This window comes from Embiotoca jacksoni, unplaced genomic scaffold (assembly GCF_022577435.1).
Source record: "Embiotoca jacksoni isolate LCO1_2020_lvr unplaced genomic scaffold, fEmbJac1.0.p SCAF_7, whole genome shotgun sequence".
Classification (NCBI taxonomy): Eukaryota; Metazoa; Chordata; class Actinopteri; family Embiotocidae; genus Embiotoca; species Embiotoca jacksoni.
This window is the reverse complement of record NW_027185425.1, coordinates 20,480,888-20,541,835: the sequence shown is the minus strand read 5'-3', so window position 1 is coordinate 20,541,835 and position 60,948 is coordinate 20,480,888. Positions and strand designations below refer to the sequence as shown.

At 43.8% G+C, this 60,948-nt stretch overlaps 2 protein-coding genes across 5 annotated transcripts; one reads left to right on the top strand and one right to left on the bottom strand.

The window, feature by feature from the left end:
* Positions 1 to 1,387: 1,387 nt before the first annotated feature.
* LOC138214688 (tRNA selenocysteine 1-associated protein 1-like) lies at positions 1,388 to 13,026 on the bottom strand. Of its 2 annotated transcripts, none has more exons than XM_069176461.1 (9): positions 12,906 to 13,026; positions 4,694 to 4,791; positions 4,517 to 4,631; positions 4,380 to 4,429; positions 4,140 to 4,271; positions 3,345 to 3,461; positions 3,035 to 3,242; positions 2,918 to 2,954; positions 1,388 to 2,762 (listed from the first exon to the last, which is right to left on the bottom strand). In XM_069176461.1, exons 1-9 carry the CDS (start codon positions 12,927 to 12,929, stop codon positions 2,602 to 2,604), a joined length of 942 nt encoding a protein of 313 aa, XP_069032562.1. In that variant the 5' UTR covers positions 12,930 to 13,026; the 3' UTR covers positions 1,388 to 2,601. The 2 variants fall into 2 exon arrangements, with proteins under 2 accessions (XP_069032562.1, XP_069032563.1); XM_069176462.1 differs by having other exon boundaries at positions 4,517 to 4,616.
* A 3,137-nt stretch (positions 13,027 to 16,163) lies between these two features.
* Positions 16,164 to 30,408, top strand: tmem200b (transmembrane protein 200B). 3 transcript variants are annotated; one of them, XM_069176299.1, is made up of 3 exons: positions 16,164 to 16,522; positions 16,738 to 16,828; positions 21,526 to 30,408. In XM_069176299.1, the coding sequence occupies exon 3, from the start codon at positions 21,576 to 21,578 to the stop codon at positions 22,812 to 22,814; it is 1,239 nt and encodes a 412-aa protein (XP_069032400.1). In that variant the 5' UTR covers positions 16,164 to 16,522; positions 16,738 to 16,828; positions 21,526 to 21,575; the 3' UTR covers positions 22,815 to 30,408. The 3 variants fall into 3 exon arrangements, with proteins under 3 accessions (XP_069032400.1, XP_069032398.1, XP_069032399.1); XM_069176297.1 differs by having other exon boundaries at positions 16,735 to 16,828; XM_069176298.1 differs by having other exon boundaries at positions 16,682 to 16,828.
* Positions 30,409 to 60,948: the final 30,540 nt, after the last annotated feature.

Here is a 60,948-nt window from a genome sequence, read left to right as displayed (position 1 = left end):
CCAGAGACTCTGAACTGTCTGTAGGTGTGAATGTGAACATGAAGGGTTGTTTGTCTCCACCTGTCTCCATGGTTACCACAGTGTAAACACATAATAATCCACAGTGAAGTGAACAAACTGTCTCCATGGTTACCATAATGTAAACACATTATAATCCACAGTGAAGTGAACACAATCAGTTCTTATTGAAGTATTAAAGAAACTCTGGAACTGTAAAGAGCTGCTCTGAAGCATTCTGTAGTAGAATGTTGATCTGAGATTAAAGGAAGAGAACCTGATGATGTCACAGAGGAGAATCTGATGATGTCATAGAGGAGAATCTGATGTCACAGAAGAGAATCTGATGATGTCACAGAGGAGAATCCAATGATGTCACAGAGGAGAACCTGATGATGCCACAGCAGAACAGTAGAAGTTGGCCTTCAGAAGTGTCAGGAAACATTTCCATGAATGAAATACTTTTATTTTAATTTTTAAATTAGCTGATAATGTACAATCTGAAATAGAAAATAAAAGTTGAACCAGGCTCCTTTTACATTTGAACTGGATGCATGTCTTCAGTTAAACTGATTCCTAACGGTGTCCTACTGAATGTAGACCTACTAAGCACATTTTGTTCCTGAAAGCAATCTGAGTCTTTTGTTTGTGACGTGCCAGCAGTGTGCATCGCTGTATTCACACCCTGCTGTTTGTTTTAAAGGGACCTAAAGTGCATCAAGAAAATATTCCCTCCTCCATTATGTCGCCAGCAGCCTCCATCTGCAGCCCTCCACCAACGATATGAAGAGCCCCGCCTCCATCTGCAGCCCTCCACCAACGATATGAAGAGCCCCGCCTCCATCTGCAGCCCTCCACCAACGATATGAAGAGCCCCGCCTCCATCTGCAGCCCTCCACCAACGATATGAAGAGCCCCGCCTCCATCTGCAGCCCTCCACCAACGATATGAAGAGCCCCGCCTCCATCTGCAGCCCTCCACCAACGATATGAAGAGCCCCGCCTCCATCTGCAGCCCTCCACCAACGATATGAAGAGCCCCGCCTCCATCTGCAGCCCTCCACCAACGATATGAAGAGCCCCGCCTCCATCTGCAGCCCTCCACCAACGATATGAAGAGCCCCGCCTCCATCTGCAGCCCTCCACCAACGATATGAAGAGCCCCGCCTCCATCTGCAGCCCTCCACCAACGATATGAAGAGCCCCGCCTCCATCTGCAGCCCTCCACCAACGATATGAAGAGCCCCGCCTCCATCTGCAGCCCTCCACCAACGATATGAAGAGCCCTGCTTCCAGGTTGAGGGGATTGGTTCCTCAAGTCTGTGATGTAGGAAACCCTGACTGTGTGAATCTGTGTTTCTGAGACAGACACTGCAGGTCACCAACAGATCCTCAGTTACCACGGCAACTATTTATTTCACTCATGATGTCAAATCTCAGCATGATCAAACATTTCTTTCCCTGAAAGACGTTAGACTCAAACCGTTTCAGCGCAGTGGAGATTTAAAGGCAGGAAATGATATCAAATGTTTATTGTACAGAAATCATAAACCGTTCGTAGCAGGAAGAAGTGTAGTTTTAATGGCAACCAACATGACAAAAAAACATTGGCTTCTGTTTTTATGAACAATTATTCTATAATTTATTAGTAGCCGATACAAGTTTCAAATGGTGTTTTAATTGCTCTCGACTGTAGCCCCATGTTCACAGCCTGAGTGGGAAATATCAAGAAATGTATTTACATCGCACCTCCAAAAAACACATTTACAGAAACCCAAAGACCCAAAAACCCATCAGCTGCTCATTTATTCTAAAGGTCCCATGTTGTATAAATTCAAATATGTTTCTATTTTGGTTATACACTCAAAACACTCAGTCTGTGGACAAATGCACACGGGACCAATTTACCACTGACATTTGTGAGGTCACAGCCTCACTGTGATGTCATGTATCGTACTGTCCCAACTTTCATATGGAATAGAAATATATATAGAAGAAAATATTTTAACAAATGAGGCCTAGATATTGTACTTGGTTATTTAAAGAGAAAAACAATCAATATGACATCATCACATCTGTGAGCAGTAAAAGTCGGTGAACCTCCGGGATTATTAGCTCATTTCAAGGCTTCTGGTACTTTCATGAATCTGGTTTTACACTGCAGTGTCGCCTCAATGTGGCTTCGTTCATACGGTGACCATGCATGACGCTGCAGTGATGTCACCCTCAACGCAACACGACACACACTCACTGGACCCTTCAGTACTACCGTGCTTTTCTAAAGACATGAAGTGAGGAATACCACACTGTGTACCTGTAGTCATGGAGACAGAGTAAATGTCAGATGGATTTGGATGCTTCTGAAAGAAAAGCCAGAAGTTCCAGTTTCACTTCAGCTCTCAGTATCAAGGGTCAGTTATGGATTTTGTGGTGGTTTCAAAGTCATGTCAATGTCTGAGATGATGTAATTGTTATTTTCAACAAGTTTATACACATAAATAAAACCCATTAACTTCAACTATTCCTATTCTGTTCTTAAAAAAATGTCTGCAAAAAACAAAACAAAGGCATCCCTTGGGTCTGAGTCCACAGAAGAAGCAGTGTTTCAGCAGTAAATGGGTTCTGGGAGGCTCGACGTCAGACTGTCCTGCTCTGCGTAGAACTCGGCAGGCTGCCAGTGACACTCGATCAGAGCGTCGTACAGCTCCTCACTGAGCTCCATGAACTTCCTGTTGGCCTCCACCACATCCAGCTCCAGGCTGGGATCTACAACAGGGACGGACAGAGTCAGACACCGGACCCCTCTCCGGCAGCGGATTCCCACTCTTTATTTTCTTCTCTCAACTTTGTGACATGTTTTTATGGGCACATTACAACTGTAAATTAATAATGAAAATAACGAGCAGCCCTTCAATACTCACCTTCAAGCCCTTCGTCCTCCTGAACAGCTTCACTCTCCTACATACACAAATTTAAAGATGTCAGCAGGATTCATGTGTGCGGGTGGTAACACTGGCTGTGTCTCAGAGGCAGCCTACCTGTGGGGGGGGATACTGTGTGTAGTCATACTGCTGATAGTTGTAGCCATACACTCCTCCGGTCTGGTCGTAGCCCCAGCCGGGGTAGTAGCCCCCCGGGTAGCCCTGCTGCTGGTACTGGTTGTACTGGTCGTAGCTGTTTCTGTAGCCGGAGCTCGACTGCCACGATCTCTGCTCAGACTGCTGCTGCTGCTGCTTGTTCCTCAGACTGAGAGAGGACGAGGAAACACGCTGCTGAAACCACCAACGTCCACAGATACAGACACAGACACGGGTACAGACAGATTCAGCAGCAGGAGCAGCAACTCACTTGTTAGCAGCCAGACTCAGTCTCAGAGGTTTACCGCCCAGACCCACAGCGCCCTGACACTCGTCCAACGCCCGCTTCTGCAGACGCTCGTCTGGGAACTGGACGAAGCCGCAGCCCCTGCAGGCACACACGCACACACACACACACACACACACACACACACACACACACACACGCACACGCGCACACGCACACGCACACGCACACACGCAGATAACTGGCTATGGCATTTTATTCAACTCTACACTAGTATAATATAAGTGTTTAATCTACAATGCTATTTTTTATAATTCATAATTTTAATAATTATTTTCGTTACTTTATACAGTATTCTGGTGTTAAATAAACACTACACTAATACTGCTGAACACGTTTGAATTAATTAATACTTTTACAGTGTGATTCTTTATATATTACAATTAATCTCAAGAAGGAAACACATCAATAACAAAAAGACATTTCAGTGTATTTTCATTTCTTTACAATTTGTATAAATTTCTTGAAGTGTTTCTGGGATTGTAACAGTGTTGAGGCTGTCTGTGAGTTTTTGGGCTCCTGGATGTCCGGGACCGTCTAAGACCTGCTGCGGGGCAGGTGAACCGGACCTGGTCTGGACCGAGAGCTGCTGCTTATTTTTACAAAGTCTATCTGGTTTTGCGCCGTTCTCCGGATACAACGATGCATCCAATCACATCCAGTACTTACGCTACACGAATAAATATGAGCGTGGAGTTCATCAGTATAAGAAGTACTGATACTGTGTTCCATATTGTGCAGTGATGTGTTGGTACTTACTTGGAGTTGCCCATGCTGTCCAGCACCACCTTCCCCCCCCGACAGGAGGGGTAGCGGTTGTAAAAGAACTCGTAGAGCATCCCGTCATCCACCTCTGGAGTCAGATCTCCCACAAACAGAGAATACATCTGACTACGACGAGAGGAAGCACACAGGTTAACCTCTCTGCTTTCATGAGTACATCACGTCTTACTGTGAGCAGAGTCCTCTCTGATAATCTGCTTCTCACTCTGGACTCACCCGCCTTCCTGTTTCCCAAAGGTGGCTCGGTTCAACTTGAATCTGGTGGGCTGTGAAGAAGAGACGTTAAAATCCATCAGATGGGATCAGACGAGAGAAGCCCCTGCTGGGTAACAGGTGTGATGTGCGTTGCGTACCGGGTTGGCTCCTGGTAAGGACTTCCCATTGATTTTGCGGAGACACCTCTCAGCTGTGGCCTCGTCGGTCATCTCCACGAAACAGTAGCCCAGAGCACCCCTGGGTGACGACGCACTGATTAACGCCACAATAGAACAGCTGCAAACAGGACAAGTGTGTGTGGATGCAGCGCTCACCCGGTCATCTTGTTACGGATGATGCGCACATTCACCGCCTGCTCCCCCATCGTGGAGAACGCTCGGGTGATGAACTTGTCATCCATGTAGGCCTCCAGCTGCAGAGAACAGGAGGAGTCAGTGAGGAGGTGAACACGAGGAAGAGGAGTCAGTGAGGAGGTGAACACAAGGAAGGGGAGGAGTCAGTGAGGAGGTGAACACGAGGAAGGGGAGGAGTCAGTGAGGAGGTGAACACGAGGAAGAGGAGGAGTCAGTGAGGAGGTGAACACGAGGAAGGGGAGGAGTCAGTGAGGAGGTGAACACGAGGAAGGGGAGGAGTCAGTGAGGAGGTAAATACGAGGAAGAGGAGGAGTCAGTGAGGAGGTGAACACGAGGAAGAGGAGGAGTCAGTGAGGAGGTGAACATGATGAAGAGGAAGAGCTGAACATGATGAAGAGGAGGACCTCGTGTCTCCAGTATGAGTCTGATGAAGAATCTGCTTGGCTGATGTTGAAACTCAGCTTTTATCAACCTCCATCTCGTGTCTTTAAAAAGAGGTACAATCATAAACTACAACCTCATTTTAATCAAAATAAAGAGATAATACAAGTCTGTCTCTGAGAGATTAAAGAGATACTCCACAAATATTTAATAACTTCAGCCTTATTCAGCAGTTACCAAAACCATGTCACACATTGATGCTCTGCTGTTGGTCATAAATAAAAGACTTGTATGTACTTGGTTTTGGATCATTTGAAGAATTTTGTATTTGGAAAAATGTTCAATAACTTTCTTTCTCAGTGTGCTTTCACTAAAATCATTTCATGCATCAATGATCTCATGTTGTTGTTTTTCCAACAAAAAATTCCATAAATTTATGCAACAGCAGATTGTATTGAGTTGTATTAAAACCAGCAGGAGTTCACTGATGTGTGAAAGTTCATTCTGAAAAAAAGGACAGTTAAGAATGATTGACAGCTGATGGAGGTTAACAGTCACTCGGTGGGTGATTTGGGTGAGACAGAAAACTTATAGCTCATTAGTCAAATCATGTTTGAGTCCTCAGAGTTTACCATACACGGGTGCTTGTTGATATTTAGGTTTTGTTTAATAAGTGTCAACAGTTTGAGTGTGGAGGAAACACTGCAGACACTCGGTCCGTCTCCTCTCCCAGCAATGATACTGATAATCTTCCATCTTGTCTCGGTTCTGTTGGGTTCTGCTGTAGAACCCGTCTGATATGTTTTACTCTCTTAATTCCAGCTGCAGATTAAACATGTTGTTAAAGCGTCTTTCAGTTCTGGTCCGGCGCTCCCTCCTGCTTCTGTCACTCTGAGTGTGTTGGACCGGGTCAGACAGCAGGTGGGGCAGAACGCTGCAGCGAGGCTCCTGATTGGTTCATGTAATCTCCCTCCATCCTTCTATTGGCTGCCTGTTGTTTAGTTTGTGGACAAGATCTTAAATCTGTCAAACCCGTTAAACCCTAAAACCTTTGTCACCTGCTCAGGTCATTGGACCAGGATTCTTAATTCAAAACATATTTGTTCTCACTCAGGTCCAACTGAATTTTTTTGTATTATCATCATTTACTGTCAATTCTCATGTGTTGTTTTGATTTAACATTGTTTTTATTTTCTCTGATTTTTAAAAAAATATTATCTTGTTTTCATCAGCTTCTGTGTTTCAGGTCTATGTGATAGTTTCAAACACTGTTTGAACACTTGCTGCAGACCTGAGTGGTCTCCGTCGTCATGGAAACATCCTGTGGAGCCACAGCCGTGTCTGACAGCACTTTAACACAAACTATCTAAAACCTCCAGCTGGGAAACATCTGCACAGGATTATAAGAAGTTGTTAAAAACTATCGACTCTGTTTGAGATTAAATGCTTCCACAGATTTAAGTCCTACAACCTGTCCAGTTCACCACCTCACTGTCTGTCCAGTTCACCGTCTGTCCGGTTCATCACTTCACCGTCTGTCCAGTTCATCACTTCACTGTCTGTCCGGTTCATCACCTCACCGTCTGTCCGGTTCATCACCTCACCGTCTGTCCGGTTCATCACTTCACCGTCTGTCCGGTTCACCGTCTGTCCGGTTCACCACCTCACTGTCTGTCCGGTTCATCACTTCACCGTCTGTCCGGTTCACCGTCTGTCCGGTTCACCACCTCACTGTCTGTCCGGTTCACCACCTCACTGTCTGTCCGGTTCATCACTTCACCATCTGTCCAGTTCATCACTTCACTGTCTGTCCAGTTCACCACCTCACTGTCTGTCCAGTTCACCGTCTGTCCGGTTCATCACTTCACCGTCTGTCCAGTTCATCACTTCACTGTCTGTCCGGTTCATCACCTCACCGTCTGTCCGGTTCATCACCTCACCGTCTGTCCGGTTCATCACTTCACCGTCTGTCCGGTTCACCGTCTGTCCGGTTCACCACCTCACTGTCTGTCCGGTTCATCACTTCACCGTCTGTCCGGTTCACCGTCTGTCCGGTTCACCACCTCACTGTCTGTCCGGTTCATCACTTCACCATCTGTCCAGTTCATCACTTCACTGTCTGTCCAGTTCACCACCTCACTGTCTGTCCAGTTCACCGTCTGTCCGGTTCATCACTTCACCGTCTGTCCAGTTCATCACTTCACTGTCTGTCCAGTTCATCACTTCACTGTCTGTCCGGTTCATCACCTCACCGTCTGTCCGGTTCATCACCTCACCGTCTGTCCGGTTCATCACTTCACCGTCTGTCCGGTTCACCGTCTGTCCGGTTCACCACCTCACTGTCTGTCCGGTTCATCACTTCACCGTCTGTCCGGTTCACCGTCTGTCCGGTTCACCACCTCACTGTCTGTCCGGTTCACCACCTCACTGTCTGTCCGGTTCATCACTTCACCATCTGTCCAGTTCATCACTTCACTGTCTGTCCGGTTCACCGTCTGTCCGGTTCATCACTTCACCGTCTGTCCAGTTCATCACTTCACCGTCTGTCCGGTTCACCGTCTGTCCGGTTCACCACCTCACTGTCTGTCCGGTTCACCACTTCACTGTCTGTCCGGTTCACCACCTCACTGTCTGTCCGGTTCATCACTTCACCGTCTGTCCAGTTCATCACTTCACTGTCTGTCCAGTTCATCACTTCACTGTCTGTCCAGTTCATCACTTCACCGTCTGTCCGGTTCACCACCTCACTGTCTGTCCGGTTCACCGTCTGTCCGGTTCATCACTTCACCGTCTGTCCAGTTCATCACTTCACCGTCTGTCCGGTTCACCGTCTGTCCGGTTCACCACCTCACTGTCTGTCCGGTTCATCACTTCACCGTCTGTCCGGTTCACCGTCTGTCCGGTTCACCACCTCACTGTCTGTCCGGTTCACCACTTCACTGTCTGTCCGGTTCACCACCTCACTGTCTGTCCGGTTCATCACTTCACCGTCTGTCCAGTTCATCACTTCACTGTCTGTCCAGTTCATCACTTCACTGTCTGTCCAGTTCATCACTTCACCGTCTGTCCGGTTCACCACCTCACTGTCTGTCCGGTTCACCGTCTGTCCGGTTCATCACTTCACCGTCTGTCCAGTTCATCACTTCACCGTCTGTCCGGTTCACCGTCTGTCCGGTTCACCACCTCACCGTCTGTCCGGTTCACCATCTGTCCGGTTCACCGTCTGTCCGGTTCACCACCTCACTGTCTGTCCGGTTCACCACCTCACTGTCTGTCCGGTTCACCACTTCACCGTCTGTCCGGTTCATCACTTCACCGTCTGTCCGGTTCACCGTCTGTCCGGTTCACCACCTCACTGTCTGTCCGGTTCACCACCTCACTGTCTGTCCGGTTCATCACTTCACCGTCTGTCCGGTTCATCACTTCACCGTCTGTCCGGTTCACCACCTCACCGTCTGTCCGGTTCATCACTTCACCGTCTGTCCGGTTCACCACCTCACCGTCTGTCCGGTTCACCACTTCACCGTCTGTCCGGTTCACCACCTCACTATCTGTCCGGTTCACCGTCTGTCCGGTTCACCACTTCACCGTCTGTCCGGTTCATCACTTCACCGTCTGTCCGGTTCACCGTCTGTCCGGTTCACCACCTCACCGTCTGTCCGGTTCATCACTTCACTGTCTGTCCAGTTCACCGTCTGTCCGGTTCATCACTTCACCGTCTGTCCAGTTCATCACTTCACCGTCTGTCCGGTTCACCACCTCACCGTCTGTCCGGTTCACCATCTGTCCGGTTCACCGTCTGTCCGGTTCACCACCTCACCGTCTGTCCGGTTCACCGTCTGTCCGGTTCACCATCTGTCCGGTTCACCGTCTGTCCGGTTCACCACCTCACCGTCTGTCCGGTTCACCACCTCACTGTCTGTCCGGTTCATCACTTCACCGTCTGTCCGGTTCATCACTTCACCGTCTGTCCGGTTCACCGTCTGTCCGGTTCACCACCTCACCGTCTGTCCGGTTCACCGTCTGTCCGGTTCACCACCTCACTGTCTGTCCGGTTCACCACTTCACCGTCTGTCCGGTTCACCGTCTGTCCGGTTCACCACCTCACTATCTGTCCGGTTCACCGTCTGTCCGGTTCACCACTTCACCGTCTGTCCGGTTCACCACTTCACCGTCTGTCCGGTTCATCACTTCACCGTCTGTCCGGTTCACCGTCTGTCCGGTTCACCACCTCACCGTCTGTCCGGTTCATCACTTCACCGTCTGTCCAGTTCATCACTTCACTGTCTGTCCGGTTCATCACCTCACTGTCTGTCCGGTTCACCGTCTGTCCGGTTCATCACTTCACCGTCTGTCCAGTTCATCACTTCACCGTCTGTCCGGTTCACCGTCTGTCCGGTTCACCACCTCACCGTCTGTCCGGTTCACCGTCTGTCCGGTTCACCATCTGTCCGGTTCACCGTCTGTCCGGTTCACCACCTCACTGTCTGTCCGGTTCACCACTTCACCGTCTGTCCGGTTCACCGTCTGTCCGGTTCACCATCTGTCCGGTTCACCGTCTGTCCGGTTCACCACCTCACTGTCTGTCCGGTTCACCACTTCACCGTCTGTCCGGTTCACCATCTGTCCGGTTCACCACCTCACCGTCTGTCCGGTTCATCACTTCACCGTCTGTCCAGTTCATCACTTCACCGTCTGTCCGGTTCACCACCTCACCGTCTGTCCGGTTCACCGTCTGTCCGGTTCACCACCTCACTGTCTGTCCGGTTCACCGTCTGTCCGGTTCATCACTTCACCGTCTGTCCAGTTCATCACTTCACCGTCTGTCCAGTTCATCACTTCACCGTCTGTCCGGTTCACCGTCTGTCCGGTTCACCACCTCACCGTCTGTCCGGTTCACCGTCTGTCCGGTTCACCACCTCACTGTCTGTCCGGTTCACCGTCTGTCCGGTTCACCACCTCACTGTCTGTCCAGTTCATCACTTCACTGTCTGTCCAGTTCATCACTTCACCGTCTGTCCGGTTCACCACCTCATTGTCTGTCCGGTTCACCGTCTGTCCGGTTCATCACTTCACCGTCTGTCCAGTTCATCACTTCACCGTCTGTCCGGTTCACCACCTCACCGTCTGTCCGGTTCACCGTCTGTCCGGTTCACCGTCTGTCCGGTTCACCACCTCACTGTCTGTCCGGTTCACCGTCTGTCCGGTTCACCATCTGTCCGGTTCACCGTCTGTCCGGTTCACCACCTCACTGTCTGTCCGGTTCACCACTTCACCGTCTGTCCGGTTCACCACCTCACTATCTGTCCGGTTCACCATCTGTCCGGTTCACCACTTCACCGTCTGTCCGGTTCATCACTTCACCGTCTGTCCGGTTCACCGTCTGTCCGGTTCATCACTTCACCGTCTGTCCGGTTCACCGTCTGTCCGGTTCATCACTTCACTGTCTGTCCAGTTCATCACTTCACTGTCTGTCCAGTTCATCACTTCACCGTCTGTCCGGTTCACCACCTCACTGTCTGTCCGGTTCACCGTCTGTCCGGTTCATCACTTCACCGTCTGTCCAGTTCATCACTTCACCGTCTGTCCGGTTCACCGTCTGTCCGGTTCACCACCTCACCGTCTGTCCGGTTCACCACCTCACTATCTGTCCGGTTCACCACTTCACCGTCTGTCCGGTTCACCGTCTGTCCGGTTCATCACTTCACCGTCTGTCCGGTTCACCGTCTGTCCGGTTCACCACCTCACTGTCTGTCCGGTTCACTGTCTGTCCGGTTCACCACTTCACCGTCTGTCCGGTTCATCACTTCACCGTCTGTCCGGTTCACCACCTCACTGTCTGTCCGGTTCACCGTCTGTCCGGTTCACCACCTCGGTGTCTGTCTGGTTCACCACTTCACCGTCTGTCCGGTTCACCACTTCACTGTCTGTCCGGTTCACCGTCTGTCCGGTTCACCACTTCACCGTCTGTCCGGTTCACCGTCTGTCCGGTTCACCACCTCGGTGTCTGTCCGGTTCACCACCTCACTGTCTGTCCAGTTCATCACTTCACTGTCTGTCCAGTTCATCACTTCACCGTCTGTCCGGTTCACCACCTCATTGTCTGTCCGGTTCACCGTCTGTCCGGTTCATCACTTCACCGTCTGTCCAGTTCATCACTTCACCGTCTGTCCGGTTCACCACCTCACCGTCTGTCCGGTTCACCGTCTGTCCGGTTCACCGTCTGTCCGGTTCACCACCTCACTGTCTGTCCGGTTCACCGTCTGTCCGGTTCACCATCTGTCCGGTTCACCGTCTGTCCGGTTCACCACCTCACTGTCTGTCCGGTTCACCACTTCACCGTCTGTCCGGTTCACCACCTCACTATCTGTCCGGTTCACCATCTGTCCGGTTCACCACTTCACCGTCTGTCCGGTTCATCACTTCACCGTCTGTCCGGTTCACCGTCTGTCCGGTTCATCACTTCACCGTCTGTCCGGTTCACCGTCTGTCCGGTTCATCACTTCACTGTCTGTCCAGTTCATCACTTCACTGTCTGTCCAGTTCATCACTTCACCGTCTGTCCGGTTCACCACCTCACTGTCTGTCCGGTTCACCGTCTGTCCGGTTCATCACTTCACCGTCTGTCCAGTTCATCACTTCACCGTCTGTCCGGTTCACCGTCTGTCCGGTTCACCACCTCACCGTCTGTCCGGTTCACCACCTCACTATCTGTCCGGTTCACCACTTCACCGTCTGTCCGGTTCACCGTCTGTCCGGTTCATCACTTCACCGTCTGTCCGGTTCACCGTCTGTCCGGTTCACCACCTCACTGTCTGTCCGGTTCACTGTCTGTCCGGTTCACCACTTCACCGTCTGTCCGGTTCATCACTTCACCGTCTGTCCGGTTCACCACCTCACTGTCTGTCCGGTTCACCGTCTGTCCGGTTCACCACCTCGGTGTCTGTCTGGTTCACCACTTCACCGTCTGTCCGGTTCACCGTCTGTCCGGTTCACCACCTCACCGTCTGTCCGGTTCACCACCTCACTGTCTGTCCGGTTCACCACTTCACCGTCTGTCCGGTTCACCGTCTGTCCGGTTCACCACTTCACCGTCTGTCCGGTTCACCGTCTGTCCGGTTCACCACCTCGGTGTCTGTCTGGTTCACCACTTCACCGTCTGTCCGGTTCACCGTCTGTCCGGTTCACCACCTCACCGTCTGTCCGGTTCACCACCTCGGTGTCTGTCTGGTTCACCACTTCACCGTCTGTCCGGTTCACCACTTCACCGTCTGTCCGGTTCACCGTCTGTCCGGTTCACCACCTCACTGTCTGTCTGGTTCACCACCTCACTGTCTGTCCGGTTCACCACTTCACTGTCTGTCCGGTTCACCGTCTGTCCGGTTCACCACTTCACCGTCTGTCCGGTTCACCGTCTGTCCGGTTCACCACCTCGGTGTCTGTCTGGTTCACCACTTCACTGTCTGTCCGGTTCACCACTTCACTGTCTGTCCGGTTCACCGTCTGTCCGGTTCACCATGTTTTACTGAAGCCGACGGTTTCCTCTGAGCCAGCTGAAAGCTCTCCAAGAGTTGGAGCTGCTCTGTTCAACCTTCAGCCGACAGACAGGAACAAGTGTGTGATGGACCGACATCACGTGTTCTTCAACAGGACCCTTAAAACGCAGCTTTTCTCAAAGGACCTCTGAACTGGACTGAACAGGCTGCATGTTGAGCTAGCGCCCCACACTGTAAATGTTCACGTGCTGGTCCCTCTACGGAGCTATCGAGGTGAAAACTAGAAAACTACTCACGTTTCCCATCCATAACGTGCTCATCGCGCCGAAGTGAAAGTTCACTGAAGATTAAAGCTGTAAACTAAACCGAAGAACCACGAAGAACCACGAAGAACCCGCCAACAGCAACAGGAGTTACGGAAGAAGGAACACTAACATTACGTCCTTACGTCACTCAACAACGTATGCTACGTCCTTCTTCTTTTGATTTTATTGGTGGATGGTGCATTACCGCCACCTACTGATTCGGAGGGTAAACTACAGAGCCACACTGTCTCTATTACAAATCAAATCAAATCAAATGAAACGAAATGAAATGTATCCGAACAATGACCACAATAGACATAATTGAATAAATAAAAAGAAAACCAAACAAACATGAAACAACAGTAATATGACCTACTCAAATTCTATTCATTATTCTTGTTGATACTGAATAGCTACATTAGGGGTCTCCAACCTTTTTTCCTGAGAGCTACTTTGACAAAATGAAAGTGTCCCGGAGATACTTGTGTTCAGAAACATTTATTCACATAGCTGAGCTCCACCCAAACCAGCAGAATCAACTTCGTTTATGTGAACAATAACAAACTGACACTCAACACACAGTTTGTATCACAACTGCTTAAATTTGACTGCACGTACTACCTGACAGGACGGGGAACCGTGTCTCTTGGACATATTAGTAAGCAGCACTGTTGCTCTTCAGAGAACTGTTCTAGCACCGTTCCTAGGTAGGTAGGTAGATAATTAATCCCTCAAAAGGAAAGCAAAAACAATTATGAAAAGATATTTCTACTGCCAGCGTTGTATGGTGAGATACATGTAAAAACATCACAATTTCACAGGACATTTGTATCCCTTCATATAAAAACGAATCTAAAAAAAGATTACATTTTTCTTTCTGAACTTGCAACTTTTTCAAATTTCCGCAATTTTATGCAAAAAACGCACTTAAAACTCCCCCGCAAAATCAAACACTTTTGATCACAACAATCACAAAAAAACGTGGCAAAATCCTGGAGGTACTGACTTCCCTCTGTCATGTTATAATAAAAACATCTTGATGACTTCTTTCCTGCAGCATTAATGAACGTGTGCTCCAATCTCCTCCCTCTAACAACACCCAGATACAGCTACACCCACAACTTGAGTCACTGCTGAACCTGTGAAGATCCTCCTTCACCCAGTCATGGTCAGTCTGCATGTAATGAACTTCATGTTCATATAACTGGTTGACTTTGGAGGACTTGTTTTGTACAGTGTGACATCACCTGTCACCCACTAGGTGGTGATAAACAGCCGCGTCTGATTCCTCCAATTCTTTGTTATCAGTTGCATTCATGGATCAATGGATATCTCACCTTAGACATGACACACATATCAATCAGTATGGATGTTAAGAGCTTCATATTCTGGTTGAAATTCATCACATAAGAATTACATTATTTATGTCCTTTTACTGTAACAAAATGACACAAACAGCCCACATCAACAGATGTCTTTTATTATGCAGGAAGGGAGACTGAAGGACTGACAAATGACAAAAATCACAGAAACTGAGAGAACTGATGTAGATTCTTGATTTTGAGTCAAAAGGACGTTTGACTTTCTCACTACAGAGTTTTCACCTGTTGTCAGCGGTGGTTTACTAACTGAAGAGGACATGAAAAGTAGAGGAAAAAAGTGATGCGTAAATAATCCTGTATTCAACTGAATGAGCGAAATCCAGCTCGCTGTCCTCAGAGAGTGGAAAACATTTGCAGTCTGAAACAGCCAACAATTTCAACACTGAGTATATCTCAGGATAACTTTATTTCTTTTCATTTTGTTTTTTTGCTCTTTTGTAAGGTTTTAGCAGCCTGGGAAGACTTAAGCTCAAACATGTAGATTGTTGTGAGCTGACTGCAGGGGAATGTGTGTAATATAGATAACCATATGAGTGCAATGCATGGACCCTGGCTGCATGTAACTGCCCTCCTCTCTCTGCCCAGGTTTCCTGTCAACACTGGACCGTCTGAATAAAGACAAAAAAAAAGACCCACAAAAAATGTTTAATCAACACATAGCTTTTCAAGGAGTCACTTTAAAGGATCTTTTTTTTACTTATACTGAAAATATGACCTTATTTATTATAGAAAAGGAGAACTGTTGACCACCAACAGTGATTACTTGTGAATAGAGGAATGTTGAAACAAGAAGACATGAAATCTTGAACAGCAGAAGAATTCCAGTTCAAGTTAGTAAAAAGCACAAAACATCCATATAAATACTGAGAAAAACTCCGGCATTTGTTTTTTTTCAGCAAAATATACAGAAAGTATGGAAAGCAGAAGTGATAAATATGGAGAAGATAAAATGTGAGCTGAAGAGCAGAAAACTGATTTTTGTTTCTCTCAGTTATAGACATTAATATCTGATCAGACGTTGTGATCGGTTCTGTTTTTTCTTTGGGTGTCCACCTGTGGCTGGACTGTGCATGAAACGCTGAAGGGCTTTTAATTTGAAACAAGGACTTTTAATTTGAAACATACATGACATCAAAGCACTTGGCCGACCAACGGTGGAACTTTTAAACTCGGTCTCAGTCAGTAATTGACTGGAGCTGTATGGAAACAGGCAGCGCAACACGAGGACCTGATGTCGCCGTGAAAACGGAAACCTTGGACACTGCACCCTCAACGATCCCCATGGCGACGCAGTGAAAACAAAGGGACCAACAAACTTTTTTTTTAAACTGCAGCAGCTGAAGAAGCCACATATGTTGCAGAACGCTGACTTTCTGCAGGCTGCACACGTCCACAGAAAAGTATTTATTTATTACTGCAGACTGCTGCTGGACCGAAGATTTACAGTTTAATGTGTGCGTGAAACAGAAAGCACGAAAAAAACAGTTTATTTTTTAGGTAAAACAACCAAATAGCCTAAATTGGCAGGTGATGCATTCAAGTGTTACGGTTCTTTCCCGTCAGTGCAGTTCTGTCTGTGCAGTACTGCTCATACATGTGGTACACGTGCGCAGTGTGACTGTGTGGACGCATACTTACACTCAGGACAATGAGTGTAAACACAAGTGTGCGGTTTGAGACATGTTTACCCGCCAAAATCCCATTAGGACCTTTCTGTTTCCGGTCAGTTCCACTTTCATTGATTGACTGTATATTAAAGACTCAGACCCGCTGTGGTACAGGAACGCTGGCTGTGGTTGACAGTGTGTTTGCAGTTAGTTACTCCTCCATGATGGATATATTTCAGACTTCAGAAACACCGTTAGTGTCACGGTGCTGGTTTGTGGCCCCGTGGATACTTTTATTTTGAAAGGCAGCGCGTGCCGTGAGGCGGGTGGTTAGTGCTCACTTGACGGTGCGGGTCTCCGGCAGCGGCCGCAGGCAGAGCGCAGAGCGGCGGGATGGGCTCTGCTGGCTCCGACAGTCTGCTGAGGAGATGAGCTCTCTGTCCCGGGGAGTCGGCGGCTCCGATCCTCCGTCCTGCTTCATCCCGGTGCTCCGGTGGATCTGCTGGGAGAAGGTCAACAGTTGGGCGGAGTGCAGCCCGGAGACTGTTCATCCCAAATAATCTGGATGTTCTCTGTCCTCAAACTATGAACCAACTGCAACAGGATCTGATAAATACAGGCAAGTTCAGAGAAGTGTTGGGCTGCGAACGTGACTCCGGGACCGGACTCCCGGTGGTCCGGTGGTCCGTCGGTGCTGCAGAGCCGCAGGCTCACATCAACCCGGCTGTTAGAGTAAATTCAGTGTGTGTGTGTGTGTGTCTGCCGTGTGTTGTCGTAGAGGAATGCAGCAGCTCGGTCAGGCTGACACATTCCTGTCTGTAACCTCCACAGCAGACTCAGGATCAGGGGAGATAGTCCGGCACGGCTCGGCTCGGCTCGGCACGGCACGGCACGGCTCGGCGGTCCATGGCTGCCCATTGTTAAGGTAAATATTAAAGGTTTTCTTCCCGGTGATTTGTGAAGCTGCATACTGTTTTCTCCGTGCTGGATTCATTTTCTCCCGTTTGTCTGGGTTTCATAATCTTGTGGGGCTTTTGCATCACAGAAATTAGACATTATTTTTACAGACATGTTTTTCTCCCTCCACACCCTGCGCGGTTATCACTGTCTCCAAATGATCCGCTCCTCACTTGTGGCTTCCCTCCAGACCTGCTTCCTCTGCTGCTGCTGAGCAGGTCTGGGTCTCTACTGCACACCGATGCAGGAGAAAGGAGATAAAAGTGTCTGAGCTCCCTCTGTGCTGTCAGGGATCCGGTGGGTCCGGTGTAACTGTGACATATAACAACCTGGAGTCCTGAGCATCTCTGGATGAGACGTGCTCTCAGTGCAGCGTAGAAACATCACACACTCACCAACACCAACTTGTGTCTGGTGAACACTGAATCAGCTGCTCTCATCACTTCTGCAGTGGACATGTTTGTGTTGCTGCAGTCATAATCCATAAAGGCATACTGTTCGAAGAATGATGCAGTGTTTTTGCACAACTGTTGATCAAGGTGATGTAAACTTCAGCTCAGTTTGTCATTTAAAAAAAAAAACAACGAGAAAATTCTCCACAGTCAAAAAGACCGGTCTGTAAAATATCACATCATTTTAAAAATCTACAGAAGCTTTCCAAAACCAAAGCTGACAAAGGTGGCAGTTCATTAATAATTATTGAAATAATGTTAAAGTTTTTTTCAGTAGTTTTTTTCAGGATTTTAAAAGATCACGAGGAGGATCTCAAATCTAGATTATTCTGTCAAAGTTTTACATCTATTTTTAGACCAGAAAGATATATATAATACAGTTGTGTAAGAAAATAATATTACTTGGAAGTTCATCTGCATATTTGATCTCTTTGTATGCTGCCGGTATTCAAAACCTCACTCTCCTTTTATATCAGATTTGGTCTCCACCAGCTCCTGACAAAACAGTCTTCTGCTCAGGTGACCGTGTTCACCTGTCTGTGATGGTCCAGGTTTCGTACACTCAGTTTATCAGAACGTTTCCACAGAATCTTCATAATAAAACTGGTGGCTGTAAAACTAAAACAACAAGCTAAAAGAGGCTTAAAAGCTCCAGAGGGCACAAGAGCTGCACTATTAGTGTTAATTCTGTGTCACTATGAGCGATTGCTTTCACATATAAGAAAATATATAAATATGTAATAAATAATGATTATCGGCAGCATTAAGATGAAATATTTTTATTATAAAACGTTATTTAACACCGATGCATTAGACTGTTTATTTGGCAGCAGGTAAACGTTAAATCACAGTAATACTTCCCAAACTAAAAGAGGCGGTCTGGTACCAAAGTGTTGGATTGTAAATAGCACTGTGTCAGTTTGGTTTCATCTCAGACTTTAAGAGCTCCACAGTACACCGAGTAGTCAGTGCACGTTTTAGAAGTAAAAAAAAATAATTATTTAGTTGATGACACGTTAACAATAAAGAAAAAACAATAGTTCTTTGTGAAAGCTGGAGAGACGTTCTTCATCTGTCCCAAAGGACCCGAACCAGATCTGAGGAGTCCCTGAGAACCAAATCTGAAGATTCCCTGAGAACCAGATCTAAAAGTCCCAGAGAACCAGATCTAAGAGTACCTGAGAACCAGATCTAAAGGTCCCTGAGAACCAGATCTGAGGAGTCCCTGAGAACCAGATCAGAGGAGTCCCTGAGAACCAGATCGGAGGAGTCCCTGAGAACCAGATCTGAAGAGTCCCTTTAGACTGGGGACTCTGGTCCCTGAGAACCAGATCTGAGGAGTCCCTGAGAACCAGATCTGAAGAGTCACTGAGAACCAGATCTAACAGTCCCTGAGAACCACATCTAAGAGTCCCTGAGAACCAGATCTGAGAAGTCCCTGAGAACCAGATCTGAAGAGTCCTTTCAGACTGGAGACTCTGGTCCCTGAATACCAGATCTGAGGAGTCCCTGAGAACCAGATCTGAAGAGTCCGTTCAGACTGTGGATTCTGGTCTCTGAGAACCAGATCTGTGGGGTCCCTTAGAACCAGATCTAAGGGTCCCTGAAAACCAGATCTAAGTGTCCCTGAGAACCAAATCTGAAGAGTCCCTGAGGACCTAAATCTGAAGAGCCCTTTCAGACTGGGGACTCTGGTCCCTGATAACCAGATTTGAGGAGTCCCTGAGAACCAGATCTAAGAGTCCCTAACAACCAGATCTAACAGTACCTGAGAACCAGATCGAACAGTCCCTGACAACCAGATCTGAAGAATCACTGAGAACCAGATCTGAGAAGTCCCTGACAACCAGATCTGAAGAATCACTGAAAACCAGATCTGAGAAGTCCCTGAGAGCCAGATTTAAGAGTCCCTGAGAACCAGATCTAAAAGTCCTTGGAAGCCACAATTAAGAGTTCCTGAGAACCAAATCTGAAGAGTCCCTGAGAACCAGATCTGAAGAGTCCCTGAGAACCAGATCTGAGAAGTCCCTGAGAGCCAGATCTAAGAGTCCCTGGAAGCCACAATTAAGAGTTCCTGAGAACCAAATCTGAAGAGTACCTGAGAACCAGATCTAAAAGTCCCAGAGAACCTGATCTAAGAGTATCTCAAAACCAGATCTAAGAGTAACTGAAAACCAGATCTGAGAGTCCCTGAGAACCAGATCTAAGAGTCTCTTAGAACCAGATCTGAAGAGTCACTGAGAACCTGATCTGAAGAGTAGAGAACATTCAACACCGTGGACCGTACTGTAGTCAGAGTAGAGAACATTTAACACCGTGGACCGTACTGTAGTCAGAGTAGAGAACATTCAACACCGTGGGCCGTACTGTAGTCAGAGTGTCCAATCTGTTTTTTCCATCTCAGCCCTCCGTGTTTACGACCATGTGGGAACTCAGGAAGAACAGCACATGTGTTGAGTGTTTCTCCACTGTTGTTTGTACCTTGTTGGGTTTACGAGCTCCCCACAGATGGGGATGGGAGGAGCTTGTCTCTAATTATTTTCAGCAGTGATTAACAATGAGAGAGAACAGTGTGTGGTTAAAAACTCTGACTAATGGCGACCTCAGTGAGTAAAAGCAGAGCTGAATGTTTGTGGTGTGTACTGAGGACAGATGAAACACAGCTCAGAGGAAGGGTTCGGTCGTATCTCCTGCAGACTGCTGCTCTGGAGCAGATGTCTGTCTGTTGCAGAGGTTTCAGCCCTGCAGTTATACATGCCTCCTTCAGACTTCAGCTGCACGTTGGTGCTGCTGAGGTACAACATGCAGATGAGGAGCGCTGCGATGTGGTGCAGAGTGGACAACATCCAGTCATCTGCTTCCTCTTAGTGACGCTGGACACTTTTATATTGTGTGATGAAGCAGTGAAAGCCCCTGCCCTCCATCACGTCTCTCTCCGTCTTCACCATGACTACTGCAGGTATCTCATGCTGGATGAAGCTGTCGTGATGTTCAGCTCATGTTCAATCAGTGGATTCACTTCTGTCAGCTGGACTGTAAACACCCTCACTGGAAACTTTGACCTTGAACAGGATGATGCTTATGGTGTCATGATGTCGGAAACACTGATGTTGTTCCTTGTTACAGAAATAATAAATGACATGTTACTTTTACTCATGAAAAAATAATCCCATTTCTTAACTAATTGCTCCACAGCTGAGGGTTCTTTTTTCTTTATTCCTCCAGAAACTAGTGCTGCAGACCTCACATGTAGACAGTGAGGCTGCTGCTGTGGAACGCTTCATGGTCTACATTATTCTGGGCTTCAGTTTTAGTGCTGCAGTCTGTGTACAGGGAGGTGAGGAAGGTGGTGTGTATCGCTGTCTGCCTCAGTCTGATGTTTCCGCTAACGGGACCTGGTCAGAAAGTCTTATTAAGTCTTATTAAACGTGTTCATCGCCAACTTACTGATGAAATTTAAATAGAAATAGCCTGCCATGATGAGAATAAAATCACTCAGGAGATGAATCAGGCACATCACTTTGTTCGCATTTTTTCAGGTTAGAAGTTGAAAAAGAGTAAGTAGGTAAAGTTTATTTGTATAACACTTTTCACAGATACAAAGTCACGAAGTGAATAAGAACAAAAACGGCCGCATGTTTTTGAACAGTTAAAATCACAATTAAAATCACAACGACAGTAAAAATCACAAAACAACAAACACTGGCAGACACTAGTGGAGATAATCCAGTAAAATGACAAGAAGAATCTCTATAGACAGGCTAACCAAAAGCATGTCTGAATAAAAAGGTTTTTAACAGTGTTTTAAAAATATGTCAGGAGTCGACAGAGAAGCTGACTGATGTGTTGTGACCCAGTAGATACAGACTCACAGAGTGCCCTCCCAATTCATAGACTGAAATTTGAATTACCAGTCATACAGATATAATATATATATATATATATATATATATATATATACAGTATATTTTAGGGCTCAATACCTCAGTTTTATTACTGTGACAACACTGTTTATATCATAATAATAATTAAATATCTCCCATCCTCATATTTATGCTCTTTGCAGTGAAAGCTTTGGTTCTGCCTCGTTGTGTTTTGATGCCTACAGGAGCATAAACATCAGTAAACATGTGCACTATGTGTTAGTATGAATGGATGAAACACACAGAGACTGTCAGCTCCATTAACCTTTGACCTCTCCTCCCTCCCTCAGTCCTCTGATCGGGTGTGACCAGGAGCCAACGCTCTGGACCGAACTGTGCAATGAAGACCCAGAAGTCCAAAGAAGTTACATCAACGTCACCCTCCAGCCGACGCAAGTCTCGTTTCACCTTGAGAGGCAGGAAAAAGAAGGACGGGGTGATCCAAGGCAAGCTCCGCATCCGCTCCATGCCGGGAGCCTTCCTGGTGCTGGGAGTGGTGGTGGTGGTCGTTGGCACCGCTCTGGCGGTGGCGGGTTATTGGCCCTACCGCTTATCAAGATCCTCCCTCCTGGGAGCTGCAGAGGGGGAGAACATCTCTGAGTCGCAGCCCTCCGGCTGGAGTCTGGGCACCAAGGGCCTCCTGTCCACCGCCAGCCTCATCCACAGCGAGAGGATGAAGCTGCTGGGGCCTGTCATCATGGGGGTGGGACTCTTCATCCTCATATGTGCCAACACCGTCTTGTATGAGAACAGGGACAGAGAGACTCAGATGCTGCTGGCTCAGATGCGCAGCGTGATCTGCTCTGTGTCTGCGGCCGTGCCCTCCGCCGACCTGAAAGAAATAGCAGCAACCAACTCGATGGCCAAACACTACCAGTGGGTGAGCAGTCTGCCGGCCGCCCACCTCAACATCCTCTGTCTGCAGCCGCTGGCCAGCTCCGAGCCGCTGCTGCAGACCAGACCCGCCGTGCAGCAGGAGGACGGCGTGGAGGGGATCTACCAGCAGGCTGTTCTCCACCACCAGGAGACCGAGCCTCCACCCTCCCTCCACTCCTCCCAATCCAACTCATGTAACTCCAGTCAGACGGACATTAACACACAGGCGGGAGCTGAACAGGAGGACAGAACCTGCTTCAGTCCGCGGGCCGCTCCGCTCGTCAAGCTCAACGTCTGCCTGATGTCTGCCAGCTCCATGTCCACCCTGGGGGGGGAGGAGGTGGATGTCCCAGCTGCCCAGCCGCGGCGCTGCCAGAGTATGAGCCACAGGACTAACCCTTACACGGCCCGACCCGGTGGGCATCTGGAGGAACGCCTCACATCCACAGAGGAGGGTCCGATTCATCAGCTGCTGTGCACGAGGAGAGAAGTCGCTTCCCAGGTGTGTGTGAACATCCCCGGGCAGGTGGCTGACGGTGTGGAAGAGCCGACTCACTGCAGCTGGCCCCGGCTGGACCTGAGCGGCGGGAGACGGTACCTGAAACTGGAGAACAAAGAGGACTCCGTGGACAAACTGCTGGAGCAGCTGGAGCAGCAGTGTTCTCACTGGGATCAGAGCTTTGGCTCCGGACCGTTCCAGTGACGGCTGCTCGGGTTTCACGGTAAACGGGATACAAACACCCTCATGACCCAGGAGTGAGATTTCCCTGGATCCTAAAACAGCACTTTGTTTTCGGTTTTACGTTCCATGTGGGCCAAAGAGAAACCGAGCCCAGGACCATTTGGAGTACAGTACTACTCAAACAGATCTTCCAAAACTCCCTCAGCCTCCACAGGAACACTGAGGTCTGTTTATAGAATTTAAGAAGAACAATATCCATCCTTTACACTGTCACTGCTGAGCAGAGCGCATTGACAGCCTGTTTACTTCTGCATTTTGGGTTGGCAGCAGTGCGAGAAATCAACTTGTATCTTTGGCAAAATGAGGCTGCTTGTATCCAGGACATGCATCCGTGCACAGTCCAGTGGAGGAGAGGCAGACGGCTGCAGGAGGAAGAGATGAGTTTCACTGTGCAATCAATTCTGAACCAAACTACCTGGACTCCTGAGCCCGTAAAGTGCTGACAGCTCCTGACAAATGCAACGAGTATATAAACCCGGGACGTGTTCCTGAGCTGAGGTCCCACACTCCAAATGCAATGCATGGCAGTAATGTACAGTATGTTGCATCTTCACACCGGGGCAGAGTGATGTCATTGTTGGCTTTATACGTGCGTGAAGTCGTGATAGTTCGTGGGTCATTCTGGTTTACAACGTGGATCTTATTTTCTTAAATATGGCCACTATTTTTACATAATCAGTTCCATACACATTGTACCTGTCTGTCTGTCTGTCTATCTGCACCCCCAGCACACAGGATGCACAACAACACATGGCCAATAAAGCTTCCCTCCATGTGTTAGCCTGTGTTCCAGCTGTTCATTACTTTAGTATATGACAGTAACCACATCTTAGTTTTGTTTTGCTGTAAGGACACCATCGTACTTTATGTCCACCCCCGTTTCCAAAAAAGTTGGGATGCTGTGTAAAATATAAATAAAAAGAGAATGCAATGATTTGCAAATCACATAAACCCATATTTAAATGCAAATAGACAAAAGACAACATATAAAATGTTGAAATTGAGAACTATATATATTTAAAAATACATGTTTATTTTCAATTTGATGGCAGCAACACGTCTTCAAAAAGTTGGTCTGGAAAAGTCGTGTAAAGATTTAAAAAAAAAAACAAGTCATTGAAGATGGACTGAGGTGAAGTGGAAAACTGTCCTGTGATCTGATGAATCAAAATTTGAGATTCTTTTTGGAAATCATGGACGCTGTATCCTCCACGTTAAAGAGGAGAGGGACCATCCAGCTTGTTATCAGCGCTCAGTTCAAAAGCCAGCATCTGTGATGGTACAGGGATCCATTAGTGCACATGGCATGGGTAGCTTGAACATCTGGAAGGAACCATTAATGCTGAATGAGATATTCAGGTTTTGGAGCAACATATGCTGCCATCCAGACAACGTCTCTTTCAGGGAAGGTCTTGTTTATTTCAGCAGAACGACGTCCAACCACATTCTGCACGTATTCCAACAGCATGTCTCCGTAGTAGTAGAGTCCGCTGATAAACTGGCCTCCTGCAGTCCAGACCTGTCAATCATTGAAAACATCTGGAGCATCAGGACATGAAAAATACAATGAAGGAGAACCTGAACTGTTGAGCAGCTGAAATCCTATGTCAGGCAAGAATGGGACCACATTTCACTTTCAAAACTCCAGAAACTGGTCTCCTCAGTTCCCAAATGTTTACAGTGTTGTAAAAAAAAGAAGTGATGCAACACAGTGGCTAACATGATCCTGTCACAACTTTGTAGAGATGTGTTGCTGCCATCAAATTCCAAATTTCTTAGTTTCAACATTTGATATGTTGTCTTTGGTCTATTTGCAATAAAATAAGGATTTATGGGATTTGCAAGTCATTGTATTCCTATTTTATTTACATTTTACACAGCATTCCAACTTTTTGGGAAACAGGGTTGTACCTTTGAGGATAAAAACAAAAACATCTGATGTGAATCATGAGTGAGTGAATAAAACGTCACCTGGATCCGTCCTGGATGAGCTTCAGTCTGTCGTCACGGTGACAGCAGTTTCAGCTCTTTGGTAATTTCTGTTTTTTTATGGTGGTGTTAATCTTTGACATTTTGTGAAAAATAATTTCCTGCCTTACAGTTGCATAAAAGAGAAGATAGTGAAGAAAATCTGACACTTGAAGAGGACAAATTATGCTTTTCCATATTTTCTGTCATACAGTATATTTATAATCTCACAGTGTTGAATATTTATATTAAATGTGGCCAAAGTCTCAAACAGCGAGGTAGATGTATGTAAATTTAATTTGTTTTGGAGAAGATGTGAGGTTTCAGACGGCTCTGAACACTTGGTTCAGATTGGTTGTGTGGTCATCTGCTCCGGGCCCAGCGGGCTCCAGGACAGGGACCCGCCCATCCACCTGCTCACGCTGCCTCTGAAGTTGTTGGATCAGGACTCACATCCCTGCTGCCCCTCGCAGGCTTCTGGAAGTCAGCCAATCAGAAGAAAGTGGGCTTTCAGGGAGGGGGCTTAAAGAGACAGGAGCGAAATCAGTTGGTTTCAGAGGATCAGCTGAGGAGCTGCATGAAGGGCCAGAATAAGATCAACAAAGAGGGTTTTAACTGAGAATTTAAAGACACTTCGTTAAAGCAGAGTCCCAGAAAATAAATGGAAATGAGCATAAAAGGTCCTCTTTAAGGAAATGACACATGATGTGTTGACTGAAATCTACTATCACACCTGGGTGTTGGTGGCTCTGATGAAGCAGTTCATCTCTACATCAGAGTGTGTTCAGCTTCTTTCTGTCTGTCCAGCCTGCATTTCCTCTGAAGTTCATGGAAAGCTCATGAAAAAGGAGTTTTACTATGTTAAATATGCACTTAACATCATTGTTCATCATTTCATTCAGCCGGGCTGCTTTTTGTTCTCTGTCAGTGCTTCCAAACAAGTTTGATTGAAGTCTTCCTATTTAATAAGCAGCACATTAGTTTTAAATAAATGCTTTATGACACACTGAAATGTAGGTGCAGCAGATGTATGTTTATTGACACATGTAAACAGGCTTCTGTATACACCACTTTAATCATTTATAATATACTGATATCTGCTTACAGCTGGATTATAGTGTGTTATAAAGGATTAATTAAATGATTGTATCAGTCTCATAAGTTATTGCTACCAGTTAGTTCATAGTGAACCTGTCTGATGTTCTTGTGATTAGTTTGAAGTTGATAAAGAGGTCCTGATAGGGAAGGAGAGTTTGTGTGATCACCCTGTAATGAATGCAGGACTGCCTCCTCCGGCTGGTCTCCTGTTGACTGTCTCCTCTCAGTATGCACCCAGAATTTATGAGGAGGGTCACCCCCCCCCCCCCACCCTCCCTTAATCAATATAGAAAATGGATTGTGCAAACGAGGCGACCCTGCAGCTCCACAAAGATTTAGTGAGCTGATCTGCAGTTCTGCGTACAGCTGGGTGTGTGTCAGAGAGGAAGAAAAACATGAATCACAGTCATGTGCAGATGTGCAGAGGGCGACCGCTCCTCGCTCCGTGTTTGAATCCCCTCTCCGGTTTCCTTTCTGTGTGTGCTGCCTGTTCTGTATGCCATGTGTGACTCTTTGTGTTTAAATGTATACCAAGCAATATGAACCGGCTGACAGAACAATCACTGGCTGTGTCTTGCCGAACAAATTAAACTACATTGCCCTGCCTGTGTTGCAAATGTAAGGCAAAGCAAAAGCCACTCTGTGTGCCGTCGTCTCATTTATTGAAGCCGCCAAGGTAACGGTTCCTGGTCGTGTATGTATGCAGCGTATAATCATCTCTGCACTGACAACCCCATCCCTCACCCCCAAGGAGACTCTGCATTTCACCCAGCCTGAACCCATGCAGCAGGACCTGGACCTGAGAGGCCCACATTTACTTCACCTCCTGATGAATGGAAATGTGACACAGGGAATGTTTTCCTCTGCGGCCCCTCAGGACCGGCTGGATGTTTTGGATCCCGAGTGGGATCAGGGTAGAGCAGCGGGGGGAATTCCCTGGTTACAATTATCCTCAGCAGAGTGCCTGCACACCCTCCGTTTTTCACTGCTTATGAGATTTTATGGTTCCTTCAGAGGAGGTATGTAGTCTCCCATAATCTTTTCTCATTTAATTGGTCGTTTACAAGATAGCTTCTGGGTTTGTAACAGCTCATAAAGCTGACGGGCCGGACCTCCTGTCCTCTGCGACGGAGCAGGAAGGCAGAGGACCACGTCACTGTTGGAGGGCACCGAGATGCAGACGTGACAAATCAGGGATGATCATTTTCAGCCTCATCGGCTGCTGTTCCCGTCTGCTCAGCTGCTGTCAGATTTTGACCACACTGCCAACCAAAACAGCAAAATCAGGGGAGACAGGTTTCGGTTGATTCAACAGTCCAGTCAGAATCATTAGTGCTTAACTGTAGCTGTACATTAGCTAATGAACATCAGTATCTGGCAAACACTGATTAGTGCAACAGAAGCATCTGCACAGTAGGTAAGAGCAGGATGATTATTACCTCTGTTTTTACAAAAGTACCTGTAAATCACATGCTGACACATTACTAAAGCACACCTATGTGTTTCACAGTGTGTGTTTGACTGTGTTTTTCTCATCGTCTTCGGTGACCCATTTAAATCCTCATTGTGTGCCAATATTGGAGTTTCAAACTATTCACCACCGTGAGAACAGCTGCACCTCCTCCTGCAGTGAAAGCCATTGCTGCATGGTGAATCATCAGGACTGATCTGGTGATGCTTCATGAGCTAACTTTGGTTGTTTGAGTGCAGTCAGAGGATTTCTTTGCTCATTCAGGATGTTGGAAGTTATCATGAATAACAAGGCAGTGAGCAGAGTATCCATTAACAATACACTGAACTTATAATTCGCTCTCATGTGATCTGAGCTCTTTCACTCTATGCATTTATATGCCACCATTGAATCTCATTATCTTTAAGCCTTCTTTCTCCTGAAGGTTGTCTACTGTTTGTTGCCTCTCTGTTCTGTGGTCTGTGATCATACTGTTTACTGTGTTGAATCTCTTTGCTGTTCTCTTCCTCCTCCCCCATTGACAACATTCCCTCCATGATGTTTTACAATGGATGCAAGGACATACAGAACTGTCGACTAGTATCAGTTTTAAAAGTGGGTTTGTTGAACATATAGAAGTCATTAACTTCTAATTTTTAATTAGAAATAGATACAAAGAAATGACCTCAATTTTTTTTTAAGTTGAACAAATGCACAACAATTCTTCAGTCTGGCAGTTCTGCCATGAAGAACTGAATGTAGCCCTCATTACAACAGCAACATGGGAGGTTAAATTAAACTTGCATTAAAGTTGATATTAACCTCTATCAGGTTTGCATTATTATGAAAAGGAAGAACCATGACTTCACTTGTTAAAGACGTGCTAAAGCTTCCTTGTACAGTCAAACACCATCAACACAGTCATTCAAATCTTCCTCCCCATCTTGCTACTTTGTGAGCACAATAAAATGAGTCAGCTGTGGATCGACATGAATAGATTCTGGAGGATAAAAAGCTCGTCTGTCTGTAGTCTTCAATGCTTCTCTGCTCTGTAACATGCATTATGATAGATTCATTAAGTGAGCTCCAAGGGACATCAAATGCATTGCTGGAGGGTGAAGGGATGAGACATCATGCAAATGAATACAGTGTAATTAATGTATGAGAGGGATGAATGTGGCTTCAAGCTGGTTTCACTCCCTCAGGCCTGAATGAGGGCAAAGAGATTATAGAGGACTCTGACTCCTCACATCTTTACTTACTGTAGATATAATCATACATGATGTTCAAAGGACTCAAAGTCAAAGGACTTATTGTTAAAATGTTATATTTTATCTCATATTTATACGTCTACAGAAAGTATAGTGATCCCACAATTTAAACCTCTCAATTAAATATACATCACAAAACCAGCAATTGCAGTAATCTTTATGTTGCACTGCAAAATTGTCAAATGTTTTCCATGAATAGTTGTTGTTTAAAGAGGGATATTGAAGAAAAATTAGCTGAGGGGTCCAAACATCTTAAATGAGACTGTAAGCCACCAGCAGAGGGAGCTGTGATAGAGAACGTCATGGCAACCAATGTCTGCGTTGTCAAATCCACTTTTCACGGATTTAGGGAGGCCAAGAAGCTAATGGGTGCAAACGAGCAGCCTGAAGGACATATTTACATCGAAAAATGAAAATGCCCGAACTAAGAAATACCTCATGCTTGTCATTGATGGAGATAGATTGATACACTTGACAGAAGATAAATTGGTCGGACAGATAACTTATCTCAATGCTGCATTGAATGGAGACTCCTCTCGTTGTCCTTTTTCTTAAAAATCTCTTTGAGTGCATTAATACTGACAGCTGGATGAAAACTTGGGAAATATATAACTGAAAAGCCATCTTATAAATGTAAAGAATTGGCAGTTTGCAAGGATTTTCAGCTTCAGCAACACCCAGTTTTCCTGTCCACTGACCTCTGAAGAGAAACCGCTGAGAAAGGCGTCACTTCAAAGCACTGATAAAGTCTGTTTTTCGGAACCAAGCACGATTACCCGCTATTTAAATTGAGCCATGTTTGCGAGCTAGTTCAGGCAGTCAACTCGAGCTGCTCTGCTGTGCATCATGTGACGTGCCTCATCCTCCATAATCATCCGTCACACAACCTCCCAGTTTGGCAGTCTATTGAAGCTGGTAAGATTTCTGCCCAGCGTCAGTGCTGCTGCACGTACGTTCAGCGCGTCAGCCATCATTGCTCGTGCGACTATCATCTCGCCGGCAGCCTCTGTTGGCCACTTTGTTTATTGACGTCTCCAGGAGCCCGTTTCTTCTCCGAAATCCAAGTCCAGTCCACCGATGTACGCTATGAAAAATCCACCCTGCAGCCGGCGGGCCGCAGAACCGCATCCTGGAAGAGGTCTGCGTCTGCAGCAAACCCGTTCCATCAGGTCTGAACCACAAGGAGCTCTTTGATTGCCTCCTGTCCAACCAAAACACAGATGCCCAATGGCTAAATCCCAGCACCAGCAATTTAAACAGCACTGCAGTCAAAGCTAAAGGCAAAGCTGCGGCCAAGGATCGAACCGCTTCTCCAACAACTCCTCCGAGGCCTGAGTAGAACATTTCCTCAAAAAGACCAAGGAAACCAGATGTCTGCTCTCTGCTCAAGCATCCATCCCATCCTCACTCCAACTTCTTCCTCAGCAACCTTCGAGCCGGTTCATGCTGCGCCGCTTCCTACTGCCATCACACCCCACAGGACTCTGGGAAATGCAGTTCCAGCTGCTGCCATTTCTGATTCTTTCAGGAAACACATTTCGGCAGGTATTTTGTTGCTTAGCTGGTCATCCGACGCCATGTCCAGCGTTGCAAAAAGGAAATCCTGAGCGTCCAAAAGCTCATCGGCTCCTGCAACTCTAAATGTGCAAATAAATCGTATTATCTGCTTTTCGGCCTAATTTCTGTTGTGTGAGATGAGCGTGGTCGAGGAACACCCCACATCATACTTTGTACCTGTACCTGTAATGTACCTATAATGCTGCTGTAGCGAAAGCATTTCCCCTTGTGGGATTAATAAAGTAACTATCTATCTATCTATCTATCTTAACGTACCCGCCCTGTTGAACTGTGCAAAATGTCTTATTTAAACTTTATTATCACAAACAAATTTAAACAGGGAATATACAAAGATAAACAATGAAGGAGAGGCTATGGCTCAATCTAAAACAGTATTGTGAAGTGAGGAATTATTGGTAAATAAACCTTAAATTTCAGTTTAACATTTAAAGTTGAGGAGTTAATTTTCAAATGAAACTATATATTTTGTGGGTGTTTTTAAAGATGTAGATCTCCTGTGGGAAGCAGACAGAGTAGAGAAGTCACAAAGTGCCGGTACTTAATCGTGGATACTGAGGCAGTGATTACAACATTGTTTGAAAATGAAGATGAAAACAAAGCTTTTTTTCTCCACTGATGGCTGTAAAAAGCTCTTTCATTGTCAGTGAACACAAGAGAGTCAGGCTTCATCCTGTGAAGCCCGAGGGTCAGAACATCTGAGATCCGTATCCTTTAACCGATTCTTCCACCACACCACAGCTGTAACACAGCTACGTTGTTCCATCCAACCAGCACAGTGCTCGGCTGTGTTCATCTCAAATTACTGAGGGTTTGATATTAGCGGGGATTTTTGAGGTTTCCAAAACTGGCTCCACATGTATTTGAAGCGTTTGTTGCAGTAACAGTCCTTCAGATCAAACCTGCATTTGAGTTTCAATGCTTCAACATGTTGGACTGTGTTTTCTTTGCACAGAGAATTGATACAAATATCAGCAACATCTCCAGGTAAAAAAACCCAAATGATTACACAACAGTCCAAGAAGTGTTCATCACCTGGTGCGTCAGCGTCGCCGGGTGTAATATGAAGGTAGTTTTGTGTCTGTGCAAGCATGACAGATAGTACTGAGAGTAAAGTTCTCAAAACCAAATCAAAAATTGAATTTGGTGGTAAAAAATATATGAATTTAGAAAATGATTTGGATTGCAAATAAAACATTTTTTAACAGTTTTGCCGCATTTAGTCAGAGACTGAAGACTTTTGTTTACGACAGCAGCTCTTCTGTTGATGGTGTTTGTTGAACATCATTAAACACCATTAAAACTTCTAAAACCCTCGACTTCATCAGTCTTTAGCCTTCATCTGTTTGCTCCGCACGTCAACATCAAACTTTCTTTGTCTGATGACAGAGCTGGCCGGTGATTGTTGGTCTGTGAACAGACTGTGTGCTCTGCTCAGCACTCAGATGACTTTGCATTGCTGTGGTAGACTCATGACATGCCAGCTCTACCAGGCACATACTGCATCTCTCTCTCCTGTTCGTACCGTAGCACCTGATCTCACAGCGCCACACTGGTACTTGCTAGTATTGTTGTTGGTGTTGTCTTCTTCTTCTTCTTCTGTGGTTCATTAACACCACATTCTAGCAGTGTTAATGAACTACTACCAGGCACCAGAACAAATTCAGGAAAATGAGGGAGAAAGAGAAGACAAAAGCAGCATTAACGACTCGACAATTTACAATTACATTTTACAATTTCAATGTTAAAAAATGGTGGCACAGTGGTGCAGTGATTAGCTTTGTTGCCTCACAGTAAAAAGGTTCCAGGTTCAAATCCAGTCCTGGGCCTTTCTGTGCAGAATTTGCATGTTCTCCCTGTACCTGCGTGGGTTCTCTCCGGGTACTCCAGCTTCCTCCCACCATCCAAAGACATGCGTCTCAGGTTAATTGGTGGTTCTACAAATTGCCCTTAGGTGTGAATGAGAGCATGAATGGTCTTTGTTTCCATCTGTCTCTATGTGTTGGCCCTGTAATAGACTGGCAACCTGTCCAGGGTGAACCCTGCCTTCGCCCAAAGTGAGCTGTGATAGGCTCCAGCCTGTGAGCATGTTCAGGATAAAGCGGGTATAGATAATGGATGTTGAAAAATATTGACCCATCCCAGAGTGGGTTTCACTGAGTGGGGAAAACAGATTTGAAATGACAATGACAATGACAACCACTGGCTTCTGTTTGGAGCCATGCTTCCTTCAGACTGTCAACTGTGATCTGCTACCTGGGATCTGCCCACACCGATGACTGAGGCCCGATTAGCTACTGAGGCTAATGGCTTGTTTTGCATTTTGCGGAGCTGTGATTCTGCAGCACAGTGGTCCAGTGGTTAGTACCGTCACCTCACAGCGAGAAGGTTCTGGGTTCGAACCATTGCCGGAGCCTTGTGAAAAGACTAGGATTATTACATATACCATGGTGAAGAAACTGAGGCAGAAGAGAGCAGAAACTATAAACTTCTAGCAGGCTTCTAACTGCTGAGCAAATGGACCTGAAACAGCTTGTTAGGTTCAAAGTCAGCAAGAAATTTTGCAACACAAGTGCCTCAGTAGAGCAACTGTTCAAAATTTGTCATTGTGCAGAGAGATTTGGTGTTGGTGAGTTAAGAAATAAAAGCTAAGATAACCAAGAGACGTGTGAGTAGCACTAAATCACCAGATGTTAGGAATACTGGCGGCTACACACATTCAGCCAATAACACAATGCACATAAACACACCTGCAAAATAACATCTTCTTAATCTGAAGTCATCCAACGAGGGAAAATAACAGTCTAACATCTGGAGATGTTATTACCCAAGAAAATTAAGAAGGTTGGTTATCATTAGATTGTGGCAGGTTTAGATAATTAATGAAGGTTTCCACACGGTGCCAGCTGTGTGTAACGTGCTGGACTTTGAAGAGGTTTAAGTTGTATCCTCTATTCCATCCAGCAGAAGGAAACACAAATAACCCACCGAAATAAAAGGCTGCTTCTGCCTTCCTTTTTATTTATGTTCAACAATTATTTAATAATTCCCACCATTGTGCTCACTAACCTTACATTGCACCTGAGCTTTTGTCTTCATACATTTAATCTGAGTCAGCGTTTATCGTAAGAATCTTGGAAACAAAAAATCTTTGAAAGCAAAAGTTAATTTTTCACTTGGAGACAATTTGATCAGGATTCCTCTTCATGGCTCGTTCATCTTCCCCTCCCATCTCTTTACCTCAGCAGATTGTCTCCACACAGTCCAGGAAACCCACAAACTCCCCTTTCATTGAGGACCATGTACATGAGATGTAGCATCCTACATCTCAGACTGCAATCTCTTACCCAGGTCCATCACCTCTTACACAAATATAATTAGTTAACACTGTTAACACTTCATTGAGGTGGTAGTCCTTGCTCATGAAATAAAAAAACAACAACTGACAGCCATGAGGAGGTGCACAGAGTTTGGGTTTATGCTAATGCTGTTGGAGGTCGTGTACAGAGCTGTAGAGTCTGAGGAATTATCACTGGGAAACGAAGAATGAATCCCTGTCATCTTCCTCACAGTCGGAGCATTTGCACAGCTTGGATCAGCATAAAAGTCTCTTTATTGTTATTATTAAGATTAACAGCTGTGTAAAAATACCTGATTCAAAAGGACAAGTTTGTGTAGAAATACGACACGCTGTGTCAAGGTCTGTGGTGAGAGTGGACCCAAATGCAGCACAGACAACAGTTGGATTCTCGGTAAGAAGGTTTATTTCCAAACAACAGGTCATTCGGTAGGTTGACTGTATGGTTCCCTTGGAATAATACAGCCCGTCAGGGAAGGTCGACTGTGTGGTACCCGTGGTCTGACAAAGGATAGCAGGCAGGATCGCAGGATCGCAGGATCACACACAAGCAGACATGCTGGTAGGAACTGCAGCAGCCAGAGGACAGACAGGAGAGTCAGAACCTGAATTGCAAACTCTGCAAACTTGACTTATGGAACCGCAGCATAGTACCAGGCGAGGTTATAGTACGGATTGACGCAGGTGGAGTGCAGGACCAGGGTTCATATACTGGTAATAAACTGGATTGTCCGCAGCTGTGCACCAATCAGGGGCCTGGCCTGGCCATGGGAGGTGTCTGGAGGCAGGCAGAGGAAAAACACAGAGCACATGGCATACAATAAGAAACAGGGGAATGACAGCACACATGAGGAGAGGAGATCAGGGGAAACAGAGGTTAACACACAACGGGTCAGACAAGGAGCCTGACGGCTTAGATAAATCTGCAGTATTTATATACACCAGCTTGGACCACAAATAGATTCCAATTATTAAACTGAGAGGAGTCTGATTTTAAGTTGAATTTAAATAATTAGGAATTATAGTCATAATGTAAAACTGTAAAATGGTTACAATATCGGTGATAGTCTCATGAGAGCTTCATCATTAATTCATTGAAATTTTGCTTATTAGTATTTAACACCAACTTCCTGGGTTCTTCTGAGCAGCAGATATCTGCAGCTGATAAGTTGTACATAAACAGTGAGAAGAGCAGCCAGCAGATAACGGAGCTGCGACTGAGTGACGGAGATTAGAGCGTAAACATCGCCCTTGTTTCTCCCTCGTCTGGAACCACATGCTCTCTGCTGTGAAGTTTTTAATCTGCCAGATCAGTAAAATGGAAAGCTCTCCGAGGAGCAGTTTGTTCCGCTCAATCAGATGACACTGTGCTGTGTTTGAATAATCTCTCTCAGAGGAATGTGTCTGGCAGACATCTTGAAGATTATCTGGGTAAAAGTTTCTTTTGCATGATTGTGAGTGAGCTGTTGGAGTGAGGAGTCAGCTATTCTTTCACTCAATGCAACACAAGCAACCAGGAGACAACTGAGAAGTGTTTTAAGGAGGTCCTGAAGGTCTAAACTTAGGATAGGAAGTGGAGACACCTGTAGTCAGACTGAGGTGTGTTGGAAATGTTCACTCGTTCTCTTTATAGTCCACCACACAAGGTGTAGTGTTGTTCCAAATCTCAACTGTAAATTTCAGGGCATTTAAAGTATCCCACAATGCATCATGAAAAGTAGTGTCACTCACCTGAGCCCTGTATCCCATCATGCACTGCGATGAAGGAAACACTCGGAGAAAGAAGTTTCTCTGGGAGGTGACATGTCTCTGCAGCTGAATGGAAGTTTATGATCCTTTTATTTTGATGTTTACTACTTACAGAAGTTAAATTACATGTAGTCTCTTGAGTAAACTGCTGTGTGTCAACATTACTAATAATCCTGGCAGCCTGGTTGGTTGTTTTTCAGTCTCCCTGTTGCTTGTTAAAACATGATGTAGAGCTGAAAGAGACAGAGCTCACAGGAATGGTAAGTCCTGTCAGAGCAGCCGAGGAGACAACTAATAAAATACCTTCTGAATGGTTGTTCATACTGTAAATAAAGTTATTAAAACAGAAACCGTGGTGTCATGTAATCAGTAGGTGAATGTAATGTTGTCAATCTGCCGTATGTATATTGATAACTCACATGGTATTGATTGGAACATTTCCCCTGTTTAAATCTCCTACTGGTTGGAATAGTTTGTTGTATATGATGTGAAAACTGAACTCTTGCCTTGTTTCAGGAGGAGGTGTTGTCTGTTCATTGTTCACCTGATAAATTAGAAAGGAGGTATGTATGTATGTATGTATGTATGTTGAATATAGATGTAAAAGCCTGGCATTATCTATCTTTTCATTTGACGACGTCCTGCTGGTATAACACGAGTAACACGTCTGTGTTTTTTCTGTTTTCAGATTCTGCTCCTCCTGATCACAAGTATTTGAATGATTGTGAGATCAAAGATTGATATTGGCTGGTGTTTCCACCGAGCTTTTTTTTTTTTTACATAACTATTAAAACGTGGATATTTCGGATGGAGTAGAGTATACTTATGATAATAATTTTTATAATCTAAAATCTACAATTTGTAGTGCAAAAATTGTGTTTCACTGAAGCAGAACAGCGCATCACAACACAGCACACAGTACTTTGTATTAATTAATCTGGGGAACTATGCTCATTATAATATGTATTTATCACATGAATGAATGCTGTTATTGATTTATTGTGTTGAGCTGCAGGTCTGAACTTTAAGGCGTCCAGGTCGGCATATCAGGTGCTGCATTGGAAATGTGGATCATTTAACTCATAACTTTATTTGCTATTTCAAGAACAATTAAAATTCCAATTGAACAAGGTCCACTCATCCAATGTACTGATATCAGGAGCTGGAACCATGTTGAGGAGTGAGCAGGAGTGAATTATTCACACTTAAAGCTCCCGATGTGATTCAGTTATTAACAACACTGATGGGGACCAGTGTGTTCCACGTCACTGCTGTTGTGGTGTTAATAAATGATTTGCATCGGGAGCGTTGAGTGTGAACATTTACTTGTAATCATTAGCTAAAAGAAAGCTTGATAAGAGCTACAATCTCTGAAATGTCTTCCTTTGTTTCTGTTGATTTTAAGGAGAAACAGGAACGGATTTTTCGTATTTTATTTTAAAGCTACAAACACAATCACAGCACAGACCGTTCATGTTCGCTGCACTAGATTGGAGGCAGAAGTCAATAAAAACACAACCATCCTCATGTGTTTGTGCTGCTTTCCTGTAAGTGTGTGATGTAAACAAAGACTCCGCTGAGTGTGTCCTTCATTCATACACTATGTTCATACGACACCTTCTGAATGTTGCCTCCACTGGGACATCGCTGCTCTCTGACTTCTACTGATGGGAATATTGTGTGCTGATCTTTGTTTATGTTTTTATTTATACCGAGCTGGAGTTGATGTTTACAGCTAAGCAGATTTGTCCATTTACAGGTTTTGGTTTGAGAAATGAGGAGCTCCCCGTCCTCCCTGACCTGTTTGCCAGTCGTCTCAGGGTTGCTGCCAAAGGAGGAGGAAGAGGAGAAAGGGGGGAGGGGGGTGTCCTTCTGCTGTTCAAACAGAATAATCAAGCTGCATCTCTCCAGCTTGCCCTCGGAGCCACATTTTATTTCTGCGCCATGCAGCCTCTCCCTCAGCCACCTTATGTAAGGGCATCAATTCTGCATGGATAACGTAAAGCTGGCACCGTGTCTCAGAGGCCGAATGAAGTTCTTAATGGAGCTTTGACACAAACCGTTTTACGCTCTCTGAAGTGTGGAAACTAAAGTCCACTTTTGACATGTGCCAGTACTATATGTTTAGGTAAATAGTAAAACCATATTAAGGTTAAATATTTAAAAATGTGATGTCAAAGTAGAAGACAAGATGACATTAAAACATAAATATTAAGTACATTTTAAATGGTTGCTAATGTGACTCATCTGTGTGAAATCAGCTCCGTCCAACCATGTCCTTCATCACAGGTGCATTCTGCACACGTGTGTTGAGAAGGATCGACGTCCTGTGGTCACACAGACATGGTGTCTTCTGTCTTCACTGGTCAGCTGCACTGTTGGGTTCTGTTTCTGTGGAACATGGAAGAGGTTGGGTTCTGTTTCTATGGAACATGGAGGAGGTTGGGTTCTGTTTCTGTTGAACATGGAGGAGGTTGGGTTCTGTTTCTATGGAACATGGAGGAGGTTGGGTTCTGTTTCTGTTGAACATGGAGGAGGTTGGGTTCTGTTTCTGTTGAACATGGAAGAGGTTGGGTTTTGTTTCTATGGAACATGGAGGAGGTTGCGTTCTGTTTCTATGGAACATGGAGGAGGTTGGGTTCTGTAGAACATGGAGGCGGTTGGGTTCTGGTTCTGTGGAACAAGCAACAAGAAGCAACCTGAGAGTTTGTGAATTGTTAGTCGATCAACAAATAAAAAAATTAAAAAAAAGAAAACTCCATCTTTGTATTTGTGTTTGACATATAAAATATGAAACTCATGTTTTTGTTCCTGACTGATTCAGGCTCAAACATCATTGTCTGTCTGACAGGATCAGGATTTCATGAGGAGCAGTCCAACCTTACATGTGCTGTATTATACAACATAATTAACATTTATTTATTGTAATGCAACAATCAATAACTCTAATGAAGTTGTCCACTGTGATCACATGAACGATGAACTCTAATGGACACTGTGCACCTCCAGCTGGATCTGGACTGTTGCTCTGCTCCCTCTCTTGTGGCTGCTGCTGCTGTTCTGCTGTCTGCTCATTGTTTAAAAGAGGAGTTGACATGGACCTCTTTTCCTCGCAGAGCCGGTTCTGCTCTGTTGATTTTTGAGAACAGACTCGTATTCTGCTCTCCGTCCTCCCGCAGCCACTGACGTCACTGGTTCCAACTTTAGGACCAGCAGTTTCATGGAGGTGTGCAGGTACCAGCTAAACACGTGGCAGCTGCAGTCACAAACCAACTGAAAGGGACTCAAAAGGACTGATCAGAGCTACCGTCCTGGTAAATATAGTCAGGTGCTACCAATTCACACTCCACCAACATGTGATGTGGCCAGTCAAGATGTGTGACATAACGCAAAACTGAATGCCTTCAGGAAATGATTTGGAATTCCAAGGTGTCTCTCTGATGCTGCTCTGTTCAGAAGGAAAGCACTGCAGCGACCACTGAAGAACATCTCACTTGGGTACCGGCTGGAGAAGACCAGGCTGGTGCTGGAGCTCAGACAGTCAAGGGACCAACTGGAGCACTGGTACCAAGATCCCAACTGGTACAGCATGGAAGGCAGAGGATTGTGAGGACAATGGAAGGAAGACAGGGGCTGGACTTGGGAGAGCCACAGAAGCTGTAGTCAACATCATCCGCCAAAGAACAAAAGGCATTGGCGGTCACAGAAGTGACAAGAATGGAGGAGGACAAATTTTTAATCAAATCAATCAGCCAGTGTCAACAAGGCCAGAATCAATGGGATGGACCAACCTGTGGAGGATCACAGACAACCCCAGCCAATCTGGCAAAATGGTTTGGTTCTGAAGAAAACTGTGTCTTGTGTGGAACAGCTCAGGCAAATCTGCAGGGAGCGGTAAGGAGACATCCCTGACCGCTGTCCCACCACCAGATGTTCTGGCACTAAAAGGGGCGAAACATCAGTGAAGGATGGCTCCCAACTGAAGACCCTGCAGCTGGTACCGAGGCACCGGCAGAGGTCAACCTGTCACACAATAAGGACTAAAACAACAAGGTTAACAAAAACATGTTGTTCTTTAGTTAGTTGATTTAACTCACTAACAGCACGACAAAGGTCCTGAAGACTGCTTCAATAAATCGGTTGTTAGCACACTTTGCAGCATCAGTCCACAAAAACATTTCTTTTTCTTTTTTTTTCTTTCTGATGGCCAGTCCATGCCTGCAGGACAGAATATGTTTTCCTTTGCATCCTGCATACAGTCAGCCTCAGAGATTATTCAGTCAAAATGATCTTATTGTCACCAAATGTTCCATAAGTGGGCTCCTCTTACTCTGACTGAAGTTTAGTATAAACACAAACCCACCAGTTGCTCACTGAAACAGTTCATTTTGTATGTCTTTTTCTAATTATTACATTTGGGTGAACATGTGGTGATAAGAATCCACTCACCAGTTAGATGCACAGAAATAAATCCGATGGCTGTACTACTGTATGGCATTGAAAAAATACAAATTACATTCAGAGTTTGTAGTGTTGCTCTCCTTAGTACCATTCTGTTGGCTGATACCACCTGCAGTCTGTTCCTCATGTTGCTGTCAGGTCATCTGTTTGTGCACATCCATGATGAGACGGGACGAACTGATCTGAGGAATGACGACGTCTGCTTTTGTGTCAGAATACAAATACAGCTACTCCTGATTAGTAAATGCAAAATAATCCATCCTTGAAAACAGACAGAATAATAAAAACAATAAAGTAAACGTGAAAATGTAGAAGTTCAGTCTTGATTGGCAGGTCACTAGGTCATTGAAACGTGGTGACCATGAACATCCACAGTAAACGTGGCTCTCGTTGGGAAGCTGCTGTGTCTTAAATTTGCTGCACTGTTCAGTTTAGTTTTTTTTCTGTCTTTTTTGTTGACTCTGACTGTAATTCTGATCCTTGGCTCATTTAATGTTCATAGACCATATTTCCTAATTGAAGGTGCCATTACACATTAACCCTCCTTCAGGCAAAGATGCCCCTGCAGCCCCAAGATGATATTGTCAGTAATTTCTGCATGCTGTTTCCTCATCATTTCCTCATTACATAATTGTCAACTTGCTACAAGATAATTATCTTGTGTTAACTGCCTTTTGCCCTTGTTTCTGCATTTTGATTTGATTGGCTCGTCAGCACAAAGAAATTCAATGTTAAGACTATAACTTTTGTTTGGAGAGAACCGAGGTACAACACATAATACAGGATATCACGCTGCTGCGTGACCTGACTGAAGAAACCTCTATTAACATCTTTATGGCAGATAACGTGTGGTGACGTATGTGAGGCCCTGCCTCCACACGGATACCACTGTTACTGTGCTTCACCGAACCCAGCTATGTAGCAGGGCAACCGGGTGTTGTACCTCCTTCCTCTCCTCATGGAACAAGAGTTATAGTCATAACATTTCGTTCCCTTTCAGTCAATTCACACGGTACAACACATATTGTTTGGGACATATAATCACCCCCCCGAACCGGAGTCAGAGCATCCAGTACACTCGTGCCCCACTGACCCAACAGAACAGAACAGAATGAGGCACCGAAGGACCGTCACAGCCAAACGGTACAACCCAACAAAAGTGCCCGGTGATGACCAACACAGAAAACACACTGCTCCTCAGACTCAAACGGAGGAGAGGAAAAGCAGAGATGCTCAAAAGCCATCGCCATACGATGCAAGGATATATCCCTTGAGCAAACATGCTGCGTTTGGGAGTAGCAAAGCTTTGGAGCCATCCTAAGTGAACTGGGTGCATGAGGGATGCACAGGTAAAGTGTGAAAGTCGCCCACCTGTTTTTTGGAGGCCAAAGTGAAAAAACGAGTGCATAAGAAAGGAATTTCATATCTGCAGACTCAATAGGCTCACGTGGAAGAGCACTGAGGTCCTCCAGCACCAAAGATAAACCCCATGAGGGGATGCTGGATTTCACCACAGGCCTCAGCTGGCGGACTCCTTTTAAGAAAGGCATGGCGAGAGGGTGGCGCCCGGATCACTCCATCAAAGCCACTGTGACAAGCAGATATAGCTGCTAAGTAAACTTTCATCATGTAAAATGAAAGCACTGAAGAAATGTCTAAACATCCACAACAGAGCGCTGGAATGGGAGAACATTTGGTCCTGACACCTCTGCTCGAACACCCAACATTAGTTGGCACACAGACTCCGAGTGGATGATGCCCTTCCACTTCGGATCGTAGCCATCAAGCTGAGGAGCAGACCTGAGCTATTAAATTGGACCTCTCATCATGTAGGCATGCAGCCACCATAACAGATGAAAAATGTTGAAATGCAAACTGTGGTCACTTGAGAAACATTTGGTGCACCCGAACTGGGGGGAAGAACTTGTGACAACACAGTTACATTTGTGTGCATGAGGGATATATATATATATTATTGGCACTTTCTAAAAGGATCAAACTGGAGCTTTTCCAAATATGTCTAAAAAGCTAGCGATTAGATGTACACAAGTTTAAATTCTTCTTTGTAGAAAGTTTGGAAAGTCTAAAGGCTAATTTATTCCACTCTTCCTGTCCAGTCTTCTCAAGCTCTGTCATATTGGACAGGAAGTGTCTCTGAGCTGTCATCCTCAGGTTGCTCCACAGATGTTCTGTAGAGCAGGAGTTCGAGCTCTGACTGGCTTCAGCTGAAAGAACTGTACCTCTTTGTATTTGGTTGCATTCATCCTTTCTTCAGTGCTGACTGGTCTCGCTGACCCTGCCACTGAGAAGCACAAGCATAGCATGATGCTGCCACCTCCATGCTTTACTACAGGTGGGGTTGCTGAGCAACCGTCGCCTGTTGTTCAAAAGACAGCGTGGCTTCCATCTCAGCTCTGACATAAAGGCCTGACTGGTAGAGGTGAGTGTTCATCTCCCACCTCTGATCCGGACTTCTGAAGACCTGCTAGAGTGGCGGCTGTGTTCTATTTGGACTGCCGGACCACGGCCTGACCTGTCTTGCTGGGTTACTAAGTTTGACTGGACAGGTTGTTAAAAATTTTCCAAGCTCCATTTCATTATATGAAATTGTTGAGCCCTGTGCTTCTCGGACCATTCAAAGTTGTTGTAATAATTTCCGCCCATGCCCTAATCAGTGTCTTCCCTCAATTCTATTGTGAAGTTCACAAAGAGGTTCTTGGACTTCATTGGTTGGTTGGATTTTATGTGTATATATTTCTATTTATGTCTTATATTTCTGTTTATGCCTTTTTCTGTCTATTGAGAGGGAGTCAAACTGCTTTTATGTGTAAACATACGTGAACAATAAAGCCAATTCAGATTCTATTGATCTGTCTCTATTCTGAGTAAGTACATGTATCCGGTATTGCTATTACAAACACAAAGTAAATACTGAAGAAACAACTTGAGTATCCACTAAAGAAAACATACTGTCATACTATTGTCTGTCCGCCACTTCTATTATGGGATGGTGATATGACTCATATCATCTTAACCAGAGGTGTAGAGCTACTGGAGCACACCGGAACGAGTGAGGAAATAAAATGTCCAGTTTTCTTGATCTGAATTGAAATTCATTGACATGTTTTGAGTGTTTGAAGATCTAAAGCGGATCATTCAGTAAAAACAAATGCAATGGTCACATTTGTTGTAATTACATTTGAGATGTATTAATTGACCTGAAGACTTGCAATGATCCGCTGACATTTGCACTGTCAAAATTACCTCATTAAGCGGTGATACAAACTGAACACTTCCTGTATTATTTCAAATTAAAAGCCCTCATTTCTTAAAAAGGCTTTTATTGTGAAATGTTTGCAGGAAGGTGTGGTGACCAAAGTTGGACAATCATACTTAAGATCAAGAATCCAAAACAACCGTTTAAAATAGCAGGACTCTCTTGATAACTTTATTTAATTAAAGCAACAGAAATATATGGTTTATGATTGACTTACTCCTCAGAAACCAGCCACATGTGTGCGCTTGTGCACGCTCCAGTACGTCAACAAATAACACTACAAGCCTGATCTTAAGATCCTCCTCAGGTGAAGTGAATGTAGACCTGTATATATGGTCAGTTTGTAATCAAATACTAGAGTGCCATTGCTTGAGTAGATAATCTACTACATATACACCAGGATGATATATATATATATATATATATATTATTATATATATATATTATTATATTATATTAGCAAGTCAGATATGCATGGATCATGTAAAAGACGTCTTTTACAACATTTCTTAAGGTCACTCAGTCAGGCTCATTAGGAGATAATGAGCTGACGCAGACATGTCATGTCAGTCATTTTCATTAAATAAAAGTAGTCTGCATCATTTGCTCTTTACTTTCCGTCAGGCAACCTGAATGAAGACAGTTTATACAGTTGCAAAGACGCAATTGTAAGACTCTTATCTCCAATGTTGACATTACGACAGGAGACATAGTAGTTGTGAAACATGTAAATATATTATAAATTTATTAACATTAACACAACAGAACAGTCAGTTCTCTGATACACAGACCTCAGAACAGCATCACTTTCAACAGATTTAGATGGGCTCTTTAAAAGTCATATAACAATATAAAAATGATAATAACTTTAATCAGGAAAATAACTAGATAGTCAATTCATTATTGAATAGTTCTGAGCAAACCTTATATTTTTGCTTGACATGCCTATCCCTGATATCCGGTTGTAACTTGAGAAAGCATGAACATACGGCTCTGACTGTAAAATATGATTTTTTCTGATTGTTGAATGTCCATTGTAAATGTGAAGAACTACACTTGTACTGACTCTGCCAGGGAAACCTGTGAACTTAAATCTACTGATTTCATACATCCACTATGTGAACACAGAGTAATAATAATAATAAACTTTATTTGTATAGCACTTTTCTAAACTTCAGTTACCAAATGCTTCACATAAAATAAGCCATTAAAACAAAACAACAAGTGAATTCTAACAAGTCTTAATACAATGATCGTGTACAAATTTTACTTTGAGGGATTAATAAAGTATCTATCCATATATCTATCTATCTATCTATCTATCTATCTATCTATCTATCTATCTATCTATCTATCTATCTATCTATCTATCTATCTATCTATAACAATCATAAAAATAAATATTAAAAACAATTTAAAACAGGTTAAAAAAGAAATAATAATTGATCACTAAAATCAACTAAAATCAGCAGAAGCGCTCTGATAAAAGTCTGTTTTAAGAAGAGACTTACAAGATCCATAATTTGGGGGCTCTGACTGAAAATGCTTTGTCACCTTTAGTTTTAAGACGTGTCTCCGGAACTGATAAAGGTTTTTTGTCTGAGGATGTCAGACTACAGGCAGGCTGGTATGGAACAATCAGGTCAGCTGAGGAGGGAGAGAGGCTGTGAAGTGTCTTAAAAGTCAACAGTAAAATCTTTAAATCAATTGTAAACCTACTGGGAGCCGTTGCAACGAGGCTGAAACGAGGCGATGTGGTTCCCTTTTCCTGGTTTTAGTTGAAAGTCTGGCAGCTGAGTTCCGGACAGTTTGAAGTCGACTGATGGATTTTTGATGGAGGCAGGTGAAGAGGCTGTTGCAGTAGTCTGGGTGTGAGGAGATGAAGACGTGTATGATGGTCTCAGCATCATGAAATGTTAAAATAGGACGGGTTTTTGAAATATTTCAAAGGTGATAGAAAAAGGACTGCACAAGCTTTGTGATATGGTGTTCGAAACTCAAAGTAGATGTGAGCGATCCTCGTGTGTCCTAAACAGCCCTGATGTGTGAATGCTGTTGAAACGTGACCTCCAGTAAAAGCCTGTTTTAACGTGGACCTGGATCAGTGTGGCACTACGATGACTTCTCTGTAACCTATGAATGAAAGAGAAAGTGGGTTTGCATGCTATCAGATAAGGTCAATCTCTGACCTGAATGCAGATGGATCAGCTTTGAATCCCAACACAAGTGTCAGTCTGCAGGACTGTGAATGACTTGTGGTTCAAACTTTCTTCCTTCTTACAACAACACAATCAGCTGTAAAGCATCTTTTCCTTTTCCCCTAACTTCTGCACATAGATAATTCTGCAGAAAAAGCTAAAAATAAGAAAATAAACTGCCGAGCAGGAGGAAATATCAACCCTCTTCACTTACATCGGTAAATGGAGGAGCAAAGATATCCAGCTTAAAGTCGAGGATGATATAAAGTTACATTAATACTCCTTTTATACAGTATTTGTTTTTTTGCTTGCACCTCAGCAGCAGTTTAATCTCTCTTTTCAGCAGCAGCATCCTGCTTTTCACAGACAGGATTACAGGACATCTGACCATGTGATGTGATACACGAGTTCATACATTGTCATCTTCACACACCACCATGACCTGTTCTCAGGTCATCATCCCGATACGCCCAACTGGGTCTGAGTGTGCTTCACTAGCCAACGTCTACTGGATCTCACTGCTGGATGAGCCCACAGTCAGCAGTGATGACAATGATATGTGTGTGTGTGTGTGTGTGTGTGTGTGTGTGTGTGTGTAATTACAGTAGCGGAGCCTCATCATCCTGTGGCACTTACATTGAAGAACAACACTCAGATATGGTTTCACTGTTACATTCAGCAGACACACAGGAAGTGTGGTAGTATTTTTAGCTACTACAACATGAGACTGCTGTTAACAGCAGAAACACCCTGTGGCTGTGTCTCCATTCATCTGTCCAGGGTGGGTTGTTTTTAAAGGATAGAAGAGGTGAATCATGTGGCTGCTGTTTGACTCTCTCTTGTCACAAATAGAGTATCTTGTTTTTATTTTTTCAATTACATGTGAAAAGTAGCACAACACCAACGCTACGCTTCCTTTCTGCCAGACCGGGTCTGTCTGCTGTTCTCTCTCTCTCGTTTGGTAATAGATTGGATCGGCTGAAACGCAGCATGCTCCAACTACTGTCAGTTAACTGCTCCCTCAACCTATCTCCATCCCTAACCCTAACTCTGAGATCGCCCATAACATGGTAACCAATCACAGGAAGAGCCTCCTTCTGGCTGATCCGTTCTAGCACCGTCCATCCTCTTACAGTTTGGATGCATAAGTGTGCACACTGCACAGTCTCACAGTCAGCTGGGTCAGGTTACGTCAGGACTGTTTATTGGCACCAACATTATGTAGCACTGAAAACAGCCTGTGGTGATGCCTCCACCCAAGTTTTGTATCTGTGTAATTTCATTTTAGTTTTTTTTAAACAATCAAAGAAGAAGCTAGTGTGTAGTTAAATATTGTTCCACCCATCTGCAGTCTGGGATGCATTTGGTGACGTTGTTTCAGCAGCGGTATGCTGATGCCTCCTGGACAAGTGGAAACCCAAGAGGAAGAGGTGACTTTCCCAGCTGTGTATGCAAAGACAATGTGAACAAAAGCCAAATGATTCAACTAAAAGAAGGCCTTGGTCAGAGTTAATAGAGATAACTGTGTTCTCTGAAATAAATGTTAACTTTAGTTTGCAGGGCAACGGCACAATCATATCAATCAGAATAATATTGTTGTGTTGTAATTGAATGCGGCAGTGCTGCTGTTTGGCTGGGCTACCGGGGCAGGATCTGATGAAAGTAATTGAATGACTTTGTAATGCTGTGAGTGGAGCAGCATCCCTGCAGGGCTCAGATCAGAGAGAGCTCGGCTGTGGTTATTGTTCAGGAATACACTGCTGCACACAGCCAGCCCCTCTCACACACCAGTGTTCAGGCAAGCCACAGCACAACTACTGTCTCCCTTCATTACCACCACGTTACTGTTACAAAACACTGCAGGGTAATAGTGTGAGAAAGCAGCACAACCTCTGCAAAATACAAGGTTGCACTGCTGCTCCTAATAAAAGACAGAAAAGCCTTAAATCCAAACTGCAGGCAGGATTTCAGGCAAACTCGTTCTGCGTTTGCACAGGCTTTGAAAAGTCATCATTAATACATAATACAGCAGCAGCTTTGGGCTCCCTGACAGCAAATCTGCTGCAGTACTCTCTGACTGCACTACTCACACATTCGGTTTCATGACACATGTTGATATCACAGCTGTCAAAGATTCAACACCAGTGTAATCCCCGTGTCAGAGTGATGTGGAGCTAATGGTCGTTATGAGGAGGTGAGAAGTGAGCGTGCAGTTCATCTTTCTGCTCTCCTCCTGTGAGGCTGAGGAGGAGAGGAGCTCAGCTGAGCCACGGAGACGAGTCAGTGGAGACGACACACTAACTTATTCTCATCAGCATCAAACCCTGACTTCACCATCAGCAGCACTAAACTACTGTCAGAGACACAGCAGGGGACCAAGTCTCTCCAGCACAGTAACATGTATATAGAGGATCATTGAAAGGGCAACATGTAATATATACAGTCAAATAATAAACTCTAAATATTCACAGAATGTGAAGATACAGCAGTGCTGACGTCATGTTGTGTGTTGTGTTGTCCATGTATTGTGTTATAGGAGGAGGACACACACTTCTTGTTGTGAGGAATAGAACAGTAATAACAGTAAACTCACTGATGACAAAGAACCAGAGTTACCATCGGTGTTGCTTTTCACTGCTGAAGAGTCAAGTTTGATTTATTATTGTAGACTGGTGACAGCTTATAAAAGCAGGTAGTGAAGTTTTGACGTCATGTCTTGGCTTTATTCCACCTCGGTGAACTAATCCTGCTTTATCTTCTGCGTCACTTCTGCTTTATAATCCGTTCTCACTCCTCAACGCTCTTCTTTGTCCAATGTTCTCTCTTCAGGCCGTTATACAACAAGTAGCTCAGTCAACCTTAACATTTGGAACATGCTCAAGTCACCATGACATCACATCCTGCTCATCACTATAAATATCACTCCACCTCCTCAATAGGAATATAGAATTAGTATTGAATTTCATATAATATTTAATATAATGTAGTTTCTACTTGTTATAGTTCTATTAAATGACCCATTTGGTGAAGTCGGGTGTCTTTCGGTACTTTTTGGTCGCTCCGAGCACCCGTACCGTAACACCACGGATAGTCACGCACTTACAATCCTAGCAGCAGCTAGCTGGACCGGTCTGGTTTGAACACATGACACGGAGCTAAAATGTTAAAAACACATTCATTCATGGATATCTTTGTTCATCAGATATCTTTGTCCATCAGATATCTTTATTTAATCAGATATCTTAGTTCATCAGATATCTTTGTTCATCAGATATCTTTTTTCATCAAATATCTTAGTTCATCAGATATCTTAGTTCCAACCAGAGTGAGCTAGCTGACCAGTTTTGTGTTTCTATGTGCTGTTCAGTTGGAGACTAGAAATCCTCTCTGTTGTTAGGTGGTTGCTAAGGGTCTGGTAGAAGCTTGGACCTTAGGAGGCAACAGTGTTCTAATATAAAGTATTTTTGCACATCGCCATGTGTCTTTATATCAATCAAGACTAAACTGGTATGATTCATGTCTCCATTGTACTCTTCCGCACTCGACTGATCATATTTGTCCTGCTGGTGAACTGTAATGCTTCAACAGTGACTGGCAGGAAGAGACGATCTGTTCTGTGTATTGATTGTAGCTGTTTATTGTTTTTAATCACCTGAGTGTCTCCGCCCACTCCTGCATATCAGGTGTGTCACTGGGTTTACATTCACACATGTTGGTTTTCCTCTTCACACTCTGAAATGGCAGCTTGTTAATACTGCACATATTCAGCATTTATGTGGAAATCCATTGTGTCCAGTGTGAGTTGACTGACTGAACTGCAGTGTAGCCTTTAACGCACTTGTTTAATCAGTACACAAACTGACATGTAAACAGGAAACCTTGGTGTCTTGAGTCATTTGCTAAAGTGATTTTTATGACTAGTAAGTGAGCATTGAGTGGGATTTGGTTTTGTTCTTAATACAGGTGTGAACCTGGACCCAGTGTGATGACACAGTCAACATACCCAGCTGTTGATCACATTTACCACAAAGAAACACACAAAGTCACAATTTGCAAAGTCGTTTCACTCTCAGAAATAGAACAAACAAGATCCACTTCTGTGTGCCCTCTAACGAGGCTCATCAATCCTAATCTCACCAACACATTTCACCCTGCTGCCTAATTTCAGCCATCTCTCACCTGAGACATCAGACTGACCGTTCAAACTGTCAGTGATTTATAAAACCCCAACAAGTCGTACACACGAGCAGGAAACAGAACCGACAGAAATAACTCAAGGTGAAAGTGGCCCTTAAAACTTTACTTCTTTGAAGACAGATTTCTCCGGATATTTTACCCTCTTCCTGAACATGTGATGAGAGAGAAAAGCTGATTTAATTTGATCCCTGCAGAGACAAACAGGTCCAGACCTGCAGTGTTTCTGAGGATAGTATAGGAGAAAACCTTTCTCCATTCAGTTCAAGTACAGCACTAAAAGCCAACAGTGTAAAGTAAAGAGACTGGGGTTATTGTGTGTGTGGGTGCCTGCAGTTATTCTTCTGACATTTGCCTCTAATGAAGCTGATGTTGGTTTGTTCCCTCTCCGTGTTTGGACTGTGGTTGAGATTGTGTTATATATCCCTCATCCGGCTAAACACCCCAACAATGTCTCTACACTTTGGGGGTCTAGTCTGAAGACCACCACCATCACCACAGTGTTTTGAGGTAGTTGTGGCTGCACCAGGACGCCAGCTGTTCCACTTCCTCTCTGTGAAGGATCACCTTCAGTTATGAAACAAACCGCGATGGTGTCGTCCGCAAATTTCAGAATCCTTACAATTGACTCCCTAGAGATGCGGTTATTGTTGTAGTGAGTAAACAGTTGGAGTGAGAGAACAGTACTGACAGCTTGGATGGCTGACGTGACTTCTGTTGGTCAGCTCTGGTTGTGGAGGTCTACAGACAGCACCCTGGCAAAGGCCAAGTTCACATCATCATCAACGGATATATTTGCTCTGTATGCAAACTACCTGACCTGGACAAGATGGAAAACTACATCCAGACTTAGGAGTCCACAAGGGGTATACGGATAATAAAGTGCTTCTTACCTGCTGCTGGTCCACTGGGAAAAAAAATAACACCTGCTAGCCTCCCTTACCTGGGTTACAGTGAAGATGCTTGCAGCAGTGTCAGATGTTGACACTGGCAGAGGAAATGAGCAGGTCAATGGCAATACTGTGCAGGAGGATGAGTGCCATGATGGCACTATGACTGGTTAAATCGATCGGCAAGTAACCACCACTCAGTGATTGACACAAGTGACTCCATGCGGACTGTATCACAGTAATAATGCCACTGAGGAAGAGGCTGCCGGCCCTTCAAGTATCTCTGGGCATAATGACGATGGGAAGGAATCCTATTTCAGGAACGCCAAAGTCTTCTACAAACAGGAAAGAAGAACCTCCGACTTAACAAACATTACATCAGTGTTGGCACCTGAAGGGTTACCCTCTAAGAAGCACCTTATCATGGATGAAATTGGAAGAATCAGCTGCGGTATCATTGGAATAACTGAGGACAGATGGTCTGGTAGATCCCATTTTACACAAACAACAGATACACCACCTACTTCGTCTCGTACTCTACTCTGTTTATCTTGTAGAAAGAAAGCGCCGAAGCAGTATGAGGTTACCACCCATTGTACAAACAGCTAATATCTATCCACATACAATGCACGCCTTTCCCAGTCACACTCATTATTCATTATTGACCATTGAGTGACACAGAGAAGGAAGAGCTATAGGGGCACTATAACAACCGACAAGACCTCATCAATAATACTTGTGCTGATCCTGGCTGACTTCAATGCAAAAATAGGTGAAACACTTTTGAATGAAGAAGTCATGGGAGATAACTGTCTAGGAACACCAAACAAGTGGGACACACGGCTTGTTGAATGCTACCAAGAAAACCATGTCTGTATGAAGAGCACAACCTTTGATCAACAACCTTGTTGCAAGTACACATGGACAGCTTCTGATGGTCAAACCACGAACCAGATCCATTGTATCCTCACTAACAAAAGATGGACATCCACTACTCTGAAATGCAGGACGTATTCAAAGCTGGTGGTCAAGATGAAGCTGAGATTAAAGAACATAAAACGATCAAAACCACTGTCAGATAATATTGCTCACATACCGAACTTTTTCAACTTACAGGTTTGCAAGAGCTTCGAAGTCCTGCTGAATTGCCAAGAAGAGATCCAACCAGAGGAATGTGGAAAACAAGAACAGATGCTCTAACAACAGCAGCAGAGAAACATATTCCAAAAATACATAGGCACAACGGCACAGACGGGATTACAAATGAAACACTGGTCGCAGAAGAAAAGAAGAGATTGGTGAAAGGTCAGAAAGGAACAAGTCAGGAATACAAGAGTGAAAAAGAACAGCGATCATTGACTTCAGGAGACGAAAAGAGGAACTTGCTCCTTTGTACATCAGAGGAGACATGGTGGACAGAGCGACCAACTTTAAATTCCTTGACATACACATCTCCCAGGACCTCACATGGACCATAAACACTTCCACCTTGGTAAAGAAGGCACAGCAGCGGCTTTACTTCCTGAGGAAACTAAAGAAAGCGGACCTCTCCCAGCAGCAGCTCGTGTCTTTATACCACTGCTCCACTAAAGGCATCGTGACCTACGGCACCTTGGTGTGGTATACCAGCTGCACTGGGGCTGACAAAAAAGATCTCCAAAGAGTTATTAAGTTGGCACAGAAGATGATCAGAACACAGTTATGAGCATTTAAGGTCATTTATAGAACCCGACTCCTTCGCCGGGCCACAAACATGATCAAGTACTCATCCCACCCAGGCAACCTTTTCACCCTGCTACCCTGTGGAAGGCGCTACAGGTCTATTAAGACCTGTACATCCACACTTCTGACCACTTTTTATCCACGTGCAGTCAAATAACTTAAAACTGGGGGCTACAGAGTTCAGAGTATTTTAAACTTTTATTACAATTCACATTTTTATGTGCACACTTGTTTTTATAATGTTTGTCTTTTTTCTATGATTTGCAATTTTCGTAGATCAACGTAAACCTGGCTGTGTTTTAGAAGATGCACCCGTGCAGTGCAATTATTGTGTGAAACTTTTGCCTTGCACATCCGCGAGCTCAGAGCAGGGCTAAGTTTGGCACTGCCAGCGCAGGGCTGTTTTTGTAGCATAAATAATTAAAACAGGATTTTTTAAATTCAGTTAATCCTATGGAAAATGAAGCTGACTCCTGTCTATTGAACTGTTTGTGAATTAGGCAGTTAGCACGCATCATAACGCAGCAACAAATTTCAGCCATGAAATATATATAAGGTACTCCACAAGGTTAACGACACATAAATTGGAATTGAATTACAAATAAAGAGGTAAAAATTCAAAAGCCTTTCCCTCTTTTTTACCTACTCATCTGGTTTCGTATTCCAGCCAGCAAAACTGGTGACAAATGATGGTGACACTGCGTCATTTACGCACCAAAAAGGCAATTAGGGCAATTTTTGCACGGCAGCTTCTTTTAATTAATGATTGGAAAGTAAATTATTCACACTAAAAGCTCCCGATACACTTTATTTATTAACACCACAACATCAGTTTATTTATCAACACCACAACAACAGTTTATTTATTAACACCACAACATCAGTTTATTTATCAACACCACAACATCAGCTTATTTATCAACACCACAACAACAGTTTATTTATTAACAAACAACATCAGTTTATTTATTAACATCAGTTTATTTATCAACACCCCAAGATCAGTTTATTTATTAACACCACAACATCAGTTTATTTATTAACACCACAACATCAGTTTATTTATTAATACCACAACATCAGTTTATTTATCAACACCACAACAACAGTTTATTTGTCAACACCACAACATCAGTTTATTTATCAACACCACAACAGTTTATTTATTAACACCACATCAGTTTATTTATTAACAAACAACATCAGTTTATTTATTAACATCAGTTTATTTATCAACACCCCAAGATCAGTTTATTTATTAACACCACAACATCAGTTTATTTATTAATACCACAACATCAGTTTATTTATCAACACCACAACATCAGTTTATTTATCAACACCACAACAACAGTCTATTTGTCAACACCACAACATCAGTTTATTTATCAACACCACAACAGTTTATTTATTAACACCACATCAGTTTATTTATTAACAAACAACATCAGTTTATTTATTAACATCAGTTTATTTATCAACACCCCAAGATCAGTTTATTTATTAACACCACAACATCAGTTTATTTATTAATACCACAACATCAGTTTATTTATCAACACCACAACATCAGTTTATTTATCAACACCACAACAACAGTTTATTTATTAACAAACAACATCAGTTTATTTATTAACATCAGTTTATTTATCAACACCCCAAGATCAGTTTATTTATTAACACCACAACATCAGTTTATTTATTAATACCACAACATCAGTTTATTTATCAACACCACATCAGTTTATTTATTAACATCAGTTTATTTATAAACACCACAACAACAGTTTATTTATTAACAACAGAAGATCAGTTTATTTATCAAAACCACAACATCAGTTTATTTATCAACACCACAACAACAGTTTATTTATTAACACCACATCAGTTTATTTATTAACACCACAAGATCAGTTTATTTATTAACACCACATCAGTTTATTTATTAACAAACAACATCAGTTTATTTATCAACACCCCAAGATCAGTTTATTTATTAACACCACATCAGTTTATTTATTAACAAACAACATCAGTTTATTTATCAACACCCCAAGATCAGTTTATTTATTAACACCACAACATCAGTTTATTTATCAACACCACAACATCAGTTTATTTATTAACACCACAATATAATTTTATTTATCAACACCACAGCATCAGTTTATTTATTAATACCACAACATCAGTTTATTTATCAACACCACAACATCAGTTTATTTATTAATACCACAACATCAGTTTATTTATAAACACCACAACAACAGTTTATTTATTAACAACAGAAGATCAGTTTATTTATCAACACCACAACATCAGTTTATTTATCAACACCACAACAACAGTTTATTTATTAACACCACATCAGTATATTTGTTAACACCATAACAACAGTTTATTTATTAACACCACGACATCAGTTTATTTCTCAACACCACAACAGTCTATTTATTAACACCACAAGATCAGTTTATTTATTAACACCACAACATCAGTTTATTTGTCAACACCAGAACATCAGTTTATTTATCAACACCACAACAACAGTTTATTTATTAACACCACATCAGTTTATTTATTAACACCACAAGATCAGTTTATTTATTAACAAACAACATCAGTTTATTTATTAATACCACAACATCAGTTTATTTATCAACACCCCAAGATCAGTTTATTTATTAACACCACAACATCAGTTTATTTATTAATACCACAACATCAGTTTATTTATCAACACCACAACATCAGTTTATTTATCAACACCACAACAACAGTTTATTTATTAACACCACATCAGTATATTTGTTAACACCATAACAACAGTTTATTTATTAACACCACGACATCAGTTTATTTATCAACACCACAACATCAGTTTATTTATTAACACCACGACATCAGTTTATTTATCAACACCCCAAGATCAGTTTATTTATTAACACCACAACATCAGTTTATTTATTAATACCACAACATCAGTTTATTTATCAACACCACAACAACAGTTTATTTATTAACACCACATCAGTATATTTGTTAACACCATAACAACAGTTTATTTATTAACACCACGACATCAGTTTATTTATCAACACCACAACATCAGTTTATTTATTAACACCACAACATCAGTTTATTTGTCAACACCACAACATCAGTTTATTTATCAACACCACAACAACAGTTTATTTATTAACACCACATCAGTTTATTCATCAACATCACATCAGTTTATTTATTAACACTTCAACATCAGTTTAGTGATCCACATCACATTAGTTTATTTATTAACACCACAACATCAGTTTATTTATTAACACTTCAACATCAGTGACATTTGGAGGACATTTTCCTTCATCAGTGTTGTTAATAAATGAATTTTATCGAGAGCTTTAAATGGGAATAATTTACTACTGCTTACTCCTTAACATCATTCCAGTGACCTGATTTTATTATTATTTGTTCACTTTGACATTTAATTAATGTCAGTGTTTGGTGTCTGTAAGACAGTTTTTTGTCTTCTATCATTGAACCACTTCCTACATTGGGAAGCGGCTCTCATAACACCAGGGGAAGAGTTAATTATAATATTATTTAACTGTTCTAAAATCAATTTAAAATCATCAGCCTGTAGAAGCTGAATTGTATGGCCATTCATTTGGTGATTACGAGTCTGAACCTCCAGACATGTATGTCCATTTCCTACAAATTAAAGTTTGGACGGGGGTGCCGGTCTTCTCCTTGGAATGGAAAATGCGTTTTGTTATGCTTGGTCCAACTTAGCGTTGGATGTAAGATCACTTTTAGTTTGGTTCAAACCATATTCTCTCCTTAATATTTAATGTCATAACATTATGATCTACAATTTATTGTGTAATGGCAATCGTGATTTGTGATCTTCGTACGAAAGATCTTGATAAAATAAATGTTCCTATCAAAGGAAACATCAAATTGTGTCATCTCTAATTGTTTGCAAAAAAAGAAAATATCTATTAAAACTTGAGTAATAAAGACAATTTCTTTGCCTGAAAACTTGCTGTTTTGATAAGAGAAACTGATGTGATTTGTCCGAAGTACTTTTGCACTTAAAAAATGTGCGTCCTCTCAGAGTTTTCTTGCAGGTACCTGGTGGGCGGAGTTTAATCATTACAACTGGGAGCACCTGGCCAGTCTCCCGGGAGTATATAAGGACCTGATCTGTCATTGTTCACTCTCTCCAGCACCTCATCGCTCCTCACGGCTCACTTCTGGAGCACTAGGATTTTTTTTTTCCCGGTTGATTTGTTGATTTAGGTTTATACCACACAACACACTCCACTCACCACACAAACACCTATACCCATCCAACAGCTGACACACTGATCAGACTGACCAATATATCCCATCTTTAAGGTTATTCTGTTGGTTTACTTTTTTACAATACATTTTGTTACTTTTGTAGTGTTTCTCATGTTTTTGTCGTTGCTTGTGACAACAGCAGCGAAATTACTTCCCTGCGTGACAAAGGTCTCACATGGTGACTTCATTGTAAGTCAGGCGGCACCCTGCAGTGCTGCTAGTCTTCAGTAGTGAATGCTCAGTATAGGAGCGGTGTAGGGACAGACCTGGTAGACATGACGCCTCGTGAACATGCATATACAGAATATTCAATGCAGTCACGTGAGATGAGTTGTCAAGCCCAGAGAGGACAAGGAGCCCTCTCCCAGTAGCACAGACGGCTCACTGTATTCATAGAGCTAGAGTTAGGTTGCATAACCTATGCAATAAATGTACTGGGTTATTCCAGCCTTCAATGTAACTCTGTGCAAAGTGAGGGCATATTTGAGTTTGGAATCAATTAACCTGAAGTGAAGAGTAAAAGTTCACACACTGCACTCACCGTTAAGGAGCCTGACAGCTTGATGCTTTCAGATGTCAACACACTAGGAAATATATTACCATGCGTCTCCCCCGTCATTTAAGCTTCAAACACTTCAAAGAGTGTTTTGAGAGTTGCTGTCTTGGTGTTTAGTTTTTAAAATAGCTGGTTCTCTGAGGAACAGATGGAGGACAGGAATGACTGGACACTGTAATAAAAGAAGACAGGCAGCTGATTTAACTTCATAGAGAGCAGAGCTGCACTTGAACTACATACATGTGAGGAAGAAAACATGTGGGACACTCCAGATGTTTACCTCAACTGCCACGGGGGTTTGTTCTCGGCCTGCCATAATAAACATCTGTCCAGGCCTTTGTTGAAATGCACCTGTAAACTTGAGCTATTCACAAAGCTCAGAAAACATAATGTCATGATTATGAAGAGTGATTCTGCACAAAGGCTGTGGGGGTTGATAAAAGCCTTTTGCAGTGCCAATTAAGTGCAAGCAGGCAGAGCAAGAAATGTTTGAATCAGCATATTGCAGGAGGAAGGCTTATATAACCCAAGCTGACAAGAAGGAAGATGCAAATTGCTGTAACTAGTAAGCTCATAGTGCCCCACAGCCAGGAGGCCGTGTGCACGTTACAGATTACATTTACTCACTGACATATTTCAGTTCACTGAAATATGCCTTTAATTCATCACAGCAGAAATTAATTGCTTGGCCTGCACAGTTCCCCAGAGTGTAACTGACTATGAGCTCTGAGGTTCGATGTCACCTCTGCAGCCCAGCACATTGAACCAGTATCCCGCTGACAGCTACTGTATTTAACCACAGTGTGAGAACAGAGAGCAAATAAGAAGATATGGATGGGATGCTGTAAAAATAATATTTTATAGGATTTGTTATATACGGCAGGAATGATTCTGAAGTAAAATGGCTGTCAATGGTACACCATAATTATTTAATATATACACAGAATAGTTGTATTTTGCACGGCTCATAATTACATGGCTGACCCCCAAAGAGGGAATTCCACATTTTGTATTCGCCCACAGACCATTTTAGATATTCTAGGTATTCCTTATTTACATATTAGGATGGAGGATTGGGTGTCGTGAGGCTGCAGAGGCTCATCCCATCAATTCAGACAAGATGTATATACCGGTTGTCCAGGTCTGAGGACCAGTGGACAAGACATGTTACTGGCAGGACAGTTACACTGCCTGAATGGCAACGGTTATGGCAACAGGCAGGTGGGTACCCCGATGAAGTGCCAGAGTTGGCAACAGAGACAGGTCTCGACACCAGAGGGAGCTCTCCAGCTCTTAGGGACTGGAGACAGGATGAAATCAGGGTGTGGGAGTGGACCAGTTCCAAGGTGACAAGATCAGCAATTCGTGGCTGGCTGAGCCTGCACCAGCACCACAAGATCTGTGACGTCCTCGCCATCGAGGCGGAGCGTGCTGGCTGGAAGACTTCCAGGGTATTCCGACTCGCAACACCTGAGGTCGGCCTCGGGATCCAGGACCTGGTATGCACGGCTCTAATCCTTGATGTGACCATTCGTTACGAGTCGGCTCCACACAGCCTGCTCAAGGCAGCGGAACAGAAAGTTTCCTTCTATCAACCCATTGAGTCTCCAGTCGGTGAAATGGTTGGAGCGACGGAGGTGAAAGTCATGGGATTTCCGGTGGGAGCCCGGAAAGCAGGTTGGGCACAAGTTTAAATAATAAGATTAACAAAGGTCCCTTTGATTTTATTGACCCAGCAGTAGATGGAGTTTATACAACACTAGCGTCCTGGAACTAAAGAATCATTAATGTTATGAAGTCATTTGTGTCTTTCCTGCTTTGACAAATCAAAATGCCTGCTTTGAAAAAGGGTCTATTACTTGTACTTTTTAATTGCTTGCCATTTTTTTGTACTGATACCATTTAGTGACACTCAACATTTCCTGATGTTTTAAAGTAAAAGAACCAGAAACTGAAAGGAGGGAAGACAAAGCTGGCCGTAGCCATCTGTGAGCACGTGTTCTCATCAGGGCGTTAAACACTGATGCTTAAGCCGAGTGTAAGTGCTGAACGTTCCCCTTGGCATATTGTATAGACGCACAAGATCCTTTACATTTAGGCACCAACAACGACATGATGGTGGTTAGTAAAGGTCATAGTTTGGGTTAAATTGAACACGCTTGGTTGAGGTTAGGCACAAAAACTAGTTGGTTAGGGTTAAGGAAAGACCATGGTTTGGGTTACTTCAAAGAAATCCAAAAATGAGATTTGATTCTTACAAGTTACCTTTTAAAGAGCCACAAAGTTTATAGGGAGGAGGTCGGGATGTACGAGACGCCAAAACAACAGACATCCAGACTGTTTTGTTTTCTGTTTCAAATCGAAAGTCAATTTATATTTCCACCTTGATCTTTCAGTAATCTGACTTTATAATTATAATTGTGACAATGAGGGTGCTCTATTTTAAACCAAACACTTATTTCATTCCAACCAAGCTAACCAAATATCTGTTGTGTCTCTTTTCATACTGGTGTGGGTCCTGTTCATTGACTACCGTACTTTCCGGACTATTGAGCGCACCTGAATATAAGCCGCACCCACTGAATTTTAAAAACATAATTATTTTGAACATAAATAAGCCGCACATGTCTATAAGCCGCAGGTGCCTACCGGTACATTGAAACAAATTAACTTTACACAGGCTTTAATGAAACACGGCTTGTAACAAAAATAACAAAATTAGTGGTAAACAGTAGCCTACCAAGAAAGTCACTGGTCACTATCTTCCTCCTCCTGTGCACTGAAACCACTGAAACCACACCTTCGGTGTCGGAGTTGAATAGCCTCAGAATTGCTTCATCCGATGTTGGATCGTTTTCATTGTCGCTCTCGTTACTTTCATCCGGAGGCAAATTCTCCGCTGAGCCCATGCTGCCCTCTTCAACACGCAGCAGTCCAGCCTTTCGAAACCCGTCGAATCCATAAATTAGCCGCATCATTGTTTAAGCCGCGAGGTTCAAAGCGTGGGAAAAAAGTAGCGGCTTATAGTCCGGAAAGTACGGTAGCCACAACCAATATGTTTGGTAAGGTTAGAGGACCTGTCGGTATACTTCGTACCAGACGTGATACCTGCAGGCCGTTAGCATTGGTGTGGTCTTCAGACACATAAGAGATACGATCAAATTTGACCTTGTCAGCCAAATTCATGCCAACTTATTGAAACAGTGTTTACACAATGAAAATAAATAATTATAGTCAAAAGAACTCATTTTTAAGAAATCATAATGCATTTTTGAATAAAAAAGAAGCCAAAATTGAGTATTATTTTTTTTACAATATATAAGATTAGAGGAGAATTTCTTGATGGAATATAATGGAGCTGGGTGAGGCGGAGCTGAGAGAGGGGGAGCTGGTTTGGGGGGAGCTGGGTGAGGAGCAGCTGCTGTTGATGTAGAGCAGGGGTGTCAAACTCATTTTAGTTAAGGGGCCACATACTGCCCACTTTGATCTCAAGTGGGCCAGACCAGTAAAATCATAGCATAATAACGCATACATAACGACAATATTTCTCTTTGTTTAAATCATTGGTGAAGGTTTTTGGATGATAAACCCTATTTTAAGGTCTTTCTACAATAAACTGGAAACATAAAGACCAAAAACTCAGACATCAGCCCATTTACGCGGTTTTTGAAGCAATTACTGGATCGATTAAATAAAATAACAAAACGTTTGTACTCATAAACCTCCATTTTCTCATAGAAATGCAATTTATGTCTTTCTGTAATTTTCACACTTAGCAAAGTCATCCGGCAGGCCGAGCTGGACCCCCTGGCGGGCCGGATCCAGAGGGTTTATCCTGTTGAATGTCCAGAACCACGCTAGCAGAGGCTGGCATGCGGGGAAGAACTTTTCTCCTTCTGATGAGAGGTGTCACCAGCTGTTTACCCAGTTCCTCCTGGAAAAGCCTCCTCCTGGTCCATTTCCAATCATTGTGACTGTGTTTAT

What these genes read in the sequence shown, in the direction of transcription:
- LOC138214688 (XM_069176461.1), bottom strand. Translation starts at nt 12,929, where the DNA reads ATGAGCACGTTATGGATGGGAAAC. An exon ending in GCACGTTATGGATGGGAAAC is followed by an intron (nt 4,792 to 12,905) that starts GTGAGTAGTTTT and finishes TGTTCTCTGCAG; the next exon opens with CTGGAGGCCTACATGGATGA. An exon ending in GGAGGACGAAGGGCTTGAAG is followed by an intron (nt 2,763 to 2,917) that starts GTGAGTATTGAA and finishes TCCCTGTTGTAG; the next exon opens with ATCCCAGCCTGGAGCTGGAT.
- tmem200b (XM_069176299.1), top strand. Translation starts at nt 21,576, where the DNA reads ATGAAGACCCAGAAGTCCAAAGAAGTTACATCAACGTCACCCTCCAGC.